A 72,089-nucleotide genomic window follows, 5' to 3' on the forward strand; every position below is an offset into this window, starting at 1 on the left:
TCCTGAAACAGCCTGACATCGACTCTCCTTTCATCCTAGAGGTGGATGCCTCCTCCGTTGGAGTAGGAGCGGTGTTATCTCAGAGGGCTAAAGATGGCCATTTACATCCTTGCAGTTTCTTCTCCCGGAAGTTCTCCCCAGCTGAGCGCAACTATGCCATTGGCGACCAGGAGTTGCTAGCCATCAAGCTCGCTCTAGAAGAGTGGAGGTATCTGTTGGAGGGAGCTTCTCATTTAATCACCATACTTACAGACCACAAGAACCTTTTATACCTGAAGGGCGCACAATGTCTCAACCCTCGTCAGGCCAGATGGGCACTTTTCTTTTCCAGGTTCGACTTTAAACTCCAGTTCTGTCCGGGCTCTCAGAATCGCAAGGCCGATGCTCTTTCCCGCTCATGGGAGCAAGAAAATGAGTCAGAGTCTTCAGACAAGCATCCTATTATAAATCCGTTGGCATTCTCCACGGTAGGGATGGACTCTACGCCCCCATCAGGGAAAAGTTTTGTGAAGCCGATGCTAAGGAAGAAGCTCATGCATTGGGCCCATGCTTCCCGTTTTGCCGGACATACAGGTATCCAAAAAACCCTGGAGTTTATCTCTAGGTCCTATTGGTGGCCAACTCTGAAAAAGGACGTCTTGGAGTTTATTGCATCTTGCCCAAAGTGTGCCCAACATAAAGTATCCCGCCAGTCGCCTGCGGGGCAACTGGTTCCACTATCCGTTCCCCGTCGACCATGGACCCACTTGTCGATGGATTTCATTACAGACTTACCCATGTGCAACAAGTTCAATACCATCTGGGTGGTAGTTGACCGGTTCACCAAGATGGCACACTTCATTCCTCTCACCGGTCTTCCGTCAGCTTCCAAGTTGGCTCAAGTATTCATACAAGAGATCTTCCGACTCCACGGTCTTCCTGAAGAAATTATCTCAGATCGAGGAGTTCAATTCACAGCCAAATTCTGGCGAAGTTTATGTCAAGTCCTCCAAGTCAAGCTAAAGTTTTCCACGGCTTACCATCCTCAGACCAATGGTCAAACCGAGAGGGTGAATCAGGACTTGGAGGCCTTCCTCCGCATCTATGTGTCCTCCTCTCAAGATGACTGGGTTCAATTACTTCCCTGGGCCGAGTTCTGTCATAACAACCAGTATCATTCTTCATCTGCTTCAACACCATTCTTCACTAACTTTGGATTCCACCCTAAAGTTCCTGAGTTCCAACCGCTTCCAGCAACTTCTGTTCCCGCAGTGGATATCACCTTGCATCAGTTTGCCAATATCTGGAAGAGCGTACGATCAGCTCTGCTCAAGGCATCGTTCAGGTACAAGAAGTTTGCGGATAAGAAGCGTCGAGCAGTTCCTGCTCTCAAGGTGGGTGATCGGGTATGGTTATCCCCGAAGAATTTGAGGTTAAGAGTTCCCAGTATGAAGTTTGCACCTCGCTATATCGGTCCTTTCAAGATTGAACAAGTCATCAATCCTGTTGCTTACAGACTCCAGTTGCCTCCCTTCTTAAAAATACCCAGGACATTCCATGTTTCCCTGTTGAAACCGCTGATCTTGAATCGGTTTCATTCCTCACTTCCTCCAACTCCGAAAGTCCAAACTCAACGAGGCGTTGAGTATGAAGTGGCCAAGATCCTGGACTCACGTCACCGTTACGGTCAACTACAATATCTTATTGACTGGAAGGGTTATGGTCCTGAGGAACGTTCATGGACCAATGCTTCTGATGTCCATGCTCCTGCCTTGGTCCGGAGATTCCATTCCAAGTTTCCTCAAAAGCCAAAGAAGTGTCCTGGGGCCACTCCTAAAGGGGGGGGTGCTGTCACGATCCGGGTATCTGGACGCCATTTCTTACCCATCAGATGCCTCCTAAGGCTGGCTCAGCGCTCCAGGACCGGATCCCATCTGTTATCCTAATGTTCACATTCCTGCATCCTCTCCTGTCTCTCTGAGACGCTGTCACAGTAACGCCTTATTACATCTGGCATGGCGTCTCCCGCGGCGGCCTCCGCCGCCGTCCATGAGCTTCTGCATGCAGAGTGTCAGAGTGGCGATTACGTCAGCCGCGGCCTCCGCTGTGTCCGCGTGGTTGGATGTGCACTTGTCAGCCTGGCGTCTCCTGTCTCCAGTGGCCGGCGCCGCCATTACTGTTTTCATTACCACATGGATTACAAACCAAACTTCCCTCCAAGTGTCTGCATGGGCGCAGCCATCTTGGATTCTGTCAGCTGATCATTTCCTCCAATCTGTTGTCAGTATTGTTAATCTGCATAATTGCCTAGCCAATCCCTTCCTTGCTGCAGGTATAAATACACTGTGCCTGAGCAAGGAAGGCGTCAGTGCTTTGGTTGTCAAACCTAGTTCCTGTTTGTCTCTCTCCTGTGATTGTCTTCCAGGTTCCAGCTCCTGTCTCAAGACTTCCACCATAGAGACCCGCACCAGCATTCCACCTGCGGTGTAGCCTGACTCTCCAATCCATTGTGGATTCATCTGTTTCCAGCTACAACATTACCTGCTTCCAGCTCAGCTTCCAGCAGAGTACAGCTTCCCTTAAAGGGCCGGTGTCCTTTCTACACTTTACCACTCTCCACCGGTATTATTATTTCTCCGCTCTCAAGTTCTACATTTCAGTTCATATTTCATCGCTCCCAAGTTCATTTATTATTTAACTGGTTCCAGCCAGTATCCACTCCGTGCTAACAACAGTCTGGTTCCAGCCAGTATCCACAGCAGCTGTTTTACCTTCAGCAACCCAGCTTTTCCTGGAACACCAGCTGGCACAATCCTGGGTTATCTCCATTGCTACAGTCGGGCCTGGTAAGGACTTTCCATCTAGAAGATTATAAGAACTATCTCACACTACCAGTGCCCTGTGGCTCCTGCCATCCTGTAGTACCCAGGAACTGTATTTATTATTTGCTGACTTTTACGTTTTCTTTTACTGCTGCTGTGTTGCGGAGTTGTCATAATAAACATCATTGACTTTTATCCAAGTTGTCGTGGTCACGCCTTCGGGCAGTTATTATTCATGTTACTTACATGTCCAGGGGTCTGATACAACCTCCCAGGTTCCGGTACATCTCAGCCCCTACAACTGAGGCTGCCTCCCGTCAGCTCAGGCCCTCAGTTGTGACAAAGCTGAGTTATTACAATATACCACTAGTTCACGTCTAGTGATTGTTCTTATATATATTTATATATATTATTCACCGGTTATTTGATAATTAATCTTTTTATATGTTTTATTAATAAACATTGTTATTTTTTACGTTGGCTCTCTGTACATTATGTTTCGTTCCTGATATTCAGCGCAGCCGTTTGTTCTTTTTCTATGCAATGTCCGCAGTGCGACTGCGCCAAGTAAATTTGCTATGCAGTTAGGAATTTTACTCACGGTTTTTTCTTCGTTCTGGTGATCGTAATGTGATTGACAGGAAGTGGGTGTTTCTGGGCGGAAACTGGCCGTTTTATGGGTGTGTGCGAAAAAACGCTACCGTTTCTGGGAAAAACGCGGGAGTGGCTGGAGAAACGGAGGAGTGTCTGGGCGAACGCTGGGTGTGTTTGTGACGTCAAACCAGAAACGACAAGCACTGAACTGATCGCAGATGCCGAGTAAGTTTGAAGCTACTCAGAAACTGCTAAGAGGTGTGTATTCGCAATTTTGAGAATCTTTCGTTCGCAATTTTAAGAAGCTAAGATTCACTCCCAGTAGGCGGCGGCTTAGCGTGTGTAAAGCTGCTAAAAGCAGCTAGCGAGCGAACAACTCGGAATGAGGGCCATAGTTATTAATGTACACTGTTTTAATAAAATGATGACTAAAACTTTCTGGTCTTCTCTGTTCAAGAGCAAATCCAAGTATTTAGTTTTGTCTGACTACTTTTGCTGACTGTCATCTAAATCTAATGATGGTTTATATTCTCTCATTTTTAAATAATGCAAAAAACCAGGATATGATATATGTTACAAAACTGGTAACTGCATGACTGAAAAAGGACTGAACTTGTTCCTAAATACTAACAAATTGCACGCAATAACCTCAGGGATACGGGGAGACGTACCAATGTCAATTTATTAACCAGTCAGTTTTAATCTATTATTATATTGTGTTTTAGGTGATTTATATTGCTTTATTGTATTATTCATGTTGTTTGTGTAATAAATTGTGTATGAATTTATTGATTGAGCAGCGTTTCTTTCTTTGTTAGACTTTGGGGTATATTCAATTAAAGTCGGATCCATTCCGACATGTATTTGTCGGAATGGCTCCGACAACCCCTATTCAATCCCATCTAAAATTCGACTTTTTCAAGTCGAATTTAGATGGTACCCAGAGGAGGAGCGAGCCGCGGGGGGTCAGCCGGCGCCAGCCAGAGAAGGTCAGCGCTACGATCAGCGCTGCAGCTGGATGTCACTCACCCGCCCGACCTCACGGCAGCTTCCACCCGGCTCCAGCAGCGTGCTGGAGCCGGGTGGAAGCTGCCGTGAGGTCGGGCGGGTGAGTGACATCCAGCTGCAGAAATGATCGTAGCGCTGATCTCCTGTATGCCCGCCGGCTGTCCCCCCATCTCCCTGCGGCCTCCCCCCCCCCTCGCCTCATCTGGGTCCATCTCATTCCGACATCATTTTGATGTCGGATTGAGATGGTCGAAAACGGGGCCAAAACCTGTCGATTTGGCCCCGTTTTCGACATCAACACGTGGATCGGCAGCTATTCCGCCGATCCACGTGCTTTTCGACAAGTCGAATGCATCGACTTGTCAAAAAGCTTTGAATAGGTCGAATCAGGATTCGTCCTTAAAAAGTCGAAAACTGCCGTCTTTTCGACAGACGACAGTTTTCGACTGCAATTGAATATACCCCTTTATGTCTTCCATAAACTTGCCATCCTGAATAACCCCCAATGTTATTAACAGTTTGCAATATGGCTGTTGTGTCTCTCACATAAGACCTTAAATTCTATTATCTTAATATCTGTTCAGGAATACCTGCACATATTCAGAGCAACAGGATGTCAACGAGTCAGTATTTGCCTTCCTGGTGGATTCGTTCGCTGTTTACAGGGGTTTAGTATGAAATACCTACAATCAAAATCCCGGCGTTCAAAACACCGACAACAATTGATCGACGTTCAAAATCTCGACAAGGTCTAAATACCAACAAGGTCAAAATATCATCAATTAAAATACCGACAAGGTCAAAATACCGACATTTAAAATGTCGACAGGTCAAAAAGTCAACACAAGTTTGTCATAATTTTTGTGCGTATGCCGCCATAGGTCGACATGGACACCGTATAAGTGTACCACATCTCCTTGCATGGATCGCTGCGCTCGCCATGCTTCGGCGCAGTGCCTTGCTGCGCTCGGCACACTATTATATTCCACCTCCAGGTCCACTGGGATGGTAAAGTATGAACAAGTCGGTTTCAATGAAAAAAATCATAAAAAACTTGTGTCGACTTTTTGACCTGTCGACATTTTAAATGACTGTATTTTGACCTTGTCTGTATTTCAAATGTCGGTATTTTGACCTTGTCGGGATTTTGACCTTGTCGGGATTTTGATTGTAGGTAAATTGACCGCATCCCCTTTACAGGTGTGTCCTCCCTCACAGTTGCTGCAGTCATGTTAAACAGCCCTTCTAGTTGCACCTAGTTGTGAGCGCATTTACTAACATCAAACGTCTTTTTTGTGCATTTCCCTCCGAAAATTTGTCTTATTCGCATCGCTATGCAGATAAGACACACAAGCAAAGTATGCTGATTAAGGGGATATGCGGCATGACTATATTCCGTGTTCAACTGCAACTGTATCTGCATACGAAATGCTACCTGCAGCTGTATCTGCATCCGAAATGCTACCTGCAGCTGTATCTGCGTACGAAATGCTACCTGCAGCTGTATCTGCGTACGAAGTGCTACCTGCAGCTGTATCTGCGTACAAAATGCTACCTGCAGCTGTATCTGCGTACGAAATGCTACCTGCAGCTGTATCTGCGTACGAAGTGCTACCTGCAGCTGTATCTGCGTACAAAATGCTACATGCAACTGTATATGCATACGAAATGCTGTTTTCCTGGAAACATAGAATATAGTCAGGCAGCATATTATTGCAATCAGCATAGTCTGCTTGTGTGTCTTATTGCGTAGCAATGTGAATTAGATGGGCATTTTCGGGGGGAAAAGATGCTCGGAGCTCCCCAAGTCGCACAGGAGTTGGAGACTCTTATGAGCCCTGTATGCCGTGATTCATTACGAATGGAGGCTAGAAAAGGAAGGCGCATCTGTATGAATTTTAGGCAAACAGTAAAATGTTTGGATAACTGGATTATTCTTGATAAGGAACTAATTCTTGTCCTTAGTAATAATTTATCTGCGAGTACACAAAGTTCCTCAACATATTCTGCAGTGGGATCTTGATGTAATGTACTATAACAGGGGTGGCCAACCAGTCAGAGACAAAGAGCCAAGAAATCTTGTTAGGTACATCAAAGAGCCGACTTCGAGCCGAAGGCGCACTTGCAAAAATGGGGTGTGACCTTGTGCCTGCTAGGCCACGCCCCTGGTATAAAATACATTGAAAAAGCCAGATCCAACATAAAGTACAATGAAAAAGCCACTTCTACATCAATAATTGAAAAAGCCAGATCCGCATAAAATATATTGAAAAGCCAGATTCACATAATACACTTCAGTTCATCCATGTGTCACTCCCGCCAGCAACAGCCTGTGTCACTCCAGCCAGCACCCGCCTGTGTCACTCCAGCCAGCACCCGCCTGTGTCACTCCCGCCAGCACCCGCCTGTGTTACTCCCGCCAGCACCCGCCTGTGTTACTCCAGCCAGCACCCGCCTGTGTCACTCCAGCCAGCACCCGCCTGTGTCACTCCAGCCAGCACCCGCCTGTGTCACTCCAGCAGCACCCGCCTGTGTCACTCCAGCCAGCACCCACCTGTGTCACTCCAGCCAGCACCCACCTGTGTCACTCCAGCCAGCTCCCGCCTGTGTCACTCCAGCCAGCTCCCGGCTGTGTCACTCCAGCCAGCACCCGCCTGTGTCACTCCAGCCAGCACCCACCTGTGTCACTCCAGCCAGCACCCGCCTGTGTCACTCCAGCCAGCATCCGCCTGTGTCACTCCAGCCAGCTCCCCCCTGTGTCACTCCAGCCAGCACCAGCCTGTGTCACTCCAGCCAGCACCCGCCTGTGTCACTCCAGCCAGCACCCGCCTGTGTCACTCCAGCCAGCACCCACCTGTGTCACTCCAGCCAGCTCCCGCCTGTGTCACTCCCGCCGTCACTCCAGCCAGCTCCCGCCTGTGTCACTCCAGCCAGCACCCGCCTGTGTCACTCCAGCCAGCACCCGCCTGTGTCACTCCAGCCAGCTCCCGCCTGTGTCACTCCAGCCAGCTCCCGCCTGTGTCACTCCAGCCAGCACCCGCCTGTGTCACTCCAGCCAGCACCCACCTGTGTCACTCCAGCCAGCACCCACCTGTGTCACTCCAGCCAGCACCCGCCTGTGTCACTCCAGCCAGCTCCCGCCTGTGTCACTCCAGCCAGCTCCCGGCTGTGTCACTCCAGCCAGCACCCGCCTGTGTCACTCCAGCCAGCACCCACCTGTGTCACTCCAGCCAGCACCCGCCTGTGTCACTCCAGCCAGCATCCGCCTGTGTCACTCCAGCCAGCTCCCCCCTGTGTCACTCCAGCCAGCACCAACCTGTGTCACTCCAGCCAGCTCCCGCATGTGTATTTGGCTCCCTCAGTTCTCAGTCTACGTAGTGCTGCTGCATGTCTTGCTGGAGTGCAGCGGTTTACAGATCTCTTGTGGTCACGTGACTTTGAGTGTTGGGAGCCACATTTGAATGAAGAAAGAGCCGCATGTGGCTCAAGAGCCACGCGTTGGCCACCACTGTACTATAAGAAGCTTGGTCTCCCAATAATATAAGTGCTTCATTTTCATAATCACAGCGATTCATGACCTCTAACCCATCCCCCATCTTCAGCTAGCTTGCTTAAACACTAATGAAGTATCACTTTTCAATTTCTTAAAAACTTCTTTCTTGAAATTGGTTAAATTAGATTTTAGAGGGACATGTACTAAGCAGTGATAAAAGTGGAGAAGTGAGCTAGTGGAGAAGTTGCCCATGTCAACCAATCAGCATTGACACAACATTTATAATTTGCATACTATAAAAGTATACAGAGCAGCTGATTGGTTGCCATGGGCAACTTCTCCACTGGCTCACTTCTCCACTTTTATCACTGCTTAGTACATCTCCCAATTCTTTTTGATCCTCCAGACAGAGATCTCATATTACCATGTCGTGAAACGTCTCCATTTGTGTGCTCCTCTGTAGGATAGAATTTAGAATCCATTGGCGTCTTAATCCAAATTTGGATTTTAAATTTTTTAGCGTACCCGTGTTTTTTCTTAAAAAATATTCATTTCAACGTGCAGTAACTTTCCTAGAAAACTTACTTAGATTCACATACATTTGAAAAATATACGTTTTGTTGTAGGGGCAAAGGAAAATATTTTACTCAATAATGATGCAACTGTATTTGTCAAATTATGGCTGGACAAAAATTATGATGGTTCATGCATGCACAAAAAGTCATGTTTGCACATGCTCAGTAGCGACACGTGACCATTCTCAATGTTCAACAATCAACAGCTTAATTCAGCTGCATTCTAACATGGGATGGTCATCACTTCCACATCATTCAATGGCGGCTGCCATCGAATGGTAAAACCGGTACGATCATAAGAAAAACATAGATGATGTTTAACCTTCAAGATTTCATGTTAATCCCATCTGTCTCATCACAAGCCCCCGATATACTGTAGTGCGGCCGCATCTGACATATTCCTAATTACCAGGAAGACAGTTGGTTCAACCAGTTTGCAGACCAAAATAGTACAGTCAGTGGGCGGGATGTAAGACGGGGGGATTGTGGTACATCCCACCACACTTACGCTAACACTAATCGTATATGAACTAACATACGCAATTAGTACCACAAAGGCAGCTCTCCCGAAAAGAGCTGCGCTTTGTAATGGCCGCCGATCGCTGGACTTATGACCTGGGAGTCCGTCTACGAATTCGTAGAGATGCGGCGTCCTGCAGGGTGTGCTGGGAGGGATCCGATCAGACCCCTCTGACAGCACTGGTGCTGAAAGAAGCCCACAGGCAGCTATAGCTGACATTACCCTCCACATCGGAAACCCGTTGGTGGGGCTATAGTACATACGGAGAATGTGGTAAAACCCCGAAAACTGGATTTTTACCACATTTTCCCGTTAGTACATGCCGCCTACTATGTGAGAGGTGAGAGTGGGAGCACTGGGAGGTGAATGGCCGGGAGAAGACTGGACAGAGGGGGCGTGGTGAACAGGTGGAGTTCCATCAGTCTTAGAGGGGTCTATTCATGAAGCAGTGAAAAGAGTGGAGAAGTGAGCCTGTGGAAAAGTTGCCTATGGCAACCAATCAACTGCTTCGTACAATTATATAGTATGCAAATTATTAATGTTACCTCAATGCTGATTGGTTGCCATGGGCAACTTCTCCACTGGCTCACTTCTCCACACTTTTCACTGCTTCATGGTTAGACCCCTCAGTCTGTTTATGCATTCTATGCAATATTTCTGAGCTAATGCTTTGTATGCAATGGCCAATGTTCACGCAGCTGAGCCATCATCGGTAGACTTTGCATGCGCTGCAAATGCACTGAGCATGCGCTAAGGTACCTTTGTGATGCCGCTTGCAAAGAGGATTTAAACGCAGAGTGACTGACAGGAAGGGACCATTTGCGGGAGGTAAAGGGGAGTGGCAACAACAACACTCCAACCTATTCTCCTGCACTTATCAGCTAGGCAGTATCGGCTCAACCTGCTGGTCCTCGGAGTGTCCCACCATGTTCCTACACTGCTCTCTTCCTGCCAAGCTTCTCACATCCTCCCCACCACCACAAGCTCCTCATTTTCTATCTCCTCTGTGCTTCCCCTCTCTTCTAATCCAAATCTCTTTTTTGTATTTGCTATTGAGGTGTGTTGCTTTATATTTATACTTCATCACCTACTGATACATGTTCCTATATTCTGTGTTTCCCATTAGGCTATCAAATCGACTCTTTTCCCCTCTGACCAATTTGAAAAAGTCTCAAGTTGTTGCAATATTTAGTGGACAATTCTGAACGCTCCATAAAACCACTCTGTACTTGGACCTTCTGAGGTACTGAAACTCTTTGAGGGGACGAAGATAGAAGAGCTGCTTCCTGGAGGAAGACTGGTTCAGAAATGGCTTCCTCTGACCACCCATAGAGCCATAGGCTCATTTGGCTCTATTCCCACCCATGTGATACTAGCATCCTCCAGTGACAGCACCACTAGTGACACAAGCATCTACCCCCACGTCATCTAATTCCACATCTACCACTCCATGACTTCCCATTTCTGCACCTCCTCTCTCATAAATACATACATCTTCCCCTCGGTTCCACGGATTTGGCACCCCTCCATACCCAAACTCAACTGCAAAAGGGGCCCACAACTTGGACATTGACTTGTTTGGTGATGACCTGGCATGCGCCAAGACCCATGTCTGAAAGCAGTTTCAGATGGGGGCACAGGGTCTGCCTGCAGGGGGCGATATCATTTTCGTTCCTTTATGCAGAGAAGAGTCTCCGGGCTGCACTCAATGACCTGTGCGATGGGTTAGCTACATTCTTCAAACACAGACAACAGCTACTGTAGTGTTAGAAATCAACATCTTGGGGTTTTGATGCCAATTTGGGAATACAACTGTCTATAGTGATTAGGTCAGCCATTAGTTAATCAGGTGTATCTGCTCGCAGATTTATTAAGCCTGGTGAAGTGATAAAGTGGAAGGTGATAATGCACCAGCCAATCAGCTCCTAACTTCCATGTTACAGGCTGTGTTTGAAAAATGACAGGAGCTGATTGGCTGGTGCGTTATCATCACCTTCCACTATATCACTTCACCATGCTTAATAAATCTGCCCCAAAAAAGTGCCAGAAAGACATTACTTCTTTATATTCATTTCCTGACTCCAAACCAATGCTTTGCATTGATTGAAATTAAAAGTATCCAGATTAATTTTCTGTTTTCTGCTGCATCAGGCTTGGACTGGCCCACAGGGGCACAGGGAAAACCACCAGTGGGCCCCACTGCCTGGTAACCCACCTCCTCCTCTAGAGATCAGGTTCCAGACTGTGCACTTGAATTATACATTATAAATGTTACCTTATACTGCACATTACTATGGTGTACTTTCTATAGTGCATTGCTGTTATTAACGTGGTACATTATCATGCATGCACTATCAGCATTTACTATATATATTTATCAAGGGGCCCAGACCATGCACTCTCTAATGGTTAGCCAAGACTCAGTGGCAGCTGGCCACACCCCCTCTGGAGACTGGCCACACCCCAAAATATGGGCCCCTACCATTGCATCCCCCGGTGGGCCCTTCATGCCCCAGTCCGACACTGTGCTGCATTATAATAAGCACTGATATGAGAACATTTACATACGCTATTCTGTTTATACAGGTTTCAGCTTTTACACAGGTTAGAAGAACAAGGAGCTGTTCATTGTCTTCTTATAACTGCAACTATCTCTGAGGTGGTATAAAGGTGGGTACACACTGGAAGATATATCTGCCGATCAATTGATCGCCAGATATATCTATGGACGGATCGGGCAGTGTGCTGTGCATACACACTGCCAGATCCGTCGGGGACTGACGTCATGAACTGGGCGGGCGTGTACACACGCCCGCCCAGTTCAGCTGTCAATCAGCGCCGGCCGCCGCAGCATGTGTACGGGCGGTCGTCCGACCGCCCGTACACATACAGTGACGCGCCAATGTATCGGTAGATATATTGGCCGTCGGCTGTGCTGCGGGGCCGACGCGATACGTCTGTGAACGACGGAGTTCACAGACGTATCGGCCGTACACACTGGCCGACGGACCCGCGATATATCGGCCAGTGTGTATGGGCCTTACCTGTTATATCACTTATCTGGCTAAACAGGATAAATAAACTTCATCAACACTTTCCGATCCATTTAAAAAAAAACTATTTTCTGCAGACTGGAGGTATCATCTCACCTATTCTGATCTTTCAATGTGTATGAATAGCAGCATCCCATGCAACGCGTTTCTCCGTCTTCCTCTTTATTATTTTATATTTATACAAAATGTGTTCATAGCGCTGTACTGTACAAGGGAAAATATGATCGTATGAGCGACAGAACACTATGAAAAAGCTTCAACAAACAATACACACTGAAAAATAACACAGTGAGATGATACTAGGGGGTCTATTCATACAGAAAACGAAAACAGAATTGCTACTTATCACTATACATCGCATTGCTTCGATGCGATGTATAGCTGTGATAAGTAGCAATTCATGTATACTCACCCTTCCGACGATGCGCTGCGGTGTCTGGGGCTCCTGCGGTGAGGTCATCTCCAGCGGTCCTTCCCAGCGATGCGCGGGGTACAGCGGCGGGTCCATTTGCGCATGCGCAGGGTGTTGACCTCCCGGCAGGCCGCAGTGGTTGCTGGGTGATCGGGTGGCGGAGCCAGCGCGAGGTGCAGAGCAGCGATCAGGGAAGCATTGAGCTTCCCTGATGTCTCCGCACTACAGTTTAGGTTACGTCGTCCTGAGATGGCGAACCTGAACTCCATGGAGAAGCGGAAAGCAGAGCTTTCCGCACCTTCATGAATCGCACTCACCATACAAAGGTATGGTGATGCGATTCAGGCAGAGAGCGGAGGTACCGCTGGAGAAGTCAGAGACTTCTCCACGGTAACCGGCTCTGTGAATTGCAGTAGGCAGAGAAAAGCCCTGTTTAACGCAAAACAGGGCTTTTCTCTGCTGCATGAATAGACCCCTAGATCCGGTCAGGATACCGGCAGTCGAAATACTGACACCCATCAGAACGCCAGCCCCGGAATCTCGACAGGGTCAGGAGGGCGACGCTGGAATCCTGACTGTAAGTTTAGCGGGTGGGTCATGGGTGGGGTGGGAAGTTTGGTTTAGGTGACACCCAGGGTTGTTGGGTTGCGGCGGGGTGCGCGAGGTTAGGCTGCGGGAAGGGAGGGTTAGGGCGTAAGGGAGAGGGGATAACATACTCACCCTGCCACTGTCGGGACTGCAAATATGGGGATGCCGGCGTCAGTACTGTGACCGTCGGCTTCCCGTCTGCTGGTCAAACATACGGAACCTGTTAAATCATCAAAATGCAATGCCCATCCCTACTACTGCCCTGATATAGACACCACAATCCAGAGAAAAGTTACTTTAGTAAATAGCCATATAAGGTCTATATATAGTGATTGCCAATGCCATATAAGGTCTATATATAGTGATTGCCATATAAGGTCTATATATAGTGATTGCCGTATAAGGTCTATATATAGTGATTGCCGTATGAGGTCTATATATAGTGATTGCCATATAAGGTCTATATATAGTGATTGCCGTATAAGGTCTATATATAGTGATTGCCATATAAGGTCTATATATAGTGATTGCCGTATAAGGTCTATATATAGTGATTGCCATATAAGGTCTATATATAGTGATTGCCATATAAGGTCTATATATAGTGATTGCCATATAAGGTCTATATATAGTGATTGCCATATAAGGTCTATATATAGTGATTGCCATATGAGGTCTATATATAGTGATTGCCATATAAGGTCTATATATAGTGATTGCCATGTGAGGTCTATATATAGTGATTGCCATATAAGGTCTATATATAGTGATTGCCATGAGGTCTATATATAGTGATTGCCATATAAGGTCTATATATAGTGATTGCCATATGAGGTCTATATATAGTGATTGCCATATGAGGTCTATATATAGTGATTGCCATATGAGGTCTATATATTGTGATTGCTATATAAGGTCTATATATAGTGATTGCCATATGAGGTCTATATATAGTGATTGCCATATAAGGTCTATATATAGTGATTGCCATATGAGGTCTATATATAGTGATTGCCATATAAGGTCTATATATAGTGATTGCCATATGAGGTCTATATATAGTGATTGCCATATGAGGTCTATATATAGTGATTGCCATATGAGGTCTATATATAGTGATTGCCATATGAGGTCTATATATAGTGATTGCAATATGAGGTCTATATATAGTGATTGCCATATAAGGTCTATATATAGTGATTGCAATATGAGGTCTATATATAGTGATTGCCATATAAGGTCTATATATAGTGATTGCCATATGAGGTCTATATATAGTGATTGCCATATGAGGTCTATATATAGTGATTGCCATATAAGGTCTATATATAGTGATTGCCATATGAGGTCTATATATAGTGATTGCCATATGAGGTCTATATATAGTGATTGCCATATGAGGTCTATATATAGTGATTGCCGTATAAGGTCTATATATAGTGATTGCCATATAAGGTCTATATATAGTGATTGCCGTATAAGGTCTATATATAGTGATAGCCATATGAGGTCTACATATAGTGATTGCCATATAAGGTCTATATATAGTGATAGCCATATGAGGTCTATATATAGTGATTGCCATATAAGGTCTATATATAGTGATTGCCATATAAGGTCTATATATAGTGATTGCCATATGCCTCCATTTAAACGTTTCCAATAAACTGTAATGTAAATTGTGGTTTTGTGCTACTGTAGGAAAGGGCTGGGGCTCAGCACAGCGGTATCATACCATTAGCAGAAGGCTCACTCTAAGCATACAGTATCCGGGCTGTAACTTGAGCTCACAGCACTGTCCCATGACAAGAGGCAGCTCTGCTGCCAGTGGCTGCAGGTATACGTCCGGAACACGCCCGGTTACCGCCCGCCGCACTTTCGCTGCGGCGTCGCCTCCCACTTCGCCAAGCTGCCTGGAGGCGGAATCCGGGGAGCACGATAACATCCTCTGACTGCGGCCTCACCGTCTGCGGCTCACACAGGTGAGAGCGGCTGCCTGTGGGGTGGGGGAGGGGTTTGGAGTAAGTGGTCGGGTGAAGGCTGAGAGACACAGTGGGGTTGGGGGGCAGGGTGAGAGACAGTAAAGAGTATGACTTGGCTGAGAGACACAGAGTGGGGGTGGGGGGGGGGGTTTGGGCACGGTGAGAGACAGTGAAGGGTATGATATGGCTGAGAGACTTAGGGCGGGATGTACTATATGTCATCGCCGCCCCTCGCCGCCTACCGCAGTGATACTAATCGCATATGTACTGACATATGCGTTTAGTATCGCAATGCGGTATAGGAGGCCCCCGCGATGATGTGTGCAGGGGTCGGCATGATGTGTGCAGGGGTCGGCGGGGGGTCAGCACGGGTCTCCGTCATCTCCCAGACCCGGGAGGTGACGTGTTCAGGGAGTCCCCGGGAGGAGGAGGGGGGCCGCAGCAGCTCAGTGACACACAGGTCTGCTGGGGGGAGAAGGGTCGTCGTGAGTGGCGCGGGGGGGGGGAGCGGCGGGATGCAGCGGTAAGAATCCCATAGGCTTTTATAGGGTATCACCATAAAAAGATGGCGATACCCTATGGGGCGAAAACGCGGCGGTCGGGGGTTAGTACATACGAAAATGCGGTAAAACAGGGTTTTACCGCATTTTCCCTTTAGTACATCCCGTCCCGAGTGAGGAGTCGGGGTGCAGGCTGAGAGACAGTGGGGTTAGGGGGCAGGGTGAGAGACAGTGAAGGGTATGACATGGCTGAGAGACACAGAATGAGGAGTCTGGGTGCAGGCTGAGAGACACGGTGTGGTTGGGGGGCAGGGTGAGAGACAGTGAAGGGCATGACATGGCTGAGAGACACAGTGGGTGCTCGGGGGCAGGCTGAGAGACACAGAGTGGGGTCGGGGGCAGGCTGAGAGACAGTGAAGGGTATGACGTGGCTGAGAGAAACAATGAAGGGGGGCAGGCTGAGAAACAGTGAAGGGTATGAGGCTGAAAGACACAGAATGAAGGGGGCAGTCTGAGAGACACAGAGTGAAGGGGAGAGGCTGAGAGACACAGAGTGAGTGGTCGGGGGCAGGCTGAGAGACACAGTTGGGAGGGGGGCAGGCAGAGAGACAGTGAAGGGTATGACATGGCTGAGACATAGAGTGAGTGGTCGGGGGCAGGCTGAGAGACACAGTGGGGTCGGGGGCAGGCTGAGAAACAGTGAAGTGTATAACATGGCTGAGAGACACAGAATGAAGGGGAGCAGGCTGAGAAACAGTGAAGGGTATGAGGTTTAGAGACAGAATGAAGGGGGACAGTCTGAGAGACACAGAATGAAGGGGAGAGGCTGAGAGACACAGAGTGAGGGGGATGATGAGAGATGCAGGGAGGAGATAATGGTGTGGATGAGAGACGGCGCAGGGAGGAGATGATGGTGTGGCTGAGAGACGAGGCAGGGAGGAGATGATGGTGTGGCTGAGAGACGAGGCAGGGAGGAGATGATGTTGTGGCTGAGAGACGACGCAGGGAGTAGATGATGGTGTGGCTGAGAGACGAGGCAGGGAGGAGATGATGGTGTGCTGAGAGATGAGGCAGGGAGTAGATGATGGTGTGGCTGAGAGACAAGGCAAGGGAGGAGATGGTGTTGCTGAGAGACGAGGCAGGGAGGAGATGATGGTGTGGCTGAGAGACGAGGCAGGGAGGAGATGATGGTGTGGCTGAGAGACGAGGCAGGGAGGAGATGATGGTGTGGCTAAGAGACGAGGCAGGGAGGAGGTGATGGTGTGGCTGAGAGACGAGGCAGGGAGGAGATGATGGTGTTGCTGAGAGACGTGGCAGGGAGGAGATGATGGTGTGGCTGAGAGACAAGGCAGGGAGGAGATGATGGTGTGGCTGAGAGACGAGGCAGGGAGGAAATGATGGTGTGGCTGAGAGACGAGGCAGGGAGGAGATGATGGTGTTGCTGAGAGACGAGGCATGGAGGAGATGATGGTGTGGCTGAGAGACGAGGCATGGAGGAGATGGTGTGGCTGAGAGACGAGGCAGGGAGGAGATGATGGTGTTGCTGAGAGACGAGGCAGGGAGGAGATGATGGTGTGGCTGAGAGACGAGGCATGGAGGAGATGATGGTGTGGCTGAGAGACGAGGCAGGGAGGATATGATGGTGTGGCTGAGAGACGAGGCAGGGAAGAGATGATGGTGTGTCTGAGAGACAAGGCAGGGAGGAGATGATGGTGTGGCTGAGAGACAAGGTAGGGAGGAGATGGTGTGGCTGAGAGACGACGCAGGGAGTAGATGATGGTGTGGCTGAGAGACGAGGCAGGGAGGAGATGATGGTGTGGCTGAGAGACGACGCAGGGAGTAGATGATGGTGTGGCTGAGAGACGAGGCAGGGAGGAGATGATGGTGTGGCTGAGAGACGAGGCAGGGAGTAGATGATGGTGTGGCTGAGAGACAAGGCAAGGGAGGAGATGGTGTTGCTGAGAGACGAGGCAGGGAGGAGATGATGGTGTGGCTGAGAGACGAGGCAGGGAGGAGATGATGGTGTGGCTGAGAGACGAGGCAGGGAGGAGATGATGGTGTGGCTGAGAGACGAGGCAGGGAGGAGATGATGGTGTGGCTAAGAGACGAGGCAGGGAGGAGGTGATGGTGTGGCTGAGAGACGAGGCAGGGAGGAGATGATGGTGTTGCTGAGAGACGAGGCAGGGAGGAGATGATGTTGTGGCTGAGAGACAAGGCAGGGAGGAGATGATGGTGTGGCTGAGAGACGAGGCAGGGAGGAGATGATGGTGTGGCTGAGAGACAAGGCAGGGCGGAGATGATGGTGTTGCTGAGAGACGAGGCATGGAGTAGATGATGGTGTGGCTGAGAGACGAGGCATGTAGGAGATGATGGTGTGGCTGAGAGACGAGGCAGGGAGGAGATGATGGTGTGGCTGAGAGACAAGGCAGGGAGGAGATGATGGTGTTGCTGAGAGACGAGGCAGGGAGGAGATGATGGTGTGGCTGAGAGACAAGGCAGGGAGGAGATGATGGTGTTGCTGAGAGACGAGGCATGGAGGAGATGATGGTGTGGCTGAGAGACGAGGCATGGAGGAGATGATGGTGTGGCTGAGAGACGAGGCATGGAGGAGATGATGGTGTGGCTGAGAGACGAGGCAGGGAGGAGATGATGGTGTGGCTGAGAGACAAGGCAGGGCGGAGATGATGGTGTTGCTGAGAGACGAGGCATGGAGTAGATGATGGTGTGGCTGAGAGACGAGGCATGGAGGAGATGATGGTGTGGCTGAGAGACAAGGCAGGGAGGAGATGATGGTGTGGCTGAGAGACGAGGCAGGGAGGAGATGATGGTGTGGCTGAGAGACAAGGCAGGGCGGAGATGATGGTGTTGCTGAGAGACGAGGCATGGAGTAGATGATGGTGTGGCTGAGAGACGAGGCATGGAGGAGATGATGGTGTGGCTGAGAGACGAGGCAGGGAGGAGATGATGGTGTGGCTGAGAGACAAGGCAGGGAGGAGATGATGGTGTGGCTTAGAGACGAGGCAGGGAGGAGATGATGGTGTGGCTGAGAGACAAGGCAGGGCGGAGATGATGGTGTTGCTGAGAGACGAGGCATGGAGTAGATGATGGTGTGGCTGAGAGACGAGGCATGGAGGAGATGATGGTGTGGCTGAGAGACGAGGCAGGGAGGAGATGATGGTGTTGCTGAGAGACGAGGCAGGGAGGAGATGATGGTGTGGCTGAGAGACAAGGCAGGGAGGAGATGATGGTGTTGCTGAGAGACGAGGCAGGGAGGAGATGATGGTGTGGCTGAGAGACAAGGCAGGGAGGAGATGATGGTGTTGCTGAGAGACGAGGCATGGAGGAGATGATGGTGTGGCTGAGAGACGAGGCATGGAGGAGATGATGGTGTGGCTGAGAGACGAGGCAGGGAGGAGATGATGGTGTGGCTGAGAGACGAGGCAGGGAGGAGATGATGATGTGGCTGAGAGACGAGGCAGGGAGGAGATGATGGTGTGGCTGAGAGACAAGGCAGGGAGGAGATGATGGTGTGGCTGGGAGACGAGGCAGGGAGGAGATGATGGTGTGGCTGAGAGATGAGGCAGGGAGGAGATGATGGTGTGGCTGAGAGACGTTTTATATTGGAATGAGTGCCAATAGGCGGTGCTAGACATGCCCCTAATAAAATGTGCTGCGCACGCCTACGGATACTCTATGGAAGTAACTTTTATTCTATTTGGGGAAAAACACTGCACAATTCTTTTTGTACTTTGTATATTGGGGTTGTGTTCGAAATGCCGCCGGTCGGTATAACAACTGCAGCATCCCAACAGTGAGAATCCCGACAGGGGGAAGTTAAGCATACTTACCTTCACCCCATGGCCCCCTAACCCTAATTCCCCCCACACACACACACACACACACACACACACACACACACACACACACACACACACACACACACACACACACACAGCCTAGCCCTCCCCGGGGTTACCTAAACCTAAGCCCCCCTCCCCACAGCCTGTCACCTAACCTCCTCCTGCAGCCTATGGCACCCACGCGGCTTACCTCTCCGGCGGCCCGGCAGACAACGTTGCGTTGTGTACCTTTTTCTGATTGACGGCGGCATTCAGAGACGTGTCGGGATACTGGTGTCTGCATTTTGACTGCCAGGAACCCGACACCCCCCCCCCCCCCCCCCCATGCTGCCCGAATCCCGTATATCGGAGTGATTGTGCTTTCAATGTCATTGTTTATCTGTACTTCCGTATAGGACACTTGGTGGCACCATAGAAATAAAAGCATAATAATAATAATAAAAATGATAATATTTTGTTTAGGAACGTATGAATCATTTTCAGCAGACGCAGCTAGAAAATATTTAATAAAACTGAAACACACACTGGGTAAAATATGTACACACATACAATGCCACTGTTCACCAATACCCCCTTATCACATGACTCTGACATACTGTTATTAGGATAAGGCCCCCTCGGGCTATTTTCCCGCATTGCTGAGTTGTATACTTTTTAGAAGAGAAAAAAAAGTGAAACAGAGATGGCCAGAGAGAGAGTTTGCTGTGTGGATTATGGTATCCGGACTCCAGGTCGACAGCACAAAGGTCGACACACCTTAGGTCGACGCCAATTGGTCGACACACCTTAGTTCGACATGGACAAAAGGTCGACATGGACAAAAGGTCGACATGGAAAAAGGTCAACATGCGTTTTTCACGATTTTTTTCTTTTTTTGAACCTTTTCATACTTAACGATCCACTTGGACTACGATTGGAACGGTAAAGTGTGCCGAGCGAAGCGGTAGCGGAGCGAAGGCACCATGCCCGAAGCATGGCGAGCGAAGCGGTGCACTAATTGGGGTTCCCAGTCACTCTACGAAGAAAACGACACAAAAAACCCCATAAAAAAACTCATGTCGACCTTTTTCCATGTCGACCTTGTTCATGTCGACCTTTTGTCCATGTCAACCTAAGGTGTGTCGACCAATTGCTGTCGACCTAAGGTGTGTCGACCTTTGTGCTGTCGACCCTCAGTCCCAGACCCGTGGATTATAGGGACACAAGTTACCACTCATTTCCCACTGTAGGTTTTCCTCTAGCCTGGTCCTGAAAGCTGCCCCCTGTATATTTCTGCACATGGGCCCTCATTCCGAGTTGATCGCTCGCTAGCTACTTTTAGCAGCCGTGCAAACGCATTGTCGCCGCCCACGGGGGAGTGTATTTTCGCTTTGCAAGTGTGCGAACGCCTGTGCAGCAGAGCGGCTGCAAACACATTTTGTGCAAAACAAGACCAGCCCTGTAGTTACTTATTCTGTGCGATGATTGCTGTGATGAAGGACCCAGAATTGACGTCAGACACCCGCCCTGCAAACGCCTGGCCACGCCTGCGTTTTTCCAAACACTCCCAGAAAACGGTCAATTGCCATCCATAAACGCCCTCTTCCTGTCAATCTCCTTGCGATCGGCTGTGCGAATGGATTCTTTGCTAGATCCATTGCACAGCAACGATGCTCTTTGTACTCGTACGACGCGCGTGCGCATTGCGGCGCATGAGTAGTTTCGACGTTTTTTTACCTGATCGCTGCACTGCGAAAATCCGTAGCGAGCGATCAACTCGGAATGACCCCCAATGGGGGTTATAGAGAGACGTTAGCAAACCCAAAAAGTTACCAATTGGGCAAAACCATGTGCACTGCAGGTGGGGCAGATGTAACATGTGCAGAGAGATTTAGATTTGGGTGGGTTATTTTGTTTCTGTGCAGGGTAAATACTGGCTGCTTTATATTCACACTGCAATTTAGATTTCAGTTTGAACACACCCCACCCAAATCTGACTCTCTCTGCACATGTTACGTCTGCCCCACCTGCAGTGCAAATTGGTTTTTCCCAAGTGCTAACTTTTTGGGTTTGCTAACAACTCTGAATAACCCCCAATGTGCAAACCCAGCACAGGGATGTGTGGCACAAATACTCCTCCCCAGATAGTTATTTTCACGACAGTCAGCGGGTGTCAGCCCCCACAGCACATACACAGTCACCAGCACTACCCCCCCCCCCCACAGGTAACTGTATGTGCTGTTGGAGGAGGTGAGCGGATGACTGTGTGCTGCGGCAGGTGAGCGCCATTGACTATAAGTGCTCTGAGGGTGGAGGAGGGGGGGGGGAGAGGATGACTGTATCTGCTGTGGGGGTGGGGGTGGGTGAGCAAGTGACAGTTTATGTGTTGAGGGGGCAGCACATACACATTCACCGGCAATCACCCACCGCAGCACATAGTCACCCGCTCACCACCCCCCGCAGCAAATACAGTCATCCTCTTTCCCCCCCCAACAGCACTTACAGTCACCGGCACTCACCTTCCGCAGTACACAGTCATCCACTCTCCTCCTCCCACAGCACATACAGTAACCTGCTCACCTCCCGCAGCACATACACCGTCACCCACTCACCTCCTCCCCGCCCCGCAGCACATACAGTCAACCATTGATCTCCCCAGAGCTCCGACATCGCCACGCCCCCACCCCTCCCCCACTGCTGATCATACTCTCTTACACCCAGGGACCGGTGATTGCTGTTCCGGGAGGGTGGGTAGGAAATTTCACAGCCGTAATGTTGAAACCAAAATGTCCACTACACTAGGAACATAAAATGTCCCTGAGAACCCTTTCCTTAAACCACATCTATTGGCTGACATCCTCATTGATGATGCAGATGCTTATTATGTTGTTTGTGTTAGTCAGCCACCAGTGGCAGCAGTTCTTGTCCGTGATAAAGCCATTGTGATGCCTGGGCATAAGACCAAAAAAGTCATCTCTTGGGTGTGGGATTATTTTTACCCAAATTCTGACAATGTTTATGATGGCGTCTTCCCCAATTTTGAGGCCAAAGTTAGAAGAGGTAGGGGCGTTAACCATTGACGCAGTCACTACATTTGCTGCGAGTTCATGAAATTTATTTTACAAAATTATAATAATTTGTAATTAACAACATCATCGACAACCTCCTCATTAGTGATCGTTGGTAGTCCTTTCAAAAAATTGTTTTGTTGGGGCCCAAATAAAACAAGCACTTCAGCCACAAAAGTGGCATTCCCTGTCACTGAAGTGCTAGTTTGTTAAGCTGTGCATGTTCTTTTTACTATCTAACATAAGAATGGGTAAGTGGGAAGGCCAGAAAACAATTCCATCTTGCAACACTTTTCTTTTCTGCCACTTCTGCGTGGCAGTGTTTCATAGATGTGCTATAAACTGCCGTGTGTTTCTGCCGCTTCTCTGTCGCTTAGTAATCAGTCGGCTCGCTGCAGCCTTTGGCTAGTATTGGATGAAAGCAATATTATGAGCTGTGAAGTGGTCAAAATTGACTGGAAATGAATGTTATTGAGGTTAATAATACTGAAGGAAAAACAATATTAAGGTTCAATGTAATACCTACTCAATTTCATTAAATAAATTTCAATAGATTACTAAAAGCTAATTGCTGACTGTTCGCTGCTATTCTGCCCTTTTGTACTTTGTTGGTAAATAATTGCCATACTTTTACAACCTGTTTATGTTTTATTGTGTGCAGGGATTGTTGCATTTTGTGAGCTTTGCACTTTAGTGCAAAATCCTAGCTGTCTTCTTAGCTGCAACATTACTCGGGTACATATTTCCAGAATGTCGGAAGGAATAACTATCCTGCCTGCCACCGCTGAAGACTATGAAGAGTTGATGGCGATCTCTGTTGGAATATACAATGGAACGGACTATCTGCCTTGCAGTTACCATGAATGGCTGGAGGACCCGCAGAGGAGGATGTTTGTGGCCAAGTGTGAGGGCAAAGTGGTGAGTATGACAAACAACGTGCTTTACCTAGATGGTCTAAAAAGCATTTCCATATAGGCCTTTGTTTCCATTCATTCAATATGATGCAATAGCAGATCTGTAATTGAGCCTTCACATGACCTTTGTTCCTAAACCGCATACTTTTCCTTCACAATTGAAAGGGATTTCTTCTTCCAAGTAACAGGAAAAAAAGGAAATGATTTCCTCTTCGTATGTGTAAAAAAGATTTATTCAAAACAAATCGCAATTCTCCTTTTCCAAGACTACTCACAGGGACAGCTGTACTGTGAGTAGTCTTGGAAAAGGAGAATTACGATTTTATCACTTATCTTTGGGCCCATTTGTCCTATTGGAAATTGTTTTTGTTTTTAATGTCACTATTTTTATTGGTTTTACCATTTGTATATGGTGGTATCTTCGGTACGAATTGGACTGTTTTGAATAAATCTTTTTTACACTTACGAAGACGAAATCATTTCCTTTTTTCATGTTACTTGGAAGAAGAAATCCCTTTCAATTGTGAAGGAAAAGTATGCAGTTTAGGATAAAGATACCTTTATAGGAGTCATCTATCTATTATCGAGTGAGTTGGGGTACGCATATGACTGTTTCTGTGTTTGAAAAGATACCTTTACATGAACGTCCTATCCCCGATTTGTGTAAGTTGGGGTACGCATCGAATTTGGTTTCAAAGATACCTTTATAGGATTTTATCCTTCACTCCTAGCTTGAGTTTCGGGTACGCCCAGCTATTGAACTTCTGTTTTAAACCAAAAGAGATTACATAGACGTCAATAAAGATACCTTTATGGGTTCCCACCTACTTGTTTCTGTGTGAGTGGGGTACGCCCTTCTTTTTCATTTTTGTGGAAATGATGAGGAGCTTAATCTGGTCCATTTGAAACTGTTCTACACATTTTTTTTTTTTTTTTGCTTCTATCTCTTTGCATGAATTGGGAGGAACTCACGATATACTAAGAGAAGATAGTTCCGAACGGAAAATCCTTTTCTGCAATTGGAGGAAATCATTCATCATTAATTAACAAGGGATGTATTACATTTCATGTTGAATTTTTTGTATGCGCCCTGGACATAGATTATTGGCCCTCATTCCGAGTTGTTCGCTCGCTAGCTGCTTTTAGCAGCAGTGCAAACGCTAAGCCGCCGCCCTCTGGGAGTGTATCTTAGCTTAGCAGAAGTGCGAACGAAAGGTTCGCTGCGCTGCTACAAAAAAAGATTGTGCAGTTTCAGAGTAGCTCGATACTTACTCCTAGCTAGCGATCACTTCAGACTGTTTAGTTCCTGTTTTGACGTCACAAACACGCCCTGCGTTCGGCCAACCACGCCTCCGTTTCCCCCGCCACGCCTGCGTTTTTATCTGGCACGACTGCGTTTTTCCGCACACTCCCCGAAAACGGTAAGTTACCACCCAGAAACACCCACTTCCTGTCACTCTGCGGCGATCAGTGCGACTGAATAGCGTCGCTAGACCTTGTGTGAAACTACGTCGGCTTTTGTGAATGTACGACGCGCGTGCGCACTGCGCCCCATACGCATGCGCAGAATTGCCATTTTTTGACCTAATCGCTGCGCTGCGAACAACTGCAGCTAGCGATCAACTCGGAATGACCCCCATTATCACCTTTCTTTTCTGTGTATTGTTTCTGTAAAAACTGTGATTTTTACGTTGATATTTTCAGTGTACGGGCAGATTTGCACCATATAGGTAAACCTTTCACATTTACTTTTCTTATTTAACCTACCAGAATGTTTTTGGATTGTGGGAGGAAACAAGAGTACCAGCAGATACCCAAGCAAGCACTGGGAGAATATACAAACTCCACACAGTTTGGGCCACCGTGGGAATCAAACCCATGACCTCAGCGCTGTGAGGCAGTAATGCTAACCATTACACCATCCGTACTGTCTATTAGTAGCAGCAACAGTTTAAACTTGGCCATCAGCCAATCAACAGAAGCTCTGGGCCTTTTGAATTTGTCGCTGGCTGCGAGCCAATCACTGCTTGCGGACAGGCAGTCAATCAGAAGTGGTTGCCAGTCACAATTGGCTCATGGACTGGCACCAAGCTCAAAAGGCCGCCACCGGCTGTCCGTATACTGACTGTCCGTATACCGGTTCCCAGGTCTCTGCCAGTTACTACACCAACTGTTTGTGAGATGCACAGGACTTGTACTGAAAGATGCAGAAGAAAGAGAAAAGAGGGGGAGAGAATAAAGGAAAGGGAGAGGACATGTTTAGAAAAATGAAGGGAGACAAACAGACCGGAAAGTAGGGGGAACGAGATGGGTAAGAGGGGGGAAAGTGAGAAAGAGAGGGTAAGAGGTGGAGTGAAAGAGAGAGGCAGGGGAAATACAGTAGGGTTGGAGGTGGAGAGAGAGAGATGGACTATAGGAGAGGGGGACAGAGAGAGAGAAAAGGTGGGGAGAAGAGGAGTGAGATAGGAAGGGGAGATCTTGGTAGTGGCACTTTTTTTTTTTTTTCAAAATAGGGGTATATATGGGATCAGGTGTGTGCCTTTGAGAAAGTCTGGATGACACTTTGGCGATATCAGGACGAACCGCGTCGGTCATACAGCTCAATGGTCGCCTGAGGACCTTCCTTTGGATTGTCTTTGTCAGATAAGCTTTATATAAAATGTATTATTGTATGTCGTTGTTTTTTTTATTTATAGAATTCAAATATATGTGTATTGAATACAACACGATGGTCTTGCTGTTTATTTTGTTACCATCTGAGACCCTTTCCGCTCCCAAGAATTGAAGAACGTAATCCAGGAGTGAATGTTTTCTGGTTCAAATCAGAGCCTACTGTACTGTATTTAGTTCCATTTGGAACGGGACTATTCACTTATGAAGATGTATTAGGCGAGATGTACTAAAGCCGAAAATGTGGGCAAAACTCAGAAAATCAATTACGGAGTTTTGTCCGTATTTCCATATGTACCAAGCTCCGAAATGTGATACATTCCAAGACTTGGACCCGGTGGGTAAAGCCATCTTCATGTGGCGTTACCCTATAGAAGTCTATTTAGGTCTTTTTTTTTAATGCATTTTCCCCTGAGAGGGATCCACTCGGATCCCCCCCAGCACCTCCTGCAGTGGCCGCGTCACTCTGTACATGCGCGGAAGAGTTCCCACGTCCTAAACCCGGAAGTCCTTCTCTGGCAAAGGTCAGCTCTTATCGGGAGAGCAGTCCTTTGCAATTTTAAGCACATTTTTTAAGTACATACTGGCATTATTAGCAGCGGTATGTACCCAATAAGTGGCGGGATGCGACGCTTAGTACATCCCGCCAATTATACCTTCATTGTAGAGTTTTATGCCTACTGTATATATTTGTGTGATCATCATATAAGGTGCTGTCACTCCGTAAAAAGGGATCTGTCTAGGCATTGGATGGACATTATTGCTGGGACATATTGGGAGACGATATTAACGTCCGGGAAAAAGAAGCACATACCCAGACATTAAAATGTGCTGAATCAGCACACACCCTATATAAACCCCAGTCCTCCAGGATGCACAAGCAGATCCTGCTGATTACAATTATATGCTGCGTGCCTATGTTCAGTGTGTAACACTTTAGTATTTTAATGGTGTGCTGCCCTGTGGTGGTCGGGCCTGAGCCGTTTTGTGGGGTCCGCACCATTGACTTATACTTAGTATTAGGGACCTCCAGTAATAGAGACGCCTTGAAGTGGCCTGGAGGCTTATCAGATTTTTTGCAAAATATATGTAACCAAGATCTCTACATTTTCTATTACCGTATAGTGTACAGGTATTGTTGCTAATAGCCCTAGGGGTCCGTGGGAAAAACCCTTTGGTGTTTTTTTTGTGCATAACATTTTGTATGCAGATATAGTTGCTATTGCACATAGAATATAGGCATGCTGCGTATCATTTTAATCAGTAGGATTAGGCTGTGGGGGATGGGAGGTTAGGGTTAGGCTGCGGACAGGGGAGGGAAGGTTAGGGCACTAACAGGGCGGGTTAGGGTTATGCTGCGGGACAGCGGGGTTAGGTTTAGGCACTACCAGGGGGAGGTTAGGGTTAGGCTGTGGGAAGGGAGGGTTAGGGGGTAGAGGACAGGGGTTTGATTAGATGCCTTCGTCGTTATTTTGACCGCCTGCATCCCGTCCGGCGGTCATTCATACCGAATCCGTGTTAATTCACTAAGCTCCACAAAGTGGAAAACACCACAGCGCACATTTACAGTTCCAGTTTCGGTGCACACATTAATTTAATTTGCAGTAATATCTCGGTCACACAGGTTATGTAAATCACTCCTGCGGATGCCAGATAATTAAGCTTCTTTTATAATGTGTTTGCGGCTACATTGTACAATATTTACAAAAGAACTCGTCCCTGGTGATTAAAACAAACTGCCGGAAACCTCAGTGACCCGAATCTTTATGGTCACCCATTTACCAATGTTTTCTAAAGTGGGGTCATCACAGGGGAGGCACTCCTACATTAGTAACAAGAGCGAGCTATATCAGCTGTGGTAAGATCGTTACTAACTACTATTAAGTAGCGGGAGTAGGTCAATTATCTGATTTTCATCACACAGCAGCGACGCACAATTAGAACCAGCCTGTATTTACATCGCTCAGGTGAAATGACTGCTAAACGGGATTGTGCATATTAAATGTTCCTGGAACAAGATGATGTTATAAATCCCCACGGGGCATGTCAGGAGCGGGTGTGGTATGGAAGGTCGACAGTAACTAGGTCGACAGTCTCTAGGTTGACCACTATTGGTCGACAGTAACTAGGTCGACAGGGTCTCTAGGTCGATAGGTCAAAAGGTCGACATGAGTTTTTTTATGGGGTTTTTTGGTGTCGTTTTCTCCGTACAGTGACCGGGAACCCCAATCAGTGCGCCGTGTCCCCTCGCATGGCTTGCTACAGTATAACAAACTTTGACCTATGAACTATCTATCTATCTACTCCTATGTTGTACAGATCACACACGTGCAATATTGGGCATCAGTAAGTTTATAAAAATAAAAAAAATAGAACCGTATCTATTGCACGCCACTGTGGGGCTCATCTAGCGGCGGACGCAAATTCAATTTGTGCCCCTTTTTCTGGTAGATTGGGATTTTTCATCAACTGCACAGGTGCACCAAAATTGTATAGGCATCTTGTCTCATGCCGGCTGTGACGCAGATTGTGCTTACGACCCCTTGTGGTTAGGGAGGTGTAACAGATGCGTATGTGGAGCACTAGCGGGGGCTTCACCCTTGTTGCAAAATATGAACTGGTGATGACGACTGACGGACACTTCTGATTGGCTGAATCCTGGACAGTACGTATCAATTAACCTGTACACATACGGCTCGGCCCGCAGCAGTAGTTGCGATGCAGCTCCGAGTCTTGCAAGACTCTGGCTGGTGCTGCAGCGCCGCTGCCAATCAGTGGCGACGTGACGCGGCATGACTGAATCCCGATAAATCCTGGTATACTGTCACTGTATATTATATATTAGGAGGCATGAATGGACTCTGGATATATACAGGGGGGCTCTTGCATATAAAGGGACTTGGGAGGGGCTGTAATGCCATATTAAAAAGAGGAATCTGAGACATAAGGGGCTCATGGGCATATAAAGGGGCATGTAAGGGCTGTGATGGCATTTGAGGTGCATATGGAGAAGAAGGCATTTAAAGGAGCATATAACCTGAGATATAAAATAGTTGTAGCCTGCTGCAGTTTTAGCCACGCCTCCTATTCCTCACGTAGACATCGATGAAATGTTGTCATTGGTGGGCAAGCAATTTTTCCCCTATCCCTAATCCCTACCCCCTAACACTCCCTCTAGCGCCTAACACTAGCCTTTACCCCTCTCGCAGCTGGACGCATCTCCCGATTTTGAACCGACGGCACATTTGTCTGAATCAGAAAATAGGATTTTAATACCTACCGGTAAATCCTTTTCTCTTAGTCCGTAGAGGATGCTGGGGACACTTCATAGACCATGGGGTATAGACGGGATCCGCAGGAGACATGGGCACACTCTAAGACTTTTACTGGGTGTGAACTGGCTCCTCCCTCTATGCCCCTCCTCCAGACCTCAGTTATAGTAACTGTGCCCAGGGAGACAGACATTTCGAGGAAAAGGATTTTGGTTTTTTTAACTAAGGGTGAGATACACACCAGCTCACACCACAAACACGCCGTACAACATGGCATTTGTAAGTAAACCCAGTCAACAGCTTGAACAAAAAACCAGCAACAGGCTGATTAAAACCAAACACAACCATTGTGTAACACAACCAAAACCTACAACCACTACTGCAGAAAGAGTCCACACAGGGACGGGCGCCCAGCATCCTCTACGGACTAAGAGAAAAAGATTTACCGGTAGGTATTAAAATCCTATTTTCTCCTACGTCCTAGAGGATGCTGGGGACACTTCATAGACCATGGGGATCATACCAAAGCTTCAGATCGGGCGGGAGAGTGCGGATGACTCTGCAGCACCGATTGACCAAACAAGAGGTCCTCATCAGCCAGGGTATCAAACTTGTAGAACTTTGCGAAAGTGTTTGAACCCGACCAAGTAGCTGCTCAACAAAGTTGTAACGCCGAGACCCCACGGGCAGCCGCCCAAGATGAGCCCACCTTCCTAGTAGAATGGGCCTTAACCGATTTCGGCAACGGCAATCCTGCCGTTGAATGAGCCTGCTGAATCGTATTACAGATCCAGCGTGCAATAGTCTGCTTGGAAGCAGGAGCCCCAATCTTGTTGGGATCATACAGGACAAACAGAGCCTCCGTTTTACTAATCTGAGCCGTTCTGGCTACATAGATTTTCAAAGCCCTGACCACATCCAGAGACTTTGAGTCCACGAGGGTGCCAGTAGCCAATAGGTTGGTTCATGTGAAACGCTGAAACCACCTTTGGTAGAAACAGCTGCGGACGCTAATGCCAACAACATGACCACTTTCCACGTGAGGAATTTCAATTCAACCTTCCGTAAAGGTTCATACCAAGAAGATTGCAGGAACCTCAACACCACGTTGAGATCCCACGGCGCCACCGGAGGGAAGGAAGGTAATTCCTTTTGAAAGAATATTGATAAAGCCGAAAATTTGTACCTTAATAGAGCCCAGCTTAAGGCCCGCATCCACACCAGCTTGTAGAAAATGGAGAAAACGCCCCAGCTGAAATTCCTCCATAGGAGCCTTCTTGGATTCACACCAAGACACATATTTTCTCCAAATACGGTGGTAATGCTTCGCCGTTACTTCCTTTCTAGCCTGAAGCAGAGTGGGGATAACTTCACTGAGAATCCCCTTCCGGGCTAGAATACGGCGTTCAACCACCATGCCGTCAAACGCAGCCGCGGTAAGTCCTGGAACACGCACGGACCTTGCTGTAACAGGTCCTCTCGTAGAGGAAGAGGCCACGGATCTCCTATGAGCAACTCCTGAAGATCCGGATACCAGGCTCTCTTCGGCCAGTCTGGGACAATGAGTATCGCCGGAACTCTTGTTCTTCTTATGATCCTTAGCACCTTCGGGATGAGTGGAAGCGGCGGGAACACGTAGACCGACGGAAACACCCACGGTGTCACCAAGGCGTCCTCCGCTGTTGCTTGAGGGTCCCTTGACCTGGAACAATACCTCCGAAGTTTCTTGTTGAGTCGAGACGCCATCATGTCTACATGAGGAATTCCCCAGTGACTTGTCACGTCTGAGAAAATCTCTTGATGAAGACCCCATTCCCCATTCTGCTGCGGAAGTCTGCTTCCCAGTTGTCCACTCCAGGAATGAAAACTGCCGCCAGAGCGCTTACATGTCTTTCCGTCCAGTGGAGAACTTTTGTGGCTTCTGCCGCTCTGCTCTTCGTTCCGCCCTGGCGGTTTATGTACGCCACTGCTGTTATGTTGTCCGACTGAATCAAGACGGGTAGATCTTGAAGAAGGTTTTCCGCTTGTCGAAGGCCGTTGTAAATGGCCCTTAATTCTAGAATGTTTATGTGCAGACAAGCCTCCTGACTTGACCATTTTCCCTGGAAATTTTCCCCCTGTGTGACTGCTCCCCATCCCCGGAGACTTGCATCCGTGGTTACCAGGACCCAATCCTGGATTCCGAACCTGCGTCCCTCTAGAAGGTGAGGACTGTGCAGCCACCATAGGCGAGAGATTCTGGTCCTGGCAGACAGGACTATTTTCCGGTGCATGAGCAGGTAAGACCCGGACCACTTGTCCAGCAGGTCCCACTGAAACACCCTGGCATGAAACCTGCCAAATGGAACAGCCTCGTACGCCGCCACCATCTTTCCCAGCAACCGAGTGCACTGATGAACCGACACCCTCTCCGGTTTCAGAATTACTTTTACCATGTTCTGGATTTCCAGAGATTTCTCCACTGGCAGAAAAACTCTCTGTAACTCCGTGTCCAGAATCATGGCCAGGAACGACAGCCGCGTTGTCGGAACCAACTGTGATTTTGGCAAATTTAGGAGCCAACCATGTTGCTGTAGAATCTTCAGGGAGAGCGCGACGTGTTCTAGTAATTTCTCCCTTGATCTCGCCTTTATCAGAGGATCATCCAAGTACGGGATAATTGTGACTCCTTGCTTGTGCAGGAGGACCATCATTTCCGCCATCACCTTTGTGAAGATCCTTGGAGCTGTGGAAAGCCCAAACGGCAACGTCTGAAATTGGTAATGACAATCCTGAACCGCAAACCTCAGGTACGCCTGATGCGGAGGGTAAATGGGGACGTGTAAGTACGCGTCCTTTATGTCTACCGATACCATAAAGTCTCCCCCCTGCAGACTGGAGATCACTGCCCGAAGAGATTCCATTTTGAATTTGAATCTCTTCAGATAGAAATTGAGAGACTTTAAGTTCAGAATCGGTCTGACCGAGCCATCCAGCTTCGGTACCACGAATAGGCTCGAATAAAAGCCTTTTCCTTGTTGAGACGGTGGTACTGTGACAATGACCTGATGTAGGCACAGCTTTTGTATGGCCGCGCATACCACCTCCCTTTCCGGGAGAGAAGCTGGCAAGGCTGACTTGAAAAAACGTTGAGGGGGCACGTCTTGAAACTCCAGCCTGTAACCTTGGGTTACAATGTCTACAACCCAAGGATCCAGGTCCGAGCGAACCCAGACCTGACTGAAGAGTTTGAGACGTGCCCCCACTGGAGTGGACTCCTGTAAAGGAGCCCCAGCGTCATGCGGAGGGTTTTGCAGCAGCTGTGGAGGGCTTCTGCTCCTGGGAACCTGCCACCGCAGGTGATCTTTTCCCCCTTCCCCTACCTCTCGTAGCAAGAAAGGAGCCCGCTCGTCCTCTCTTGTACTTATTGGGCCAAAAGGACTGCATCTGATAGTGAGGCATTTTCTTCTGCTGTGCAGGGACATAAGGTAGAAACGATGACTTACCTGCAGTAGCCGTAGCTACCAGGTCCGCGAGGCCGCCACCAAACAAGACACCACCTTTATACGGCAGAGTCTCCATATTTTTCTTTGAATCAGCATCAGCATTCCATTAACGAATCCACAATGCCCTCCTAGCCGAGACTGACATTGCATTGGCCTTTGATCCCAGAAAGCCAATATCCCTTGCAGCGTCTATCAGATACCCTGCAGCGTCCCTTATGTAGCTTAAAGTTACGAGAATGCTATCCCTGTCCAGGGTATCAATTTCAGAGGATAAATTCTGCACCCATTTTTCAATAGCACTACTCACCCATGCCGACACCACGGTAGGTCTGAGCAGTGTACCCATAGCGACATAGATCGATTTCAATGTGCTTTCCTGTCGACGATCCGCAGGATCCTTCAGGGCTGCTGTGTCCGGACTCGGAAGGGCCACCTTCTTGGACAGTCGAGATAAGGCCTTGTCCACAGAGGGGGTTGACTCCCACATTTTCCTGTCCCCTAAGGGAAATTGATATTTCAGCAGAATTCTCTTGGGAATCAAAAACTTTTTGTCAGGATTTTCCCAAGCCTTTTCAAAAAGAGCGTTCAGTTCATGAGAGGGAGGGAACGTTACTTCAGGTTTCTTACCCTTATACATGCAGACCCTCGTATCAGGAACCTCAGGGTCCTCCGTGATATTTAACACGTCCTTTATCGCCACAATCATGTATGGAATATTTTTAACCAGTTTAGGATTTAATCTGGTATCATTATAGTCGACACAGGAATCAGAATCCATGTCAGTGTCTGTGTCCACTAACTGGGCAAATGAACGTTTCTGTGACCCCGAAGGGTTTTGTGACTGAATCCTCCATGGACCTTCTCCATGCTCGGTGCTGTGACTCAGATTTATCAAACCTCTTATTTAACAAAGCCACATTAGCATTCAAAACACTCAACATATTCACCCAATCCGGAGTCGGCGGTGCCGACGGGGTCACTCCCACAGCCTGTACTGTCTCCACACCTACTTCCTCCTGGGAAGAGCATTCAGCCTCAGACATGCCAACACACGTGCACCGACACCACCAAACACACTGGGCTATAGGGGACAGACCCACACTAAGCCTGTCAGGGAGACACAAAGGGAGTTTGCCAGCTCACACCCCAGCGACTAACATTGATCCGAAGTGTGCAATACACAGCCCCAGAGATGTCAGCGCTTCTGTTATCTCATAATAATAAGCACCAAATCAACTGTGCCCCCCCTGTTTTTCCCGTTACTTGTTACAGTGGAGGAGGAAGGCTCAGCGTCTCTGCAGCTCTGTCGAGAGAAAAATGGCGCTGGTTAAAGCTATGACGGCTAAGCCACGCCCCCGCAATGGCGCGCTTCCGTCCCGCTTCTTTTTAAAATATATTTATACTGACGGGGGTATAATCTGTGCCCAGGCACCATCTGTCTTTGCCAGTGTCTGATCTGAGGTTTCCAGCTGCTCAGGGCGCCCCCCCTGCGCCCTGCACCCAACCGTGCCGCTTGTGTGTGTGTGAGCATGGCGCGCAGCGCACCCGCCGCGCGGTACCTCAGTCAGCGTCTGCCGTCTCTGAAGTCTTCTTCTCTTCTGAATACTCACCCGGCTTCTTTCTTCTGGCTCTGCAAGGGGGGTGATGGCGCGGCTCCGGGAACGAGCATCTAGCACGGCTAGTGATCAGACCCTCTGGAGCTAATGGTGTCCAGTAGCCTAAGAGGCAGAGCCTTTAACTCATTAGAAGTAGGTCTGACTTATCTCCCCTAAGTCCCACGATGCAGGGAGCCTGTTGCCAGCCGGTCTCCCTGAAAATAAAAAACCTAACTAAGGGGGTAATTCCAAGTTGATCGCAGCAGGAATTCTGTTAGCAACTGGGCAAAACTATGTGCACTGCAGGGGAGGCAGATATAACATGTGCAGAGAGAGTTAGATTTGGGTGTGGTGTGTTCAATTTGCAATCTAATTTGCAGTGTAAAAATAAAGCAGCCAGTATTTACCCTGCACAGAAATAAAATAACCCACCCAAATCTAACTCTCTCTGCAAATGTTATACCTGCCACACCTGCAGTGCACATGGTTTTGCCCAACTGCTAAAAAATTTCCTGCTGCGATCAACTTGGAATTACCCCCTAAGTCTTTTTCAGAGAAACTCAGGAGAGCTCCCCTGTTAGTGTCCAGTCTCTCTGGGCACAGAATCTAACTGAGGTCTGGAGGAGGAGCCAGTTCACACCCAGTAAAAGTCTTAGAGTGTGCCCATGTCTCCTGCGGATCCCGTCTATACCCCATGGTCTATGAAGTGTCCCCAGCATCCTCTAGGACGTAGGAGAAAACATGGCGTGCAAAAGTGTTGCATGATGTGTCCGAAGTAGCAAGTAGGTGTGTCCGTGTCACGTCTTGTGCAATGGGCCAGGCTGCTTGAAATAATAGTCCATAGTCTGCCTCAATGGATGCAAATACAGGCGTGACACGACTCAGACTCAGGCTCTATATATGCAAAAGCACAAGTAAGTGTTGGATTATAAACATTTATGTAGACTGTGAACATCTGTCTGTAATCCCAGTAATCTGGCCGCTTTAGGCAGAGGCCCTACTGTATGTGACCTTACCACGTATCCAGGCCTGCCTAGAGAACTGAGCTACAGTTGGGTTTATTTGAGGATATATGGGGGGTATATACAGTATGTCTCACTTTAGTGTCTCTCCTCAGGTGGGCTTTCAGACGTTCCTGTTGGTGGATGGCGGAGTCACAGCGGTGATGGAAGGTCTTCGGATAGCCCCCTGGATGAGAGGACAAAGGGTGGCTGGTATCATTAAAAGATTTGCAATAGACATCGTACGTTCTGATCACCCTGAGGTTAAAACAATCCGCCTGACTTGTGCAGAGAATCCGCCACCCTCCCTGCTAAATACGTACACCCTGATCAGCTCCAAGGTTATTTTCTCCTTATCACCATTCTCGCTGTCTCTGGTGCTTTGCTTTTGACTTGTATTCTAACTTTACCCTTTCTTCACAACAAAAATCTTCAGATGCAGCATCGGATCTGCGATGCTGTGCAGGAGGCGTCTTATTCCTTCACTTGCCTCCTGCAGGCATTAGCATATTTTCGCACAGCAGCTACGTCTGCTGCAAAAAAACCGTCCATCTCCCAGTCAGACCCATTGTTGCAATATTAACACTGGCTTCTTACTGTCACTGAGGGGTCTATTTACTAAGCCTTGGGTAGAGATAAATATCCAGCCAATCAGCTCCTTACTGCCACGTCAGAGGCTGGGTTTGATAAATGACAGGAGCTGGTTGGTACTTTATCTCCCCCAACCCTAACAGAAACCCTAACGCTAATGCAAATGTATCACATTTTGACAATTTTGAAATTCAGGTGTTGACAATCATACTGTCACTGTCGCCTTGGTGACTGTATTCCGCATTCCACCTAGATGCCCATAACTTCGAATTAGAGATGGCAAGGCTCGAATTTACTCGATTCTTACCGCCAAATTAGCATAAATTCGGATTTATCCAGATTTTTCTTATTGGCTATCTAAAACACGTGACAGCCAGATAACCAATAAGATGCCGTTTTGAGATCCGAATCACTCCAGGTAAATCTGAACCCGCACATACCTACCTAGAATTCAGGCAAATGTCCTGTTGCTAACCATTTATGCCCTTGCCACCATACCTGGAGAGGAGTCCTGTAGATGGCCATAGGGGTCTATGTACAAAGGGGCAGTTTTATCACCATCCGTATCTGTGAAGTGATAAAATCGACCCAGTCCGCAATGCGATTATTGATTACATTGCACGGATGTATCAATAATCGCATGCAGGGACAGAGCTTGCGAGAAAGCTGTGTCTCTGCGATGGCTCTCCGCAGCATTATGAGGGTATTTTTCGTGAAAAATGCCCCGGGTAATGGCTGTGCATACGCCGCCAACACTGCCCCTCCTTCCCTGCATACTTATCAGGTGCTCTCCTCCAGCTCCGGTCATGTGATTGCTGGCTTCATGCACTGTGACCCGGTCATCTGATGCTGTAAAAGCCGGTTTACAGCAGATGACAGCGGTCACAGTGCAGGTACTGGAGATCACATGACCGAAGCCGGAGGAGAGCACCGGGGGACCGATCATCGGGGAATGTAAGTATATATATTTTTTTTAATTATCTTTTTTTTTTCATTTTACACAGTGATCAACTCGTGTGTCCATCGGACACACAGAGCTGATCATACTGCCAGGTCCCAGCGCAGCTTTCTCAGCTTGCGAGCAGAGAAAGCTGTGCACAAGTATAGGATCTGCAGTAAGCCCACTGATAATGCTATCTCCAGGGCCGTCTTAACAGCAGTGTAGGCCCATTCCTCCTTTAACTATTTTCCCACGTTTTTTATGTACATATGTATTAATTGCAAACATTTTATTTAATAAAGAGAGCCGAGTTGAACTGTGGTAGAATAGGGACTTGTATTAAGGGACCTGAGAGGATCCCTATACCGAACTAAAAGCAGTCCCAGCTATCGCCCACACACTGGGAATAAGAGTTGGTGAGGTGCACAATAAAAAAAGAGCGGGGACAAAAAAACCAGTCTGGTAAACAGGAAGTAGGAAGTAAGGGAGAGACCTACCTGAGGTAATCTGTGATGCAGCCCTCAGCCATAGGTGGCCGGATAAAACTGTTCCTATACAGCACATTTGCCTGTGAAGCCGGGCTGTGGACTGGGGCAGTGGTTTCCTGGAGTAAGGGGGACATGTACTAAGCAGTGATAAAAGTGGAGAAGTGAGCCAGTGGAGAAGTTGCCCATTGCAACCAATCAGCTGCTCCGTAAAATTGTAAAGTATGCAAATTATAAATGTTACGTCAGTGCTGATTGGTTGCCATGGGCAACTTCTACACTGGCTCACTTCTCCACTTTTATCACTGCTTAGTACATGTCCTCCTAAGACACAGAGTAGATGCTGTGGGGTCTATTCATGAAGCAGTGAAAAGAGTGGAGAAGTGAGCCAGTGGAGAAGTTGCCCATGGCAACCAATCAGCATTGAATTAACATTTATAATTTGCATACTATACAACTGTACAGAGCAGCTGATTGGTTGCCATGGGCAACTTCTCCACTGGCTCACTTCTCCACACTTTTCACTGCTTCATGAATAGACCCCTGTCTGATGCAGCCATCTGGAGGGACTGGAGTTTGTCAGCTTGATCAGCCCCTGAGGCGGACCTTGGTGCAGAGAGAAGGAAAAATATCAGAGGCAGGCATTACAGAGAGAGGGAAGGCAGCTGTGAGCTGAGACAACATCCTGAGGTGATGCTTGCAGTGACTGACAGTGGAGCGCTAACAGGAAGCAGCAATATTGAAAAGAAGCTATCCACTAAATGAAAAGGCGGTTTAGTGCTCCTGCGGTGGTGTCAGGTGGTGGTTTAGCTCATACTTACCGACTTTTACATTCTCCTCTCCGGGAGAAGCCCTATTCACCAAGCTTGTCTCACTTTATCTCCCCTACAAACCAGTTCTTCATATCCTTACCATCCTAAACCCCAACTTTATTTGTTATTGACGTTTGTTCCCTTGATATATTTTCATATCTTCACCATCTTCCCAATTAGGCTGTCATATCGGTGCACCTTCCCTTTGGCCAATTTGAAGGATCACTGAAGATGCTGGAAAGTCGAGTGGGCAAGGTGGACAGTTCCAACAACCACTCCGTCCTTGAACCTACTGAGGTGTTTAAACTTTTTGAAGGGACTAAGATAGAAGAGCTGCTTCCTGGGAAGAGACTGATCCAGGACTGGCTTCCGCTGACTACCCACAGAGCCAACCTGGAGCTACTTCTAGAACGGAGGATCTTTTGGATCTATTCACACCAAAGCAATTTCCTTTCTTCCCCCAATAACACTAATAGTGACCCAAACAGCTGTCAGCCCAGCGAAATCAGTGAATCTACTCCTTCGTCTGACTTCCCAGCTATGACTCAGTCCCTTCCTGCTCCCGTTCTCTCGTCAATAAATTACTCTTCCCCCGTGTTCCTCAGTCTTGGTAGCCCGCCATACCCCGTTCCATTAGCAGAGGGCATGCACGTCTTGGAAATTGACCTGTTTGGGAATGACCCGGCATGCTCCAAGATCCATGTCCTACAGCAGTTACAGAAGGGGATACAGGCTCTGCCTGCAAAGTGTGATTTGATTTTCGTCATGTATGCAGAGGAGAATCTGCGGGCTGAACTCAATGACCTGTGCGAAGGGTTAATTCCGTTCCACCGAATGAAGAAACAGCTACTGCTAGAAATGAACCTCTAGGGGTTATGTCAACCTGTGAAAACCAGCTGTATCGCAGGGATGTCTTGTGCAGGATCTTTAGGTACAAGCCGGTTATCAACCGTGCCAGCTCACAAGGTGCCATCCTGAGAAGACTTTTCCATTAGACTCTTGTTCTGTGTCACTACATACTTACATAGTATGGAAAAACACAGAAAGAAATTGTCGCTAGAGAGCTGAATTGATAAAAAATATATGTAGCACAATTTTATTAATACTCTGTATAATCCTACTGTTGCAACATTCATTAAAAACTTTACATTAATTTCAAACACAGCCTGTGACATTGCAGTTAGGAGCTGATTGGCTGGCTTTACACTTTATCTCTCTCCAAGGCTTAGTAAATAGACCCCAAAGTACCGGCCATTCAGCTCCAAGCTGCCATGTTACAGGCTGATTGAAAAATGACAGGAGCTGGTTGGTTTGTACTTTATCTCTCTCCACTTATTTCTTTTTATTGCTTAGTAAGTAGACCCCCTAAGCCAGGTATGAGAAGAAGAAATGACAGAAGAGATTTAGGAGACTTTATATACCTTCCCACCATCTACTCTACCATTGTCAGTCACCATGTACCACATACAGTGACTGCAGGGGCAAATGCAGAATGATTATTATATGTGCCACTGGGTATGTATCAAGGCTGGCCCTGGGAATAGGTGACCTACTGTAGGAACTTTCATAGGGTGACCAGAAGGGTTGCCCAGACAATCCTTTGTTGGAATCTGGGGGCGTTGCACCATGAGACCCTACGTCTCATGGTGCAACGCCCCCAGATTCCAACAAAGGATTGTCTGGGCAACCCTTCTGGTCACCCTATCAAAAGGAGTTTTGTAAATCTCAGTACTCCTCAAGCTTCAGTAGCCATTTGCCTGTAAACCATGGTGCCCTCTTGACTGTATGTCTGCATACCTGTGTCTTAAAACATTGCTTGGGGCTCACTGCAGCCCAGCACCACCCTCAACCAAGCTGTCTCCTGATTGGCCACCTGACAGCTTGCCAGAAAAAGGTCTACGCTGACCCACCACCGAACCAGACCCCTACAAAGAAGAGCGAGTGCAATCAGAGCAACCCCGGATGGATGTCTGTGGCATAGAACAGGGGGCAACACCGCTCTCTCCAGCAAAAAGGCCGAGCCATAGTTGATGAGAGGAACCACCTCAACATTCAATGGAAGCTAGTGTGAGTGGCTCGCTCTAGGGGGATTTCATGGGTACAGAATGGTGCTCTGACAGGTTGGCTGTAATAAGGAGTCTATCATTATGGGATGATGTAACTGGGTTCAAAGTGGAATGGACAAGGGGGTCTATTCATGAAGCAGTGAAAAGACTGGAGAAGTGAGCGAGTGGAGAAGTTGTCCATGGCAACCAATCAGCTACTCTGTATAATTTTGTTGTATAATTTTGTAGCATGCAAATTATAACTGTTACTTCAATATTGATTGGTTGCTTCTCCACTACCTCACTTCTCCACACTTTTCACTGCTTCATGAATAGATTAGGGGTCTATTTACTAAGCTTTGGATGGAGATAAAGTGGACGGAGATAAAGAACCAGCCAATCAGCTCCTAACTGCCATGTTACAGACTGTGTTTGAAAAATGACAGCTAGGAGCTGATTGGCTGGTACTTTATCTCCATCCACTTTATCTCTGTCCAAGGCTTAGTAAAGGCTTAGTAAATAGACCCGTAACCAGAGCCGGATTAAGGGGGGGGCCTCCGGGGGTAAGTACCCCTCGCCCCCCCAATCTAAAAGGGCCGCCAGCCAAAGATCGGATCTCTGTTACAGATCCGATCCGTAGCCCTGAGCTCCCCGCTGTCTGCCGTCACAGCCGCCGGCGCTGCAGAGCTCTGCTGGGCTGCCGAGAGACAGCTCAGCTGTCCAATGGAATGTGCAGCCTGTGGCTCTGTGACTGGCCGAAGAGCAGGCTGCAGGGATGAAAGAGGAAGGATTCCTAGCGTGCCCGTGCCGTTCACACAGCCACAGCATGCGGAGGTGGCTGTGCTCATCGTCGGAGAGAACTTCAAACTCTCATTTGCCTTTCTGCGTGAGTTGACTTTTTCTGGCTGCATTGAACTTTTTTTGGTTATAAAGAAAATTCAAAGTTAAGGTTCTGGGTCCCAAATAAAGTGTATATATATATATATATATATATATATGTAACCCATGGAATAAAACTATTACTGGCCACAACATAGGGGACTCTGACCCAGGGGTATAAAACTAGAAGTTTCTAGGAGACCTCGTGCCCTGTCCGCGGGGGGAGAGGAAGAGGGAGCCTCGAGGAGAGAAGGAGAGAGGACGGTTAAACTGACAGGCGGGGAGACGGAGGGATATGACGGGAGTGTCGAGCATGGAGCCGCCAGCTTGAACTTCATCTGACGGGAAACCCCCCCGCAATCATACCCGGTACACACAATAAATGTAAAAGGCACCGCCTTACCAAGGATCTGACACTGTCCTCACCCGGTGAAGGAGACGGACGCAGTGAGTCGGAGCGGTGATGACAGAGCGGCTCGGCCCCATGGCTAACTACTATGTTATTCCTCAGTGAGGAGAATAGTGAAGAGGAGATCGGCAGTGTAATCACCCGGGGAGCTATGAGCACGGCCCCGTAGCTCCGGGACTTCGCGTAACAGGCTCTGGGTAAGAGATACTACACGCCAGCTGCGTCATCCCCCCGCGGCGGTTCTCTCTGAGTCGGTTCCTTCCCTCCCCCTGTAAACAAGGAGGTGTCTAAGGAGGAGTAGAAAGTAACGATATGTCAGTGGGGAGGAGGCCGGAGGGGGAGCTGTGATAGGAATACCCCTCTGTCAAAGTTAACTAATTTGGATCACCGCTAATTGAATGGATAAGAGGAGGTCATAACAGATATATTATGCGGATGAGAGGTCAGCATGAAGAACAAGAGCATCAAAGCAGATCCTAATACCTGGTGATCAGGAAAAGTATAAGGATTACAACTCCTAGCGACCTCTAATTTAAAGACTTGCTCCTCTAATATACAGTATTCACCTTCAGATACCTCCTAACCCAAATAATACAATGTAGGAAATATATGGATACAGCCCCATGACCAATTCTACCTCATAAGGTAGACATCCAGAGATACATCCATATCAAGGACACCCCGAATCGATCATCAGATCGGTCACTTATTTATATTCTGTTAGGGACATTACACAATTAAACTTATATCCCGAGGAGCGATAGAGAGTCCATCCTATCAAAAGCTACGATTGAGTAACAGAGGTGAAACGGTTAGTAACCATATTCTAGGAGTTTGTATGTGCTAGGCACTAGACGATAAGACAGAGTATTATATCAATGATAGATACTTTGTAGTTGAAGCCCGGGAATCTGTTATATATATTAAAGTTAATGAAACATACAGTGCATATAATAACCGTAATTGAATGGACTAGAAGATACGGTAATTCGGGTGTAATAAAGATAAGGTTACATGGACAGTGATTTTATCTAAGTAACATATGTTAAGGAGAGAAGAAAGAAGTTGGTCCAACCTCTACATATAATTAGTATTTCCTTACCCCTCGTTCCATACATACACTGAGGGTAACGGTGACAGTCTACCAATGTGGATATGCCAGAACTACTTACCGTTGTTTATTAAGTAACGGACTAGAATTCCCCATATTAGCCACTAACCCTGTAGGACTGAAGGTGAACTTACCCTAGATATTATTATTCCGAGTAAATATTACTGAAATACGTGGACTAATTAGGGGCATCATCGGGATAGAGATAATATATATTTGCTGGAGCTGATACTGGATCGATATTCTTCTATCCGCATCACCCCTAGATACTCATCCTTTCGGCTACCTAAAGCTACACCGGAGGATTACTACCATCAAGTTCCAGGCCAAGACAAGTCGATCCTCACCACGTCCACAAGCTATTTAGGATATATATATATATATATATATTTCGGGAAGTTACTCCCTATCTCGGAGTAAGGAACATAGAGGATGTTCTACTAGGAGAGACCATTGTCCTGACGGGACCAGTATCTAGTATTAGAGGTATATGGCCATTAATAGAGTGACATAAAAGGCGCCAGGTAAACTCTGAACTCATATTTTTGGTACCAAGGTAAATAAATATAATTTGTTTTTGTAATGCATGCATAAGCATTTGTATAGGCCAACAGATATATTGTTGATGTAACTTATCCAATGTGGATTTATAAAACCATTAGTTAATAGTATTGTAAAGTGGAAGTAGTGTTGTTTATTCATACTTACCCTGATTGAAGAAGGTGATCCAGAGGAGGTCTTCTAGTGGAACACTACTGAAAGACAAAAGAAGAGAGAAAGGTATTATAATTGGTAATTGTACTATACTAATATAAACGTATAACTATTATACGTTACCGGCTTTCCCAAGCAAGCCCTGGTTTAATTTGTGCTTGGGTGGAGGCACGCCTTAAGAAGAAACTTAGTAACCCCCGTTTACCAGCTAGTACTCGAGGAGGGGTTACATATATATATATATATATATACACACACACACACAGTGGGGCAAAAAAGTATTTGTAGAGCCACCGATTGTGCAAGTTGACCCACTTAAAAAGATGAGAGAGGTCTGTAATTTCCATCATAGGTACACTTCAACTGTGAGACGGAATCTGGAAAAAAAAAAAACCCAGGAAATCACATTGTATAATTTTTAAACAGTTTACTTGTATATTCTTGTGGAAAATAAATATTTGGACACCTACCAAGCAGCAAGATTTCTGGCTCTCACAGACCTGTTACTTCTTCTTTAAGAAGCTCTTGGCATCCCAAGAACACCATACCCACTGTGAAGCATGGGGTGGAAACATCATGCTTTGGAGCTGCTTTTCTGCAAAGGGGACAGGTCGACTGATCCGTATTAAGGAGAGGATGAATGGGGCCATGTATCGTGAGATTTTGGGCAAAAACCTCCTTCCCTCAGTAAGAGCATTGAAGATGGAACGTGGCTGGGTCTTCCAGCATGACAATGACCCCAAACACACCGCCCGGGCAACTAAGGAGTGGCTCCGTAAGAAGCATTTCAAGATCCTGGAGTGGCCTAGCCAGTCTCCAGACCTCAACTCAATAGAAAAGCTGTGGAGGGAGTTGAAAGTCCGTGTTGCCCGGCGACAGCCCCAAAACATGACATATCTAGAGAAGATCTGCATGGAAGAGTGGGCCAAAATACCTGCTACAGTGTGTGCAAACCTGGTCAAGACCTACAGGAAATGTTTGACCTCTGTAATTGCCAACCGAGGTTATATTACAAAGTGTGGAGTTAAACTTTTTGATTGTCCAAATATTTATTTTCCACAAGAATATACAAGTAAATTGTTTAAAAATCATACAATGTGATTTACTAGTTTTTTTTTCAGATTCTGTCTCTCACAGTTGAAGTGTACCTATGATGGAAATTACAGACCTCTCTCATCTTTTTAAGTGGGTCAACTTGCACAATCGGTGGCTGTCCAAATACTTTTTTGCCCCACTGTATATAAAACATATATGTGTTTGTTGTGTGTATGTATATATGTACATATATGTGTGCGTGTGTACATATATATACATATAGGGGGTAATTCCAAGTTGATCGCAGCAGGATTTTTGTTAGCAAATGGGCAAAACCATGTGCACTGCAGGGGAGGAAGATGTAACATGTGCAGAGAGAGTTAGATTTGGGTGGGTTATTTTGTTTCTGTGCAGGGTAAATACTGGCTGCTTTATTTTTACACTGCAAATTAGATTGCAGATTGAACACACCCCACCCAAATCTAACTCTCTCTGCGCATGTTAAATCTGCCTCCCCTGCAGTGCACATGGTTTTGCCCATTTGCTAACAAAAATCCTGCTGCGATCAACTTGGAATTACCCGCCTATACAGAACAGGTTCTGTCCTTGAAGGAGCGGTCTAACCCCTGAAACGTTGACCTAACAATGACCAGCTTTTTTTTCTAATTGCCTCTTGAGTGCCATTATTTATTCCACTTGGAGACGTATATATATATATATATATATATATATATATATATATATATTTACACTTCTTTTGGTGGACCGACACTCCTCCTAATAGGTCACAATGCTCCAGTGCCCTCTGGTAGACTTTTTAAACAGGATCCATGGTTTGCAAAGCAGCGGCACTCAGAGACTTTCAGCAAAAATAAAGTGTATTTGTGTATTTCACAACTACAACGTTTCGGGGCGTTCTATTCACCTTGACAAATAGACGCCAAAGTGAGGGAATTGTGATGTGCCCTAAAACAGTGGGCAGATGGATAAGTTTGTGGAGGACTTGGTGACTTGTCTTGGGGCAGAGGACCAGCTAAAATCTTGCTTAGTTGGTCTTCATATAGTAATTGTCTGAATAGCCAAGTACTACGGATAGAAGGGGGAATGTCCAAGGGGAAATATAATGTGGCATTGGGGCAGAAATGATGTGTACTAATTACCTCCGTCTACATATAGTTTAACTGAAATGCACATGTTATTTTTCATCAAGACAGCGGATGATTTGGTGGATACCTGGTATCCAGACTATATCCGGCCAAAATGCAGTATAACAAACAACTGGAAAAGTAAAAGTGTACCAAATTTATAGATAGATATTTTAATGCTGTCCTGATTACAACTGTACAGGATGTGCCATACACTAACCATTCCTATCCATTGTCTGTGTTACAATGAGTTTTCAATAAACATTTGTCAATGACAAGAGCTCGATGTCGAATTCTGAATTGGTAGAACCTCCAACCCTCAGATTTCTTTTATTCGGACGTTCTGAAAGAGGTTCTGAATCCCTCTTCACTCTTTGGGCAGCAAACACTACCAATTAGCTCTACAAGTTTTCCCAGTGAAATTTAGCATATCATTCCTTCCACATAGTTTATTGGATTTGGCATATGCCGGGTCAACCTGGTTTCTACCCCCTGCTCTGAGTCATCCACCCTTCATAGTAGGCCCAATATGCAGTATATACTGGGCCCATTGTTAGGTGGACAGTAGCTCAAGCCATGTAGAGTAGTAGGCCCATATACAGTAGTCTGGCCATTTCCCCATTGATAAGCAGGCATTATCAATGGGCCTGGGTCACTTAGGACACCAGGCCTTGGTAGACGGGCACTAGGCCCCCAGGTTAGTGTGTAAGCCCCATAAATACGAAATGTCCAGTGATAGGTAATCTGGTAACCTCATCGTTGCCTCTACCGCAGTCAGGCCCCCATTAAAGGTAGGTCGTAGGTGTGGTACCTGCTTGTGTAGAGAGCCATGTTCTGTAACTGCACTGTTGCATTATTTGGTAACTGCATTATGGCAATGGTGTAACTCTCTTGTGTATGCATGCGTAACCAGGGTGTTGAGTGTGGCTCACACTTAGGGAAAAGGAGAGTATACTATATAGGCAGGTGGGTGGGCTGTTTCTTTGTGTTTATTTGCAAATTCTGTGATCATGACCGTTCACCTATCAAGGTAACAAGAGTACATCTGGTGGGCATAATCTGTGTTTTGTGTGTGTTCTCTACTCCCTTCCCTTGGGCGACTTCATTTAGTTACACCCCGTTGTTTTGCGCTGAGGTTGTAACAAAGTCTGTGGCCAAAAGTGCCAATGATGACTATCCACTGATCCCAGCGGAGGTCATCCAGCGCATTGTCTTCTTCTACAAGGGTGTGAATTTCCGTACATGCTAAACTAGCTTTCCAGGACTATCAACTGAGGCTTCATCATCGGACTGAAGGTGAGAACGAGCCTGACTACACTTGCACCTCAGCAGGTTAGCCCCCTACAGCCACCCCTCACATATATGGCCTACAGCCTGAGAAGAATAATCTCATGGAGTTTTTGCCAAAGAAGAAGATCCACTGGAGATGATGTGTTAACTGAAAGCACCCCTGGAAGCACCTGTAGCCGAGGGGAGAGAGGGGAAGCCACAGCTTCACTGAGCCCAGACTGCATGAAGACTGTCTTGGCTTCCTGCAGCCATATTTCAGTAATACCACTTTCAGACAGAAAAATCTCAAAAGCCCGGATTTTTCACAAGTTTGTGTTCCCGGGAAAAACCCGGGTTACAGTCCCTTACCCCCTTTCACACAGCACAAAAAACCCGGGAAATTCCCAGGTCGACCCCTTTCAGACAGAACCCGTGTCAGCCTTGCAATAGACTTGTGTGTCATAAAAAATTGACTGTTTTTATGGCACACAGAGATGAGGTCATGCTGATCACAGCATTGCATTAGCCATGGCCGACGAGTTACTGCTGAGTAGCCCGGAGTTCCTGGCTTATTGCTGTTTTTTGCTGTTTCACACAGCAAATGAGAGCCTGATGGAGCTGCTAGCACTGTATCTGTATATGTAGCTCTGTAAGCAGCTCCCTGATCTCTTCCTCCTTCCAATGCGCCATGCTGTCTCCCTACGTCTCCGCTGCAGCATAATGATGCCCTCAGATGCCAGTGCCACGCCCGCTCAGCCAATCAGAGAGTACCTGCTGCTCAGCCAATCGCCAGTGCCCCGCCAGCTCAGCCAATAAGCGCTGTCAGCCTCGACCCGTTTCTAAAATACCGGGTCGGACCCTTTCAGACAGCCGGCAACCCGTGTAAGAGCCGGGAAAAACCCAGGTAAATACCTGGGTCGAATTCCCGGGAACTCAGTCCCGTGTTGACCCTGTCAGACAGAAAAAAATCCCGGGTCGACCCTTCAAGAGCAGGGAAATTACCGGGTTCTTTTCTCTGTCTGAAAGGGGTATAATTCTTTGAGGATTGCCCCCCCCCCCCCCCTTCCTTCTGTACACTGCCATGCTAGCAGGAGGAGGCAGCAGGGAGGTTGCTGCGAGTGGACTGAGTGCAGAATCTGCTAAAAGATTAGCTACAGGCAGGTTCTTCTGACACGTGTCCGTGCCAGGGATAGCCCAGCTTGGGGCAAGTGGTTAATGGAATTTACCAATAAATTCTATGTAATAAATAGTGTATATGTAATAAATAAGTAAATAAATAAGTGGTTAATGGTATTTACCAATAAATAAATATTTCATTAAGCCTCCGACTTGTGCAAACTCAGCGTTATGTTGCAGCTGATGTTGGTGCTCTTAAAACAATAAGGCCGGGATGTACTAAGAAGACGGCACTTTCTGCCACATTTTGCATTGATACTAATCGCAAATATGTACTAACATATGCGATTAGTATCGCAATGTGATGAGAGGCCACATTGCGAAGCCTGCTGTGCCAGGTGAGAGGGTGTGCGGGGGTCTCCGCCACCTCCTACACCCTGAAGGTGACATCTGCAGCCAGTCCTGGGCTCCTCCTCCCTGCAGCCGGAAGGACAGCTGCCTGTGGTGCTGGGGGGAGGAGGAGGTTGGGATCCGGGAGCACGAAGGGAGGCTGCCTGCACACAAGTGAGGGGGGGGCAGGAGTGAGCAGCGCTAGGCGGCGGGATGTGGTAAGAAGCCCATAGGGTAATGCCCTCCACATCGATAAGCGGGCAGCAGGGGGTTCCAACAGTAGGTTCCAAATTTTTGTACCTCTCTTAGGGAATAGCATGACAAGAAACACCGGAGCAGGTACAGTGTGCAATACAGCACGTGATTGCATGCTGAGTTAACCCCTTAAGCTGGGCATACACATGCAGGCCAACAGGCAATTTATATGGCAGCCTCAGACCCTGCAGATATCTCAAAGTGTATTGGTCACGATATCTGGGTTTCTCCCCTAGGAGACACTCTCCCGTTCCTACCCTGTGATAGTACAGGGGAACCGTCAGGCAATCGGCTGCGGCAGCGCTATACACTGCCAGATGCGACCAATCAGTGATCGGATATCTTAGACATGCTCTGCAAATTTCAGCACATTTGACAGATTAATAATTAGTGGTCGGTTGCAGTATCTGTCAGATCAGCCAGACAATTGTATAGTGTTTGCCCAGGGCCGGTGCAGGGTCTCTCTGCACCCTAGGCAAAGTTTCAGCCTAGCGTCCCCTAACCTGCAATCCACCCCCCACCACCACCTCTCGGGGGGGAGATGCAGGTGGCCACTAGGAGGGCTGGGGTGAATTGCATCATTATACATATACAGAGAAAAGGGACAACACTCAAGGACTTTAAAAGTGAAAAAGTATATTGTAAACAATGGCCCTCATTCCGAGTTGTTCGCTCGTTATTTTTCTTCGCATCGGAGCGATTTTCCGCAAACTGCGCATGCACAATGTTCGCACTGCGGCTGCGCCAAGTAAATTTGCTAAGAAGTTTGGTATTTTACTCACGGCATTACGAGGTTTTTTCTTCGTTCTGCTGATCGTAGTGTAATTGACAGGAAGTGGGTGTTTCTGGGCGGAAACTGGACGTTTTATGGGAGTGTTTGGAAAAACGCTGGCGTTTTCGGGAAAAACGCGGGAGTGGCTGGAGAAACGGGGGAGTGGCTGGGCGAACGCTGGGTGTGTTTGTGACGTCAAACCAGGAACGATTAGCACTGAACTGATCGCACTGGAGGAGTTAGTCTCGAGCTACTCAGAAACTGCAAAGAAAATTCTTTTCGCTATATTGCGAATACTTCGTTCGCAATTCTGCTAAGCTAAGATTCACTCCCAGAGGGCGGCGGCTTAGCGTGTGCAATGCTGCTAAAAGCAGCTAGCGAGTGAACAACTCGGAATGAGGGCCAAAGTCACAACTACTCACAATATACTTTGACTTTTAAATCCTTGCGTGATGACCATTCTCTCTGTATACTCTGTGCCTATGTATACAGGCTAGCTGGCAGGTTAGAAATTGTATAGGACACTGAGGCCAATTTCACATTTTTGCCGAGTTCCAGGATAAAATATATACACACACATACATATATTTGTATGCTCCTAATTCTGTTCCATCCCCCATCTGTAAGGTCATTACTAACCCCCCTCCTCCATATGTACTGTATTGTGCCCCAGTGCCTGTGTTTTCCCTATTTTGCTGTTTACAAGTGCGAACCCACCATCGAGCTGTGAGATCTGCACTGTCTGTGGTCCCGCAGAACCACCATGGGTTACTTACCTAAAAGCTGTTTCCTTGTTGTCCCTGGTAATTGGCTCCTCTTACAGGCGGCAGCAGTATTACAGCGACGCTGCGGGTGCAGACATGTAGTCAGGTGCTGCATGCTGCTGGAGACCTGGGATCTAGGGGCCTGGAGGAGGTGCCATGGCCGTAACTAGGGGGGTCACGTGCCCCGGGTGCTGTACTGTAGGGGTCGATAGGAAGTCCGTTGTGGTGCTCCGTTTGCCTCCTGTTGCGGGGAAAAAGCAATAGCTATCACTAGCTGACAGCCTAGTGACCTGCTGTGGGATGCCGGTAGCGTCTAGCCGGGTACCGGTTCCAGGCGCTCACGGTGCAAATTACTTCTTTGCCCCGGGTGACAGGAATCCTAGTTTCGGCCCTGGAGGTGCATCAGGGCTATGAGGAGCGGCTATGTGGGTGCGCCCCTGGGGATCCATAGTTACATCCGCCTCCTATGTGCCGTCACATGACTTGATGTTACACGTGTCAGCACGTTGAAAGCGATGAGACACTATGCGGTACAGCCTGATAGCGGCGGCTGCACCTGACTAGACCCACAGCAGCAGCCAGCGCAGTGTAAATGGAGGAGACTGCATACAGCAGTAATGGGGAACCTTTGGCACTTCAGCTGTTGTTGAACTACACATTCCAGTATGCCCTGCTACAGTTTTTCTATTTGGCCATGCTAAAACTGTAGCAGGGCATGCTGGGATGTGTAGTTCAACAACAGCTGGAGTGCCATAAGGTTCCCCATCACTGGCATACAGAGACATCCTTCAGTTTTTTGTTAGATGACTGTAGTGGCGCCCACCAGTGGCCGGCCCTGTGTTTGCCCAGCATAGGGTAATTAAGCACACAATCACTAGTTGGCTGGTGGCACTGGGTTTCCGTGTGCCCACTCAACTGGAAAAGATGTGGCAGAGGCGTGGTGCAGACTGACTGTACCCTGACGTTACCCTCCTCGTGCCACATTTGGCTCCCATCACTGAAGCTGAGCTGGCAGTGCAGGCGGACGAGTCACCAGGGACAGCCCATCATCTCTGGGAACGCTGGGCATGCCTGGGAGAGTGGTGAAAACGTGGTCTAGCCATTAGGCCACACCCCCTTTTGGATGCACGCACCACAGTGGAGGGGGGGGGCACAACTGACCCCCGTGACGCCCCTGAGATGTGGAAAATAATTCTAAACTATTTACATACACTGATATTTCCCATAGTGTGATATAATGAATAGCAAGCTGAAGTGTTTTATGTTTTTTTACAATTTGGAGTGAATTGGGGTTGGGCTGCTCGCCCATGCAGGATACACTTACCCCCTCCGCATCTGTGAGGTAATTTATCGCCCCCCTTCCCTCCTGCTCTAGCCTCCTTCCCCCGCCTCCCCTCTCCACATTCTAGGCGGCCAATACTGTAGTTTCTGATGACCTTGGTCACTGAGACAATCGGGGAAGATGAGCTCCATACACCTTCACCTGCAGTCCTCCTCTCAGCAACTGCCAACTGCCACTCATCGCAACAGGTAGTGATCCCCTTTGCCCCAGTAGCCACCTTGCTTCTGCCCAGCCACTGGAACCTGCCAGAACATTTCAGCCCTCAGAGGGGCTCACGCACACCCTGAGCCATTAATGTACTTTGCCGTCATCTGAGTTTACACAGAAAAAAAACTGCTGGTATTTGTAGTCATCGTCCATCTCTGTCCCTTCTCGCAACAGACAAACCTTAACCACTATCTAGACAGCATATCACGCTCTGTCTTTCTACACTGTAAATAAACAGTACTTCAGTGTTCTAACCCTTAATGATGAGGGTGACATCATAAATGATGGCAAGTTGTTTGAAGGATGTTAGGGGAGGTTGTGGGGTAAGGTTGGGGATAGGCTGCAGGGCAAAGGTTAGGCTGTGGGGGTAGGGTTAGACGGCGAGGGGGGGGGGTGTTAGGGATAGGCTGCTGGGGGAGGCTAGAGGGTTAGAGTTAGGCTCCGGGGAGGGGGGTGGGGGGTTGGGATTAGGCCGCAGGGGTAGGGTAAGGGACAGGCTGAGCGAGGAGGATAGGATGTGGGGGGAGAGTTAGAGATAGGCTGTGGGGGGAGGGTTATGGTTAGGCTACGGGGGAGGGTTAGGGATTGGCTGAGGGGAGAGGTTGGTGCTTGGATGAGGGTGAAGGTTAAGGATAGGCTGTGGGGGGAGGGTTAGGCTGTGGGTGGAGGTTATGGTTAGGGGTAGGGATTAGGATTAGGGATAGCGAAGAAATACTCACCATAATGCAGGAGAATCAAAGTTTTTACCCAGAAGTGATGGCTACATGACTGCCAGGACCCAGTAGGCACCGCTGAAGCAGCTACTAGGAACAGGTAAGCCACCGCTAGACCACAGGGACCATACAGTATGTTGACATTCTTACATGTCGACATTTAATCACTGTCTACATAATTAATATCGAAACGGACAAGGCTCACATAGTTCTCTCCACAACCAATCACTGCGCCTACTCTCAGGACCTAGGAGGCTGCTTGGAAGTCCACCTGACATATTATCTCCATCAACGTAATAAATATGGCGAGACAACTGGACCTATACTGAATACAGATAGTGGTCACCAGCGCTAGGTTGTATGAAATAAAAATGATACTCTGATTTAAAACAAACTCAGGATGGTAGGTAATGTTGAAAGAAATATGTAATAAATTTAATAAAAGTAATATTTTTAAAAATCACAATGCCTAAAACATCATAGTTAAAAGTTAAATGATCATATAAAGTGGCACATCCACATACACCCTCAATACAGGTTTGATCATACCCCGGCTAGGACTTCCTCTGGAATTAGGTCCATGAGCTTATTTTAGGAGAATTTGATGAAAGCAGTGGAGTGATGGAATGTCCCTTTTAAGCATACCAATGCAGGCGTTTCAAGCGGATAGGGAAATCTCCAATTTCTCCTCAAATGGAAGTGTCCAGGGAAATGCTGTCCAATTAGTGCCGTAAGGGTAATGAAGATGAAAAAGTTTAGGCGTGACTTAACTGATTATGAGAATGATGTGGTACGTTCTTACAAGAAAGATACAGAGAAACAACAAAAAAGAACTAGGGAACAACCATTACCGCCTAGAGAGAGAGATTGGTCTAAAGTTAGACCATACAATAGAAATAGGTATAGAGACTCCCCTCATTACAATGAGGACCAAAGAGCAAGGAGAGGAGATAGGAGGGATTACTCTAACCATGTCAATGAGCACACCCTCTCTCCACAACCACATAAAGGAAGGGGGGAACATAGAGAGGAGGTTCCTATAGATACTCAGACCCAGTATACTAATACCAGGGATTTTTTAGGGGCACGCCCAAAGATCAAAGTCCCCTATTACCATCAGAGAGACACTCCAAAAAGAGGCAGAGATTTAAGCCCCGAGGTAAGAGAGGAGGAAAGCATGAACAGAAAAAATCCAAGAAGGGTATAGTTCGGTTCCAAGCTGGTGAGAAATGTTAAAGAAATATCTTTAACCTGTCTAACAGAACTTTAAGTCAATCAGAAATATCCCTGCTAGAGAAAGGCTTAAAGTTCTCGCCAACAGACGAACCCAACATTTTCGATCTCTATGTTGAATTAAACCGTTATGTGCGTGCTCTATGTCGTAAGAGATACTTCGCCAAAAGAAATCTCGAACGCCATGGAGACGAATCTATACCTATACTGTTAGATTCAAATGATGATATCATGCTTTCCACCCTCGAAGAACTCTGGGAACAAAATCACGTTGAACAAGATAAAACCTTAACTTATAAGAAGATTTATAATATACAGGAATCCAATCATTCGTTCAAACTAAAATCTGAGTTCTTCCCTATTTCAGCAAAGAGTAGCAGCATTGAGTCCTTTTATAAAATGACCTTAGAAGATTTTAAGGAACTGGTTGTGAAACAACATAAATCTACTCATCACCAGTCCAATCTATCACGACAAGAGAAAAAGGCTCTTAAACGACTCACTCAAGATACTACTATTACCATCAAGGAAGCAGATAAGGGGGGGGGGGGGGGGGGGGATTAGTTATAATGAACCAAGACGATTACATTAATGAGGCACACAGACAACTGCACAATACTCAGTTTTATTCAACACTTAAAAATAACCCTACTCAGTCCTTTACACAAGAACTTTGTGTTCTTTTGGATTCTGCTGTCAGTTCAGGGGTCATATCCAAGGAGGAACATAGATTCTTGCTCCCCTCATTTCCGGTCACACCCACTTTTTATTTTCTTCCAAAAATTCACAAATCACTTACATCACCTCCCGGGCGACCTATAATTTCTGGCATAGATTCACTTTCACTTACATCTAATCTATCATATTACATTGATTCCTTCCTTCAGTCACGAGTTTCCACACTGAGGTCACATCTGAGGGACACGACGGACTTTCTTAATAAAATTCAAAATATCCCCTGGAAATCAAGTTATGCATTTTTGACACGATGTCCAAGCTTTGTATACACACATTCCCCACTCCAAAGGTATTGATTCCATACGTGAACGTCTTTCCTTGGATGGAGACCTCAGTGTGGAACACAGTGAATTCTTACTGGACTGTATTTCTTTCATTCTTCATCACAATTACTTTCTTTTCCTTGATGTTTATTATTTACAGGTAATGGGAACGGCCATGGGGACCAGGTTCGCGCCCAGTTATGCCAACCTATACATGGGTGATTTTGAGGATCGCCATGTGTGGGGCGGCGGCTGGGACGCGAACCTGGTTTTCTATGGCCGTTATATAGATGACCTTTTTATTATTTGGGACGGGGATTTTTCTTCGGCTTCTTCCTTTGTATCTACCCTTAATTCTAATCACTACAATTTATCTTTCACTTCCACTTATAGTCAGGAAGGTGTTGACTTCTTGGATGTGACCCTTAGAGCAGTAAATGACAGAATAATTACTTCTAATTATATTAAACCATGAATACCAATTCATATTTGCATTACAAAAGTGCCCATTATGCTCCCTGGAAACGTAACATCCCAAAGGGACAACTAATGAGGTTGAGACGTAATTGTACAGAAATCGAAACTTTCTATACACAAGCCAACACTATGATTGAATCATTTAGAAGGAGGGAGTATCCTGAAACTATGCTGGCACAAGCCCTAAAAGAAGTCTCTGGTATGGATAGAAATGACCTTCTGACTAAGCAAAAGGGCCAAAAATTCCCTCAGGACCATCAAAATCAAAAGGTAATAGAGGATAGACAGTGCGCTTTTATTAGCAAATACAATAGATGCTCGGGACAAATTAAAGCTATCATTACTCGTAATTACAAAGTTCTTAGACAGGACAACATCCTTGGAAAATTATTACCAAGTAATGCATTAGTGATTTATAAGAAAAACAAAACACTAAAAACTATTCTAGCACCGAGCCATCTAAGAATGAATAAAATAAATGTTAAAACTCCTAATCAAAGTTGGCTCAAACAGAGACCGCCTGGTTTTTACAGATGCGGTAAAACAAGATGTACTATGTGTTCTTACATGCCAAGAAAAACGACATCCGTACAGTTACCATCTAATAATGAGGAATATATATTACAATCTTTTACGAACTGCGACTCAAAATTTGTAATCTACCTTCTGAAATGTGGCTGTAACCTATGTTATGTAGGAAGAACTACAAGATCACTTCACACGAGGTTTATGGAACATCGTCGCAATATATTGAAGAATTGTACTACACATAGTGTCTCTCGACACTTTAATGATATGCATTCTAATGACCCCAGTAGCCTTTCCATTGTGTGCTTAGAATATATCGCACCCACAGTGAGAGGTGGCGATCGGTTTAGAAAATTATGCAATAGGGAGGTCTACTGGATGTTGAAATGTAACTCATTACACCCTGACGGACTCAATGAGACAATAGAACTCAATTCTGTAGTTTAAATATTATAAAATGCATTCTCTTCCCTTATCCTTTGTTCCTCCCTATTTATATCGTGTCAGTATACAAATAATGATTCTCATTTGTTTTTATGTCCTTTACCCTTTCAGAACTGTTTTCTCATTGCCCCTTCTCTCTCTTTTTTTATGTGACTCATAATAATGAGTAGTTTATCACCACCTGCAGGTATTAATGTATTACTAATAACATTCTTCAAAGACAAGTGTGTAACTTCACAAGTAAATGACTTTGAACATTATTGCATGTTTTCAATATTACTGATTAACATGAATGCATCTATAGCTTGTGCTTCAATTAAATGATCATCAGTATACATCATAGTTTGGTAGACCCATTATTATATGTTTATATGTTTACAGTTGCTTTATCTATTTGAATTGGTTGCTGCCGTCGGGTTGGTGCGCATGCGCGAGCCGTGTGCGGTCCGTGCTCGCTATGTTCAGTGCGGCCTGTTGCCATGGAGCGACGCTGTGACTCCGATCACGTGATCAGTCACGTGTATCGATGTCACGCGCCTCGCAACGTGGTGGGGGCCGCCGGTTTTACGTGGCGAGTGCGGGCGTGTGCGCGCCTGGCGCATGCGCACCAACAAAGCAGAATGACGATTTGGGTCAGACTAGCCATCTGACCTGTAAGGACCTATCAGTTACAACAAACGGATCATGTGACCAATTTCAGTCACATGACCGGACTAGTAGGAAACTATATTCAAAATAAAGATATATTTTTAAATACTTTCTAATACTCGTTTTTAGATATAAAATAAAATATACACATGTGAGACCAATATTAACATGAACAGTGTATTATTTTTCTACTTTTGGACGGTCAGGTTTTTGTTGAAAAAATTGTTTATCAGGTGCCTAGAATTTTATCAAATTGCCCAGGGTTTATAAGGAGCCCAAGGACAGCACTCTAACATTCACTCCTGAGGAAGCTGGGTGTCAACACCAGCAAAACGCGTTGAGTTAGAGTCTGCCGGACACATCCTCAAAATAACCCTCAACATCGCTGGACTTTTTTCATCTTCATTACCCTTACGGCACTAATTGGACAGCATTTCCCTGGACACTTCCATTTGAGGAGAAATTGGAGATTTCCCTATCCGCTTGAAACGCCTGCATTGGTATGCTTAAAAGGGACATTCCATCACTCCACTGCTTTCATCAAATTCTCCTAAAATAAGCTCATGGACCTAATTCCAGAGGAAGTCCTAGCCGGGGTATGATCAAACCTGTATTGAGGGTGTATGTGGATGTGCCACTTTATATGATCATTTAACTTTTAACTATGATGTTTTAGGCATTGTGATTTTTAAAAATATTACTTTTATTAAATTTATTACATATTTCTTTCAACATTACCTACCGTCCTGAGTTTGTTTTAAATCAGAGTATCATTTTTATTTCATACAACCTAGCGCTGGTGACCACTATCTGTATTGTTTATCTATTTTATTGAGGATTTACCACCTCATACACCAGCAGCTTCCTGACAGCGCACTCTATCTATTTTCTTTATATGAACCTATACTGAAGGCGGTGGAGAACTTGTCCGGGTAATTGCAGGGGGCGAAGACTGGTAAACGGCCCATGCTCATGCTTCTGGTTTGAGAAAAAAGGTCTGCCTATTTTATTTGGGTCACGGTTGGGCCTCCTGAATCCACAGGTCCTGGTGAAGTTGCTGTCCCTCTTGCTAGGTCACTGGCAACAGGTACAACAGGAGGGGCATGTGAGGCTTTACAGTAGGCGGTATCCAGGGTCATGTTAAGCCAACCAATCAGCAGGAGGCATGATGATACGAATTTTACTGCCAGGCTTAAAAAACATAGTGGAGATTAATGTAATCTGAGATCATTTTCAGTTCCCGGGGTCCTGCTGAAATCCCGCAAGCAGTCAAAAAAAGAACATTCTCCGGAACGTTTAGCTTCTCCATAGGTTTAATGTTCCTTCTCAGGAAATTATACGTTTCTAAACAGATAGGTCCAAAGAAATGCTATTCTGGAGTTTTCTGTGCCGGGTAACAAATACAACAGCGCTTTGAGGGAATTATGTTCCGTTATGTATGAAAGCCCTGTCATCAGCAGTTCTTCAGTGATAAATGCGCTAAATACCTGAGACGTGATGTTCTTGCGTGGGAAGGGAAAAGAACATTGCTTTCCTAACAGGTGGAAGTAGTCGGGTAAACATCCTCTACTAAACTCTGTCACCTGCGCTACAATCACTGCCTCTCCGGACACGCTGACATTCCACCGACGCCAGCAGTCGCCTCTGCTGACACTAAGATGCCCTAAATAGTGTGTGATGTTATCAATCCTGAAAATGTGAAAGAAAAAACAGTGGAAAATGTACCCAAAAATAACGTAGACGATTTCTTTGTTTCAAATGCGTCAAGAACTTTTACCGGTGATGCGAAGCAGTTCTCAGTCTAACCATCAATCTATGATATGTGGTTGCGAGGGATGCGGTTATGTGACCGGCGGTCGGGATCCTGAATGCTGAATAGCCCACCCCGCCGGTCATCTAACAGCCGGGATGCCGGCATCGGTATCTTGTGGCCATCTAACAGCCGGGATCCCGGCATCGGTATCTTGTGGCCATCTAACAGCCGGGATCCCGGCATCGGTATCTTGTGGCCATCTAACAGCCGGGATCCCGGCATCAGAATCTTGTGTAGTCCCCCGCGGCCCCGGAAGAGTAGGCATCCCTCTCGCATTCGGCGGGGCCAAACAAATAGCGTCATTGCTAAATTGGTTCAGATCTGCATAGGGGTGGGGATACAATGACGCAATTATATGCTAATCGCATCATTGTAGCCCCCGCCCCTATATAAATTCCAACAATCTAGCAATTTTCCCTGTGAAGGGGCGGGGCCTAATGACACTATTTGCACTTGTTCTGCACGTGCACAGCCGCGAGATGTGTTTGCATCTCAATGATGTTCGCAGGGAGGTGGGAGGCGGAGACGCGGCACTGCAGGGACGGTGTGTCCGGAACGCAGGCGGGTCTGGACCGTTTTCGGGGCAGCCACTTGACATCACACACGGTCGCAGCAACAGTTAAGATGGCCACACCGCGTCTGCCTTCAGGCTGCGCAGGCAGAGGGCATCCCTTATTATGTAGAGGGCAGCGATGCGGTTGCAATTAAATTGCAATCACGTCGATGGCGCCCATTTGCACGCTGAAGATGAATCAAGTCCTTTAGGTCTTCATCATGATTACCATTTATTTCCACCAGGTGGCGACACAACACAAAAAGTGACTACATGCCGGGTCCTCATTCAGCATGGATCGCTATTGAGACTGACATTGCAATTGTCTAAAAACTGCTACTGCTAAAATCAGATGTAGGGGGTAATTCCAAGTTGATCGCAGCAGGAAATTTTTTTAGCAGTTGGGCAAAACCATGTGCACTGCAGGGGGGGCAGATATAACATGTGCAGAGAGAGTTAGATTTGGGTGGGTTATTTTGTTTCTGTGCAGGTTAAATACTGGCTGCTTTATTTTTACACTGCAATTCAGATTGCAGATTGAACTCACCACACCCAAATCTAACTCTCTCTGCACATGTTATATCTGCCCCCCCCCCCCCCCCCCCCGCACTGCACATGGTTTTGCCCAACTGCTAAAAAAATTTCCTGCTGCGATCAACTTGGAATTACCCCCATAAAGAGATCCGCCCTGAGTGAAATGGTAAAAGACGCCGACCATATGCATTCGCAGAATTTCAATCCATACGCAGAAACTCACTGCGTATGCAGTTGCACTGGCGCCATATTTTTAATCGCAAGTGATCGCAGCCGATGTCAGATGCACACCCCAAAAACAATGTTTTCCCAAACCACTCCCCACAAATGCCATGTGTCCTCCCACAAACGGTCACTTCCTGTCAATCAATTTCCAACGCATCTCACTGAGGCTGCAAATGCACAGCAATCGCAAATCGTCCTACGTGCATGCGCCGTCTGCTGATGATCGGCCACTTTGCATATTTGCAAGTTAGCGTTCCACGCTGAACAGGAGCTTTTTAAGACAGGAGGAGGCCTGTGTGCAGTCTTCTGCATCAGGGGCCTCCTCCTCTCTGACCGAGGCACAAGGTATTAATACTTACCTCTCCGGAGTACCCTGGCGGCACCATCCTTCTCCGCAGCGGCAATAGAGTCTGAGCACAGACTCTATTGCGCATGCGTAGGCCTCCGGGAAAACGGTGCGGTGGCCATTTTCCCGAAGATTTTCCTAATGAGCATGGGCAAATCTCTGGAAAAATGGCCGCCGTGCCACGTTTCCGGAGTTTTCAGCAGTCGCAATAGAGTTTGTTCCCCCTAGTGTTCAGACTCTATTGCACTGCCGAGAGGGCCACCCATTATAGATACGCCAATGATGCTGAATGAGTACCCTGGTACGGTATTAGCTATAGTTTAGAAGCCTCTTCCTGTGCATGTTCCCTGTGCTCCTGATATAAGGTCAGCGACATTGCAGGGACATTTCACACAAATCGTGCACAAGCCGCTTGCAACCTCCAGAGGGCCAATACTCAAGTTCCACTATTGCGACCACTCTCACGGCTACCATCAGAAAAAGCGTGGACCGGGACTGAAAAAAAAGGCAGCCCCCCCCGCCCCCCCACATAAAATATATTGAAAAATCCAGTACCGCATAAAAAACATTGAAAATGTCATATCCACATGAAATACATTGAAAATGCCAGTTCTGCATAATACAATCCAGCTCTCCTCGTGTGTCACTGCAGCCCTTTCAAGTACCCCTCTGGCCCCCTCATGTAGCCAGACCCCTCCTGTGTCACTCCAGCACCTCCTGTGTCACTCGGAGCTCATAATCTGCTGGAAATGCCCCCCATACAACTCTAGCCACGGGCCCCTGGGACCTGTCGGGCCTGGGACTCCTGTCCTGGACGCCGCCCCTTGTTGGCGGCCCTTATATTTATACATCTGCAGTTGATAATTATACAGTGTAGACAAAGGGTAGGCAACTTGTGGCACTCCAGCTGCAGTTGAACTACACCTCCCAGCATGCTCTGACATAGATTTACAGTTAGGGCATGATCGGATGTGTAGTTCCACAGCTGCTGGAGTGCCATAGACTGCCTACTCCTGGTGTAGATTATTAACACAACTGGTTGATGACGTTTATCCTGCTGTATGTGGCTGTAGCAATGACTTTGAAAATGTAAGGTAGTAATACCCAACTCCTGTCCTCAAGTCTCTTTAACAGTCCAGGGGGGAAATGTATCAAAGCTTTGGAGAGAGATAAAGTACCAACTAATCAACAACTCTCATTTATCAAACCAGTAGCAGAACTTGTAAGTGGCGGGCCCAGGTGCAATAATATAATTTTGGCCCCCCTCCCCACCTCAATCCAAGTTCACTATATGCCACCCGGCAATGGGTGACAGGAAGAGGCAGAGGGTGACAGCATAAAGCAGGGGGAGGCAGAAGTTGACACAGAAAGGCAGAGGGTGACAGTGGTAGGCAGAGGGAGGCACAGGGTGACAGGGAGAGGCAGTGAGTGACAGACAGAGAGAGAGAGAGGGTGAAAGGGACAGGCAGTGGGTGACAGAGAGAGAGGGTGAAAGGGAGAGGCAGTGGGTGACAGTGGGTCACATAGAGAGAGGTTGAAAGGGAGAGGCAGTGGGTGACAGTGGGTCATATAGAGAGAGGTTGAAAGGGAGAGGCAGTGAGTGACAGGGGGAGGCAGTTGGTGACAGAGAGAGAGGGTGAAAGGGAAAGGCAGTGGGTCACATAGAGAGAGGGTGACAGGGAGAGGCAGGGAGTGACGGGGGAGGCAGTGGGTGACAGAGAGAGAGAGGGTGAAAGAAAGAGGCAGTGGGTAACAGTGGGTCACATAGAGAGAGGGTGAAAGGGAGAGGCAGTGAGTGACAGGGGGAGGCAGTGGGTGACAGAGAGAGGGTGAAAGGGAGAGGCAGTGGGTGACAGGGGTACGGGCACAATGTATCAAACACAACTTGTAAAATGAGCTGATTGGCTGGTGCTTTATCTGTCTCCACTTTTTCGCTCTCCAAGTTTTGATGCATCTCCCCCAATCTTTTAAGGATACCCATAATTGAGATGGTTGTATCAAAATGACCAGGCACCAATCACCTGTACACAAGCACGGATGTCATTACAATACGGACTCCTTGAGTGCAGGAGTCAGAAGCCAGTAACATACCGTAAGGCCAAATTCTGACGGCAAAACATCTTAAATGTTGTGCCAGAATGTGGGCTCTGGCATCTATCCGGATAACATTACTAATGTTAAAAATTACTAATTACTAATTAAATTACTAATTACTAATTAAAATTACTAATGATAAAATTACTAATGCATTACTAATACATGGGTGATTCAGAAAATAAAGACTGTTTCTGCTTCGCAGGTCATTCACCCTCCCCAATCCATGGTCGGCCGGTCTCCCTAGCCTGTTATCTAAATGCTCGGTGAGTGGCGTGCGGTTATGGTTATTTTTGGTGATGTTGTGCATTGTTAAATAGAACCCCACGATACATCCCCCTGTGAAGCGCAGAGCGTTATTCGATTTTTGAATACGCAGGAAGTGAACGTATCATCAATTAATCGACCAGCCCGCCCCTCACTTGCCAGTTTTGGGTGGGAGGTTTCTGCTCTTCCACCCTGTAGTCCGGACCTTCCTCCAAGCGATTTGCCCCCTTTCACTAAGCTCAAAGAGTTCTTTGGCAGCAAAATGTTTTGGAAGTGATGATGCGTTGAAGCTGACAGTGACACAACAAGGGGATTCTAAACCTTGTGGACAGATATGATAAATGCTTACATGAAGGTGGAGACTAGGTAGAGAAAAAGACAAAGGTACTGATTACCAGGTGCACGCAACATCGATGTCAGATGCAGTGGATGCATTCTTTTGCCAATGTGCAGTGAATGATTAGCAATTGGCAACACACAGAGGATTTATTTGCAAAGTGAGTGACAGGTAGGTAACGAGGGTGGCTAGAAAAATGCAGGTGTGTCGGGACCGTTTTCTGGGCGTTCCCGGTCAGTCACTGCAAATTTGGTTGCAGTTGGAGAAGCGCCCAGTCTGTGACAACATAGTAGTGGTCATTCCGAGTTGATCGCTAGCTGCATTCGTTCGCTGTGCAGCGATGAGGTAAAAAATTGGCACTTCTGCGCATGCGCGAAGTACTATTACAACGAACGATGTAGTTTCACACAAGGACTAGCGAAGCTTTTCAGTCGCACTGCTGACCGCTGAGTGATTGACATGAAGTGGGCGTTTCTGGGTGTCAACTGACCGTTTTCAGGGAGTGTTCAAAAAATCGCAGGCGTGCCAGGAAAAATGCAGGCATGGTTGGGCAAACGCAGGACGTGTTTGTGACATCAAAACAGGAACTGAACAGTCTGAAGTCATCGCAAGCGCTGAGTAGGTCTGCAGCTACTCTAAAACTGCACAAAATAATTATGCCGCCGCTCTGCGATCCTTTCGTTCACACTTCTGCTAAGCTAAAATACACTCCCAGTGGGAGGCGGCATAGCGTTTGCACGGCTGCTAAAAACTGCTAGCGAGTGAACAACTCGGAATGACCACCAGGGTTGCACAGAGGTCTGATGGTGAGACTGATGTGCATCAAATGTTTCCGCTTATATATGTGGGCGGCGGATTTGAGATGCCGGCAGTGGGCGTGTTTGTGCTTAAGACAGTGGATGATTCATTAGCATATCATTGCTGCCGAATCAGAAACTCTATGATTAAAATAATAAAAAAAAATTAACAAAATTTTTTTTTTTACAAGGCAAACAGTCTTTACTTTCTGAATTACCTATATATATATATATATATATATATATATATATATATGTGTATAGGAGCCAGATGACTGTATCTTGATGTGCATATTAGGAGGATGATGTAATGGTTCTATATAAGCAGAGACATTTGTGTTGGCTTGGCAATAGTACTCGTCAGGCATTTTATAATGGGCATACGGCCAGTGCCACATTTTCTGAACTTCGCAATCACAAGAGCAAGTAGATACCCGCACTGCCGCTGCCAGCGATGATGTCCATCTCAATGCAGTATACAAAGGGCAATGGGTTATCTGCCTGTCAGATACCATTAATGGCTAAAGGCAGCGGCATCTCTATAATGGGCACACAAGCCCTTGGGTCCACAGGGGCTCACACTGTACCCATGTTTAATACTTATCTCTCCCGAGTACCACTGCGGCGCTGCAAGTCACTGTAAAAATACTGTGTCGGCCATTTACCCGGTGATTTGTGCATGCATAGTAGAAATATCACTGGGAATATGGCTCGGGCACCATCTTCTTGGAGACCTGCACATGCGCAGTAGACTGTGGCCAGAGAGGATGGGCACATAAAGAGACCGTACATGGGCAAGGGCCTCAGAAGTATTAGGCCACAAGCCTGTTAATTGCTCTTCCCAGCCAGATATCTGGGGTTCTGTCTGACTTAGAGTTTTTCTGATGGTATACTCCAAAATCTAGGACTGTCGGAGGACACCGGCAGCTTGTCTCTACTATGCCCAGAACCAGACATATCAGCCTTCCAGCAGCTGGTCCCTTCTCCAGCTCCTCACGCCTGGTACGCAGTTTTATATTTTCGTTGGTGGATTGCTCTGACTCCTGAACTCTGATCCCCTAATCCCCAGTAGCTACTGAGAGGTGAGACTCTAGTTTTTTTTTTTTTATCTCACTGAAAGCTAAGAAATCTAGTTCCAGGAACTGGAGATATCTGCAGTCAAGCAAGCTGCCCTCCCACTGGAAAATTATGAATATTAACTCCACTCCACTATCCACTCCTCCCCGATGTATTAAACACCCCCTACCACCTTGGAAGTCATGTAACGTGGTCCCTTCATTCAGTCCCATGCCTCCTTCTACATTTTAGTGTTCTCCCTCCTGCCCCATCTCCCACCATCTGTGCAGTAAATGAGTAATTAGCAGAAATTACTGCTCCAGGTTCATGATGAACGAAAGATAGAGCGCCCCCTACGGGACATCAAAGCTGCCACTGATAACACCCCCCACCCCTACTGCTGGAGGATGGGTAGGGACCACAGTGCATTGCTTTGCCCAGGGGACTACACTGCTAAGACGGTCCTGTACATGGGCCCTTTCTTTGCTAATCCACCCCTGGATAAAGGACCTTCAGTGTAGGATGTTTTTTGGCCAGTTGTGATGCCAAAGTGGTGAGCATGGTATCAATAAAGTATAATGAGACACATATGGTCCTAGGTGTCGCACAAGCCAAGTTCTGGACCATGAAATGTCTTAGTTATAGCAAACATTTTCCCTCCACACCAGCGGTTCTCAAAGTCAACCCTAGAGTATCCCCAACAGGTCATGTTTTGAGGATTCCTGTCTACCGAAGCAGGTGGGATAATTACTCACTCAGCAAAATGGAGTCTTACCTGTGCATGGTTAAAGAAGTCCACAAAACATGGCCTATTGGTTGTACTGCAGGACTGGGGTTGGGAACCTCTGCCCTCATCGGTCTCCCTGCTCAGGTATTCTTTGCATCATTCTGTCTGATCGACAGCGGCATAACGGCTGTGGTGGAAGGTCTTTGTGTAGCTCTGTGGATAAGAGGATGTGGCATGTCTGAGATAATGTCATAGTTGTACATTAATATCCTGCGGTCCTAAGGTTAAACGAGTCTGCTTGACCGCTGTATAGGATCCTCCACTCACCCTGCTGAAGAAATAGACCATAGTACATACGGAGGCTGTTGCTGTTATCTACGTTCTCCAAATTCTAGAACATGCCTGCTGCAGTTCTTTACATGATCTCATTATGGGGAGATTCATCAAACCTTGGAGAGAGATGAAGTATCGGGCACTCAGCTCCTGTCATTTTTCACAGTCTGTATCAAGGCAGTTTGAAGCGGATTGGCTGGTACTTTATCTCTCTTAACGTTATCTCTCTCCAAGCTTTGATAAATCACCTTGTCCTGTCCAAGTGTGAGGAATTCAGGTGTGGTTTGTCATATTAATTGATCATGATGTATTTCAGTAATGATATTTCAGCAAGATAAGAACATCTTCAGCTTCGGTAGATTAAAAACAATGACTTAACACATTCTGAAACTGTGCAGTAAACTAATAAAATGGGAATTTTACATGGACACAAATAGGACCTTATCCTGAGTCTGACTTATCTGCGGAGCCTTTCCCACCATCCGCAGCACCCTACTAACTTATCCACTGCACCTTTCCCACCATCTGCAGTACCCTGCTAACTTATCCACTGCACTCTACTGACTTATCCACTGCACCTTTCCCACCATCTGCAGCACCCTGCTGACTCATCCACTGCACCTTTCCCTCCATCCGCAGCACCCTACTAACTTATCCACTGCACCTTTCCCACCATCCGCAGCACCCTACTAACTTATCCACTGCACCTTTCCCACCGTCCGCAGCACCCTGCTAACTTATCCACTGCACTCTACTGACTTATCCACTGCACCTTTCCCACCATCCGCAGCACCCTGCTGACTTATTCACTGCACCTTTCCCACCATCCGCAGCACCCTACTGACTTATTCACTGCACCTTTCCCACCATCCGCAGCACCTTACTGACTTATACACTGCACCTTTCCCACCGTACACAGCACCCAGCTGACTTATCCACTGCACCTTTCCAACTGTCCGCATCACCCTACCGACTTGTCCACTGCACCTTTCCCACTGTCCGCAGCACCCTACTGACATATCCACTGCACCTTTCCCTACGCCCCCAGCACCATACTGACTTATCCACTGCACCTTTCCCACAGTCCACAGCACCCTACTGACTTATCCACTGCACCTTTCCCTACATCCCCAGCACCCTACTGACTTATCCACTGCACCTTTCCCTACATCCCCAGCACCCTACTGACTTATCCACTGCACCTTTCCCTACATCCCCAGCACCCTACTGACTTATCCACTACACCTTTCCCACCGTCCACAGCACCATACTCACTTATCCACTGCACCTTTCCCACAGTCCACAGCACCCTACTGACTTATCCACTGCACCTTTCCCACCGTCCACAGCACCATACTCACTTATCCACTACACCTTTCCCACCATCCGCAGCACCTTACTGACTTATCCACTGCACCTTTCCCACCATCCGCAGCACCTAACTGACTTATCCACTGCACCTTTCCCACCATCCGCAGCACCCTGCTGACTTATACACTGCACCTTTCCCACCATCCGCAGCACCCTGCTGACTTATACACTGCACCTTTCCCACCGTCCGCAGCACCCTGCTGACTTATACACTGCACCTTTCCCACTGTCCGCATCACCATACTACCTTATGGTAATGCGAGAACCAGCCCGCCAATATTAGTGCATCCCGCCCGCTGTATTCCGATCGGCAGCCACCATCATTAGTAATGGGACTTGCATCAGCCGGATATAAAAAGATCTGTCAGAAACAGGCGTCCCATCAGCTTCTGCTCTCTATGAACCAGCATAGCAGTCAGCTGATACGCCTGCGCAGTGCCCATGAGATGGGTCAGTTCCATGCGACCACATTGTTACCACGCAGAAAACCTCATTGTGCTAGCAAACTCCATCCGCGTGCGTACGCCCGGTTCTGTGCATGCGCAGTCACCGATTTCTCTATTTATGGGGCATGCTCAGTACTCAGACGTCTGCAGGATCTATCCACAGTATCCATTAACTGCAGTCCTTGCCTCTTATTGGCACTTTCCATGACTTGTGCACCATTGGGAGCTGGCCGACCGCCCCCCCCCCCCCCCCCCCCCCCCCCTCCTCCTCCCCCTTAATACAAGAATTAGTGGAAAATATTACTGGTTCCTCAACAATAATAGATCTACCACTTCTGTGTACGTTCTCGCCCTGATCTGGCTCATCACACACACACACCCCTCCCCCTTAGCACCCTATTACCTCTTACCCCCTCTACGTTATAAGTTACATATCCACCTGCTATTCCTCTACCCCACCTCATTTTCTTTGGCTCTCAATCATCTTCATGTTTTGGTTTTGCCAAAATCACCCTCAAGTTTTTCGCTTTCAATTTTGGATCAAGATTTCTAATACGTCCTAGAGGATGCTGGGGACACTTCAATAACCATGGGGTATAGACGGGATCCGCAGGAGACATGGGCACTTTAAGACTTTTAAGAGGCGTGAACTGGCTCCTCCCTCTATGCCCCTCCTCCAGACCTCAGTTTTAGAAATGTGCCCAGGCAGACTGGATGCACTCCAGAGGAGCTCAACTGAGATTCTCTGAAAAGACTTTATGTTAGGTTTTTTATTTTCAGGGAGGACTGCTGGCAACGGTCTCCCTGCATCGTGGGACTTAGGGGAGAGAAGTCAGACCTACTTCTAATGAGTTTAAAGGCTCTGCTTCTTGGCTACAGGACACCATTAGCTCCTGAGGGTTTGATCACTAGGTACGCCTAGGGGTTCACTCCCAGAGCCCGCCGTCACCCCCCTTGCAGAGCCAGAAGTCAGAAGACAGGTGAGTAGAAGGAGACCAGAAGACTTCAGTGATGGCTTTCTGAGGTACCGCACAGCGATCGCGCTGTGCGCCATGCTCCCACACACACAGAGGCACTACAGGGTGCAGGGCGCGGGGGCGCCCTGGGCAGTATAAATTCCTCATTTTAAGGCTGGCAAGAGTGGATTGGAGTGCCGGGGCACGATATCCGAACCCCTGCCAGTATTACATATTAAGAAAATAACGGGGCTGAAGCGCGACATTAAGGGGGTGGGGCTTAGCCCTCACAGCTCTCACCAGCGCCATTTTCTCTTCACAGAAGCTGCAGAGATGCTGGTCCTCTCCTCCAAACACTGCTGTACAAGTACCAGGGTGCAAAACGGGGGGGGGGGGGGGGGGGGCACATCATTTGGTGTAGATGTAAAAGCGCTACTGGGTCTGGGGCTTTATATTAGAGTTTCAGATCTGGGATTGAGCGCTGGGTTGTGAGCTGGCAAACTCCCTCTGTGTTTCTCTGACAGGCTTTACTGTGGGTCTGTCCCCTATTTGCCCAGCGTGTCTGTGGTGTCGGTACACGTGTGTCGGCATGTCTGAGGCTGAGTGCTCTTCCCAGGAGGAGACTGTGGTAGGGACAGAAACGGCTGTGGGAGTGACCCTGTCGGCACCGCCGACTCCTGAATGGGTAAATGTGTTGAATGCCTTGAATGCTAATGTGGCTCTTATTAATAAGAGATTAGATAAACCTGAATCTCAGAACCAGGCATGGAAGAAATCTGTGGAGGATGTGTTATCACAGGTCCAGACCCCTTCGGGGTCACATAAACGTTCATTTGCTCAGTTGGCAGATACCGACACGGACACTGACTCCAGTGTCGACTATGGTGATGCCAAATTAGACCCAAAATTGGCAAAGAACATCCAGTACATGATTGTGGCAATAAAAGCAGTGTTACATATCACGGAGGACCCTGCTCTTCCTGATACTAGGGTCTGCATGTTTAAGGGAAAGAAAACTGAGGTAACATTTCCGCCCTCTCATGAACCAAATACCTTTTTTGAAAAAATGTGGGAAAATCCTGACAAAAAGTTTCTGATTCCCAAAAGGATTCAGGTGGCGTATCCGTTCCCCTCTGGGGATAGAGATAAGTGGGAATCATCTCCCATTGTGGACAAGGCTCTATCGCGGTTGTCTAAAAAGGTGGCTTTACCGTCTCCTGACACAGCAGCCCTTAAGGATCCTGCAGATCGTAGACAGGAGACTACGTTAAAATTAATTTATGTCGCCACAGGTACGCTGCTCAGACCAACCATTGCATCGGCGTGGGTGAGTACTGCTATTGAAAAATGGGCAGATAACTTGTCATCTGATATAGATACCCTAGATCGGGATAGCATCCTGTTAACTCTAGGTTATATCAGGGACGCTGCGGCCTACCTAAAGGAGGCGGCGAGAGATATTGGCATTTTGGGATCAAGAGCCAATGCCTTAGCAATTTCAGCTAGACGAGCATTGTGGATTCATCAATGGAATGCTGATGTGGACTCTAAGAAAGCTATGGAGTCTCTCCCATATAAAGGTAGTGTCTTGTTTGGTGAGGGTCTCACTGATTTGGTATCTACAGCTACTGCGAGTAAGTCGTCATTTTTGCCTTATGTTCCTCCACAACAAAAGAAAGCTCACCACTTTCAGATGCAGTCCTTTCGGTCAAATAAATACAAAAAAGGCAGAGGTTATTCCTTCCTTGCCAATAGAGGAAAAGGAAAGGGTAAAAGATCTCCGGCCGTGGCCGGTTCCCAGGAGCAGAAGTCCTCCCCGGCTTCTGCCAAATCCACTGCATGACGCTGGGGCTCCTCTGCAGGAGTCCGCACTGGTGGGGGCACGTCTCAAGCTCTTCAGTCAATTCTGGGCTCGTTCGGCCCTGGACCCATGGATTTTAGAAATAGTGTCCCAAGGGTACAAACTGGAGTTTCAAGACGTGCCCCCTCACCGATTTTTCAAATCGGCCTTATCAGCTTCTCTTCCGGACAGGAAGGTTGTAAGCGATGCAATACAAAAGTTGTGTCTAAATCAAGTCATTATCAGGGTTCCCCCGTCACAACAGGGAGAAGGCTTTTATTCAAGCCTGTTTGTGGTCCCGAAATTGGACGGTTCGGTCAGACCAATTCTGAATCTAAAGTCCCTTAATCTTTACCTAAAAAAATTCAAATTCAAGATGGACTCTCTCCGAGCAGTGATTTCCAGACTGGAGGAAGGGGATTTCATGGTGTCGGTCGACATAAAAGATGCCTACTTACACGTCCCCATATATCCTCCGCATCAGGCTTATCTGAGGTTTGCTGTTCAGGATTGTCATTACCAATTTCAGACGTTGCCGTTTGGTCTGTCCACGGCTCCGAGGATTTTCACCAAGGTAATGGTGGAAATGATGGTTCTCCTTCGCAAACAAGGAGTCACAATTATCCCTTACCTGGACGATCTCCTGATAAAGACGAGATCCAAAGACAAGCTGGAGCAGTACATTGCACTCTCCCTGACAGTTCTACGGCAACATGGTTGGCTCCTAAGTCACAGTTGAACCCAACGAAACGGCTGTCATTTTTGGGAATGATTCTGGACACAGAATTACAGAGAGTTTTTCTTCCAGAAAAGAAGGCTCTGGAAATTCGGAGTTTGGTCAAACAAATTCTGAAACCAGCGAGAGTATCAATCCATCAATGCACTCGATTGCTGGGGAAGATGGTGGCGGCCTACGAGGCCATTCAGTTTGGCAGATTCCATGCCAGGGTGTTTCAGTGGGACCTATTGGACAAGTGGTCCGGATTCCATCTGCACATGCACCGGAAAATTGTCCTATACTCCAAGACCAGAATCTCACTCCTGTGGTGGCTGCACAGCTCTCACCTCCTAGAGGTACGCAGGTTCGGGATCCAGGACTGAATTCTAGTAACCATGTATGCGAGTCTCCGAGGCTGGGGAGCAGTCACACAGGGGGAAACCTTCCAGGGGAAATGGTCAAGCCAGGAAGTTTGTCTTCACATAAACGTTCTGGAGTTAAGGGCCATTTACAACGGCCTTCTTCAAGCGGAACGTCTTCTTCGCAACCTGCCCATCCTAATACAGTCGGGCAACATAACAGCAGTAGCGCACATAAACCGCCAGGGCAGAACAAAGAGCAGGGCGGCAATGGCGGAGGCCACAAAAGTTCTCTGCTGGGCGGAAAGACATACAAGCGCTCTGTCAGCAATCTTCATTCCAGGAGTGGACAACTGGGAAGCAGACTTCCTTAGCAGATACGATCTCCATCCAGGAGAGTGGGGTCTTCATCAAGAGGTCTTCACAGAAGTGACAAGTCTTTGAGGAATTCCTCAAATAGACATGATGGCGTCTCGCCTCAACAAGAAACTTCAGAGATATTGTTCCAGGTCGAGGGAGACTCAGGCAATAGCAGTGGACGCATTGGTGACACCATGGGTGTTTCAGTCGGTGTACGTGTTCCCTCCGCTTCCACTCATTCCAAAGGTGCTAAAGATCATAA

The 72,089-nt window shown here is 47.3% G+C and overlaps 1 protein-coding gene and 1 long non-coding RNA gene across 2 annotated transcripts; one reads left to right on the plus strand and one right to left on the minus strand.

The window, feature by feature from the left end:
- Window positions 1-14,864: 14,864 nt before the first annotated feature.
- Window positions 14,865-39,514, plus strand: LOC134936036 (histidine N-acetyltransferase-like). The gene is made up of 4 exons (XM_063930938.1): window positions 14,865-15,026; window positions 23,095-23,351; window positions 35,487-35,711; window positions 38,379-39,514. The coding sequence occupies exons 2-4, from the start codon at window positions 23,184-23,186 to the stop codon at window positions 39,066-39,068; spliced, it is 1,083 nt and encodes a 360-aa protein (XP_063787008.1). The 5' UTR covers window positions 14,865-15,026; window positions 23,095-23,183; the 3' UTR covers window positions 39,069-39,514.
- LOC134936039 (uncharacterized) lies at window positions 35,119-51,607 on the minus strand. Its single transcript, XR_010180442.1, has 4 exons — window positions 51,539-51,607; window positions 50,115-50,343; window positions 43,351-43,397; window positions 35,119-35,557 (listed from the first exon to the last, which is right to left on the minus strand). It is a non-coding gene; the product is annotated as an uncharacterized LOC134936039 (long non-coding RNA).
- Between the last annotated feature and the right edge of the window lie 20,482 nt (window positions 51,608-72,089).

The sequence above is a fragment of the Pseudophryne corroboree genome, chromosome 6 (assembly GCF_028390025.1).
Source record: "Pseudophryne corroboree isolate aPseCor3 chromosome 6, aPseCor3.hap2, whole genome shotgun sequence".
In the NCBI taxonomy this organism is placed as follows: domain Eukaryota; kingdom Metazoa; phylum Chordata; class Amphibia; order Anura; family Myobatrachidae; genus Pseudophryne; species Pseudophryne corroboree.

Bases quoted from the DNA above. Each gene is read 5' to 3' on its own strand.
- LOC134936036 (XM_063930938.1), top strand. From the start codon at position 23,184: ATGTCGGAAGGAATAACTATCCTGCCTGCCACCGCTGAAGACTATGAA. The intron at 23,352-35,486 runs GTGAGTATGACA...GTCTCTCCTCAG, and splicing joins CCAAGTGTGAGGGCAAAGTG to GTGGGCTTTCAGACGTTCCT. The intron at 35,712-38,378 runs GTTATTTTCTCC...CTTCCCAATTAG, and splicing joins ACACCCTGATCAGCTCCAAG to GCTGTCATATCGGTGCACCT.